This window comes from Terrapene carolina, unplaced genomic scaffold (assembly GCF_002925995.2).
Source record: "Terrapene carolina triunguis isolate 2854851 unplaced genomic scaffold, T_m_triunguis-2.0 Scaffold113, whole genome shotgun sequence".
Taxonomy (NCBI): domain Eukaryota; kingdom Metazoa; phylum Chordata; order Testudines; family Emydidae; genus Terrapene; species Terrapene triunguis.
In genome coordinates this window covers 28,692,324-28,761,023 of record NW_020664464.1, presented here as the reverse complement: position 1 = coordinate 28,761,023, position 68,700 = coordinate 28,692,324, and the positions used below count along the sequence as shown (strand labels likewise).

At 43.5% G+C, this 68,700-nt stretch overlaps 1 protein-coding gene across 4 annotated transcripts; it reads left to right on the top strand.

Annotated features, from left to right (window-relative positions):
- The first annotated feature begins 16,768 nt into the window (after nt 1-16,768).
- PRRC1 (proline rich coiled-coil 1) lies at nt 16,769-55,119 on the top strand. 4 transcript variants are annotated; one of them, XM_024193357.2, is made up of 9 exons: nt 16,769-16,869; nt 27,151-27,285; nt 28,714-29,121; nt 29,728-29,891; nt 40,348-40,450; nt 42,777-42,940; nt 43,792-43,895; nt 44,796-44,898; nt 50,029-55,119. In XM_024193357.2, the coding sequence occupies exons 2-9, from the start codon at nt 27,171-27,173 to the stop codon at nt 50,236-50,238; spliced, it is 1,371 nt and encodes a 456-aa protein (XP_024049125.1). In that variant the 5' UTR covers nt 16,769-16,869; nt 27,151-27,170; the 3' UTR covers nt 50,239-55,119. The 4 variants fall into 4 exon arrangements, with proteins under 4 accessions (XP_024049125.1, XP_024049128.1, XP_024049127.1 ...); XM_024193360.2 differs by having other exon boundaries at nt 27,134-27,285; XM_024193359.2 differs by lacking the exon at nt 16,769-16,869 and adding an exon at nt 17,166-17,413.
- Nucleotides 55,120-68,700: the final 13,581 nt, after the last annotated feature.

Below are 68,700 nucleotides of genomic sequence, written 5' to 3'. Positions count from 1 at the left end.
CCAAATATGGTGATCAGTTAGACACTGAGCATGTTGGCAAGACCCACCAGCCAGACACTTGGGAAAAAATTTACTGTAGTAACGCAGAGCCTTCCCCATCTAGTGTCCCATTTCCGGCCATCGGGGATATTTGCTACTAGCAGTCATAGATCAGCTACATGCCATTGTAGGCAGTCTCATCATACCACCTCATAGACATTAAGGTTAGAAGTGACCATTGTGATAATCTATTCTGACCTCCTGCATATTGAAGTCCACAGGACCTCACTCACCCACTCCTGAAATAGACCCTTAACCTCTGGCTGAGTTACTGATGTCCTCAATTCATGGTTTAAAAACTTCAAGTTACAGAGAATCCACCATTTACACTAGTTTAAACCTGCAAGTGACCCATGCCCCATGCTGCAGAGGAAGGCGAAAAACCTACAGGGTTTCTGCCAGTCTGACCTGGGGGAGAATTCCTTCCCAACCCCAAATATGGTGATCAATTAGTCCTTGAGTATGTGGGCAAGACCTACCAGGCAGATACCTGGGAAAGAATTCTCTGTAGTAACTCAGAGCTCCCCCTATCTAGTGGGTTGTCCCTGGCCATTGGGGATTTTTGCTATTGGCAGTCGCCGATGAGCCACATGCCATTGTAGGCAGTCCATCATACCAACCCCTCCATAAACTTATCAAGCGCAGTCTTGAAGCCAGTTAGGTTTTTTTTGTCCCCACTGCTCCCCTTAAGGCTGTTCCAGAACTTCACTCTTCTGATGGGTCGAAACCTTTGCCTAATTTTGAGCCTAAAATTGTTGATGGCCAGTTTATATCCATTTGTTCTTGTGTCCACACTGGCACTTAACTTAAATAACTCCTCTCCCTCCCTAGCATTTACCCATCTGATGTATTTATAGAGAGCATTCATATCTCCCCTCAGCCTTCTTTTGGTTAGGCTAAATAAGGCAAGCTCTTTGAGTCTCCTCTCATAAGGTAGGTTTTACTTTCCTCAGATCATCCTAATAGCCCTTCTCTGCACCTGTTCCAGTTTGAATAGCATCTTTCTTAAACATGGGAGATCAGAATTGCACACAGTTTTCCAGATGAGTTCTCACAAGTGCCTTGTGTAATAGTACTAACACTTCCCTGTCTCTATTGAAAATACGTTGCCTGATGTATCCTAGGACTGCATTAGCCTATTTCACGGCTTCATCATACTGATGGCTCATAGTCATCCTGTGATCAACCAATACACCCAGGTCTTTCTCCTCCTCTGTCACATCCAACTGATAAGTCTCCAGTTTATAGCAAAAATTCTTGTTCTTAGTCCCTAAATACATGACCTTGCACTTTGCACTATTAAATTTGATCCGATTTCTATTACTCCCATTTACAAGGTCATCCAGATGTTCTTGTATGATATTCCGGTCCTCCTCTGTATCAGCACAAACTTGCTCCATAAAATTGTCAAGCTCAGTCTTGAAACCAGTTATGATTTTTGCCTCCACTGCTCCCCTTGGAGGCTGTTCCAGAATGTCACTCCTCTGATAGTTAGAAACCTTCGTCTAATTTCAAGCCTAAGCTTGTTGATAGCCAATTTAAATCCATTTGTTCTTGTGGCAACATTGGCACTTAATGTAAATAACGCCTCTCCCTCCCTTGTATTTAGCCAGCTGATGTATTTATAGAGAGCAATCACATCTCCCCTCAGCCTTCGTTTTGTTAGACTAAGCAAGCCAACTCCTTAACTCTCCTCTTGTAAGGTAGGTTCTCCATTCCTCTGATCATCCTAGTAGTCCTTCTTTGCACCTGTTCCAGTTTGAATGCATCTTTCTCAAACATGGGAAACCAGAATTGCACATAGGTCTCACCAATGCCTCATATAATGGTGATAACACTTCCCTATGTCTACTGGAAATACCTTGCCTGATGCATCCCGGGATTGTATTAGCCTTTTTCACAGCTGCATCACATTGGTGGCCCATGGTCATCCTGTGATCCACCAGTACACCCAAGTTTCTCTCCTGCTCTGATAAGTCCCCAGTTTATAACAGAAATTCTTGTTGTTAGTCACTAAGTGCATGACCTTGCACTTTTCACTGTTAAATTTCATCCCATTTCTATTACTCCAGTTTTCAGAGTCTTCTTGTATGATAAGAACGCAGACCTTTCCTAAATAGGGCCAACTTCCACAGCTATCTATTTGGAAAATTTTCTTGTCTATTTTTATGAATCAACATCTTGTTAGCAGCCTCCTTGTTTCTTTTAGCTCCACCCCTTTGGCTGTCCACAATGTCCTTTAAACGTGTGGGGAAATTGCTATCTTGGGGTCAGATTCTCTCCTGTGCCCAGCAGAGGCGAATGGGAGGAGATCATCAGGGAATTGGTTATGACTCCTTGATTCTGTGGGCCAATCTGCATGGGCCCCAGCCAAAGTTGTTGACTATGGACCCCAAAGGTCAAGGGACCATCTACCAGTTGAGAACTAGCAGAGCACAGCTGTGCTCCATCCGTGACATGCTGCCTCCTTCCCCAATACAACCCCTACAACAAGGTAGGGGTTAGGATGGTGTAGCAGTGGTGCAAAAGAAGGAGAGGATCCAGGTTGTGTGTAACTGGCCCATAAACTGGCTACATCTAGAGTAACTGATTAAAAGGATTGGAAACCAGAAGCAGAATAAATTCTGGAGTGCAAGGTATTACCAGCTGTGATTGCCTAGAATAGTCGTTTCTTTTTTTCTTCAAAGTCACTTTAATACAGAGCTCTCTAAAGCTTTATTTCACTTTCCAGAGGCCTCCTCTGACTCTCTCTCCCCCCCCCCCATTTGTCTCTGATATTGATGATTTTTGACTCTATTGTTTTAGGTGGGAGTTGAGAGCTATAGCTCCTCAGGTGATGAGACTTAGCAATATCACACTTTGCGTGCTTGGGGGGAAAGAGTTTAGAAGATTGTGAACCTTTGTATTTTACTCTGTGCGGGTACATTTAAACACTTTTCTTTCCCCCAAGTGATCATCCCAGTAAGCTTTTATAAAACTGCAACGACAGGACTACTTACAGCTGCAAAGTAACAGCTCCATTTTAAAACAAAGTCTACTTATCCCCACAGCAGTGTGCAAATTTTCCCTCACAGGCACATGCATAATTTAGAGAAATCCTATTCATGTAGGAAAATGGAAAGAAATACCTATATCTATTTCCCTAGCCACAATGTGAGAAAGACAAATTGTTCTAAAATGAAATGCCGTGCATATAAACAAAACACAGATCATTTCTACTGATTAATCGATGACTTGCCATTTGACCACTGATTTCCCTTTGGTAGTGGGGAATAATTACTTAAAATACACAGAATCTGACATATAACTATAATACCACTAAAATTTTTACCAACTCATTCCACTGACTTCAGTAGTGTTGCTCTGGATTTACCCAAATGTAACTCAGAGCAGGATTTGGCCAGAGTTCTTAAGCAAATGAATTTACTCAAGTCTCATCCTTATTACATTAAATTAATTAATTAAATAAAAGCTCTATCATAATAAATTTGGTACACCCTCTATCAGGGGATTTGAGAAAGAGTCAGTAGGATAGGCATAGGTTCTAGAGACCAGGAGAATAAGTGGAGTTATTCTGGATATACCCTAGTGTAACTTGGAACAGAATTTGACACCTTACATGCAAAAGGAATTAGTGTATTTTCCCTAAAATATCTGCCCCCTCACTGTTATTTCTGCTAATTGGGTGACACGTTGTGCATTCAATGTCTGAAGTTTTCCTTAACCAAATGAGATGAGGAAACAAATCTACTGACCCTCTCTAGAATAATAAAACAAAGCAATTTGAATCCATTTCTCATCAGCCTCTCTGGTCTGCTGAGACCTCATTAATCACCTCACTGTACTGTTTTATGTGTTTTATGCACTTGTGTACTGAGTGATGAATATTTTTTCCTTGCTTTCCCTTTCAACTGTGCCTCTTATGACCAGTTTTAAAGCCACTGTCACCTGACACACTTACAAAAGAGAAGGTTCCTGCTTTTAAAAGCTTTCCTTCTTTCCTTTATCACTAACTGATCTACTTTCAAAGATACCTTTGGCTTTTAGCTTGTCAACTACATTTGTTTAATCTCAGTGTGATGGGATGTCCACCCGATACAGGACTGGAAGGGGTTAAGGTGGCCAGGCTCTTCCTCCAGGCTGCACCTGGAGGAAGAGCCAGGGAGCAAAGCTTGATTATAAGCAGGCTCAGCTAGGAAGGAATAGGAGGGGCCTATTAAGCCAGGAAGCTGGCAACAGACAAGGGCAGCAGATGCTCCCTGGGAAGAAGGAGGAGGTTTGGAGCTGGAACTTTCAGAGAAAGGGGGGAGACCTAGGAGTGGGAAGGAGTAGTGAAGGCAGGGAGAGTAAAGGCCAGAATTTCTATGATGAGGGTCCCTGAACTGGAACCTGGAGTAGAGGGTGGGCCTGCGTTTCCCTACTGACCAGTTGGGAAATGGCACCATCAGGGCAGTACTGGAGAAGACTGCCTAGGACTGCTGAAGGAAGACTTTGGAACCCCAGAAGGGGTAAGCACACTTTCAATAGTAAAATAGCCCTCTGGATAGAGACCATGTAGATAGGAGACAGGAATATTTAGTTAGATCATATTATATCTGGAGGCATGAGCCAACTATCTGGCATGGCTACATAGCACCTAAATATGCACCCTTCCAGGAGAAGCACAAAGAACTACAAATCAATCATCATTCCAGCTCTTATTTCAAAACACAATCCATGGCCTTCTTCCTCCCAGCTGCAACTGGATATATGTTGGAGGTATTGTATGTGGGTACCATACATTGGCATTGCAATATTTGCTCTGTTGTACATAATGGAGACCCCTTAGACTGATATCTGATGTCTAATATCTATATCTATCTATCTCTATTCTGGAATAGAATTTAAATTGCTAGATTCCTGGATTCCCAGGCCAGAAAGGACCAGTGTGATAATTTAGTCTGACCTCCTGTAACATGATCCAATACTAGTTGCAACTCTAGTTACAGGGCTGGATCCTGTACCTACTGAAGTCAATGGCAAGACTTCTGTGGACTTCAGCAGGTGCAGAATCAGGCCCATAGTGAACCTCCAGTTAGTGAACTTGTCCTGTTAAAAAACTGTGGTGTGAAACCAATGCAACAAGGTTAAATTTAAAGAAACACATGTGACATTTTCAAAGGGGGAATACAAGCATGTGTGTATATATACTGTGGTGTCATGGTAGCCTGGGAGCTGTGAGCAGCCATGCAGGCAGACGGTCAGTGTAAACAAACTGTCTCGTGGCCCGCCAGCGGATTACCCTGATGGCGGGCCGCAGGTTGCCCACCACTGGGTTAGACCATCCCTGACAGATATTAGTATAAGTATATTTAATCCTGCCTCACTGCAGGGAGATGGACTAGATGACCTTTTGAGGTCCTTTCTAGCCCTACGTTTTTATGATTCAACCACCATGAGACTGTCCTTTCTCTTCCTGCAATTCCCTGTCTCATTCACTACAGACCTTCTAATCCTGGCTCACCTCATCAGTGGCCCCAAAAAGTTGTGAGATCTCCTAGTCCACTTCCTCCTGGCACTGGCCAAGATGACCAGCCATCAGTCCAGGAGAAGGAAGTTTGATTGGGGTGGGGTACTCTGAGCTACAGGCCTATTTCCGTTGCCTTGTTCAGTCATGCCTCTGAGTCCAAGCACAGTTTTTTTGGGCAGCATCCACTGACTTCTTAGAAACCTTTGAGGAGCTGTGGCCACTGTCTGGGGCTCTCTGCTTTGTGTCCCCTTCTGGCTACCTGATTTTCACCCTATGACCATCACTCCCATCCCTGTTTTTTCACTTGTTGTTCCCAGTATTCAGTTGTGGCTCAGGTTCATTGGCCCCTCCATACCAGCTAAGAGGGAGGGACTTTAGTTATGGTGGGTTAGGCCCACCATTTTCTCATTACCCACAATAAGTACAGACCTTCCAACTTCTGCATCAAAGAGGCAAAGGTCACAAAGACAACAGTCTCCTTCTCTATATAACCCTGATTCATTCCCAGAGCCTGGTCTGTCCTGTGCATTGAATGAGATGGGATCTTGTGCAAAAATAGCATATGCCGCACAGGCAACATTAATTCTGGTATTTCTTATCTTTTGAATGCTTGACTATGCAACTTTAGAATTCATTTAAGAGGGTGTGAGTTGTTTATGTATTTTATTAATCTCTTCGGTTTTTAAATAAGCCAACGGGAGTGGGTGGGGAATAAATTCCATCATGTGGCATCATATTGATACCCACATGGTTCATCAGCAGGGTTGGAACCATTTGAGCCATCATCCCTCTGCCTACCTTCAGGAGAGGGTTCATGGCTGTGAATGCAGAGGAGAAATAGGTGAGGTCCAGCATTGAGGTCTGGTCTACACCACAGACCTATATCGGTATGATTTTTCATACTCCTGAGCAATGCAGTTATACTGACCTAACCCTGTGTAGATAGTGCTATGTCGGTGGGAGAGCTTCTCCCAATGACATAGCCAGTGATGAGCTCCCAAAATCCTAAGAACCGGTTCCCTACTGAGTCCTCGATGGCACTTCGGCGAGGAGAGTCTTCACTCACTCCGGGTTTTCGGCGGCAGGTACTTCACCTGGAGCGAGTGAAGACCCCCCCACCCCCGCCGCCGAAGTGCTGCCAAAAACCCGGTAGGGAACCGCGCGGTGAGTACAAGCCCCACGTGCCTGTCTTCTCCCCCCATCTGACCCCAACCCACGTCCTGCCCCCGACTGCCCCCCTCAGAACCTGCAACCCATCAACCCCCCCCGCTCCTTGTCCCCTGACCACCCCCTCCCAAGATCCCCCACCCTAACTGCCCCCCAGGACCCCATCCCCTACCCAACTCGCCCCACTCCCTGTCCCCTGACTGCCCCGACCCCATGCACCACCACCCTGACAGATCCCTGGAACTCCCAGGCCTACCCAACCTTCCCCATCCCCTGACTGCCCCCCCCCACAGCGTCTGCCCCCTCCAACCGCTCCCTACCAGTTATCCAACCCCTCCTCCCAGCCCCGGCCGGACCCCCTTACCATGCTGCTGTGTAAGGATGCTGCGTGGCTGCTGGAGCTTGCAGCCCCACCCCCTTACCATGCCACTCAAAGCAGAAGGAGCTGCAGAGCTGCCCAGAGCGCTGGTGCCAGCAGCGCGGCACGCTGGGGCTCTGCGGGGGGGGAGGGGGAGCGGGGGAGGGGCTGGGGGAGCCTCCCCAGCTGGGAGCTCAGGAGGGCCGAGCAGGACGGTCCCACGGGCCGGATGTGGCCCGCGGACCGGAGTTTGCTCACCCGCCCGCCCCTTTAGGAACCGGTTCTACACCGGCTTCTAAATTTAACAACCGGTTCTTGCGAACCGGTGCGAACTGGCTCCAGCTCACCACTGGACATAGCTACCACCTCTAGGGAAGCTGGATTTACTATGCCAATGGGAGAGCTCTCTCCAGTCAGCGTAGAGTGTCTTCATTAAAGCGATACAGCAGTGCAGCTGCACTGATGCAGTGTCTTAAGTGTAGATTTGCCCTGAATTAGACACCTAACTCCCTTTGAAGGGCAGGAGTGAGGCCCCACCCCTATTTTCAGCATTTCCCACAGACTAGTTTAGGAAGCTCCCCACTCAACATGCTGGCTTCTGTGAATCCCATTCTTGGGCACCTAATTTATCAATGCATTGCATAGGGAGTCTGGGTGCCTCACTTGCAGATTCCACTAGGCAGCAAGGCACCTATATGTTAGCTATTGTGACACTGAGCCTAAATCCCCTTTGTTGAGCTAGGCTTAATATTTTCTTTTAAATGAAAGCTGTGGTCTGTGCATGCACCCTGGCTAGCTAATCATTTCCCCCGTCCCCGCTTTCTTCCAATGTGGTAATGCTCCACACCTTGGAAAGATGTCACTAATTAAATACAGTGGGATAGTTTTCAATGTCTCTACTGGGCTTGAAAATGTAGGGAGATTCAGAATGCTGAAAAAACATTCTGACAGTGATGATGTCCCTGAACTACTGAAAAAAGAACAGGAGTACTTGTGGCACCTTAGAGACTAACAAATTTATTAGAGCATAAGCTTTCGTGGGCTACAGCATGAATAGAGAGCATGAACAGGTGGGAGTTGTCTTACCAACTCTGAGAGGCCAATTGGTAAGACAACTCCCACCTATTCATGCTCTCTGTATGTGTGTATATATATCTCCTCAATATGTTTCACTCTATATGCATCCGAAGAAGTGGGCTGTAGCCCACGAAAGCTTATGCTCTAATAAATTTGTTAGTCTCTAAGGTGCCACAAGTACTCCTGTTCTTTTTGCGGATACAGACTAACACGGCTGCTACTCTGAAACCTGAACTACTGAAAGTATCTCTGATTTTAAAAGCTCAAACAGAGATAGGAATGAAGCCTTGAGCTCCCTCTACAGAGCAAAAAGATAAATTAGCTACTTTTCCAACATTTTCATGTTAATGTATTTGAATGTGCTTAAAAAGTGTTAAAGTAATGACTCTAAAATATTCTCTTGGGTACTTAATTATGAAGTGTTTAAGGTTCCCATAATCAGAGAAAGATGAAGAGTTAAAGATTCCATGATGTCCACTAGGATTCTCTCTATGCCAATCCAATTAACTTGGGAGCAAATACAGCAATAATAGGAAACACTATATAGCCCTAAGGCAGTGGTTGTCAACCAGGGGTATGGGTACCCCTGGGGGTACACAGAGGTCTTCCAGGGGGTACATCAACTCATCTAGATATGTCTAGTTTTACAACAGGCTACATAGAAAGCACTACTAAAGTCAGCACAAACTAAAATTGATTCATTTTATATTGCTCTATATGCTGAAATATAAGTACAATATTTATATGCCAATTGATTTATTTTATAATTATATGGTAAAAATGAAAAGTAAGCAATTTTTCAGTAATAGTGTGCTGTGACACTTTTTTGTATTTTTATGTCTGATTTTCTAAGCCACTAGTTTTTAAGTGGGGCAAAATTTGGGGGTACGCAAGACAAATTAGACTCCTGAAAGGGGTACAGTAGTCTGGAAAGGTTGATGCCATTTCCCTAAGGTCTTGATTGTGCAGTTATAATTTTCTCTGTAGAAGGGGCAGAGGAACAGAACAGAAAAATAATAATTCCTTAGACATGCTCACTTCCTTCCAAGCTTCCCCCTTGCCTCAGACAGGTGGTAAGCCTAATGTATGCTATGTTGTAGCCATGTTGGTCCAATAAAAGATATTACCTCACTCACTATGGCTCTCTAATGTCTTGCCTAACTGCATATTGCTACCTCACCCTGTGACAGCTTTAGATGTACTTGCTGGTACATTGTGGGGGGCATCAGGGAAGAACATCTGCAACAAGGAAGTTAAAGAACTTACTAGCACTAGATTGAATCAAAGACTAAATGTGCTACTGAGAGGGAAAAAATTAAGTTCTTCCTGAACTACTTAGTTGATGATAGCTCCAGGGCAGACTTTTTGTTATGCATTTTATATGGTATTTCTCGTTATATTCACCATACCCCATTTGATAATTGGAATGACAAGGGTTATGAAGACAGATTTAAATATGTGGAAACAGTTTTGAAAGGTTGCAGCTAAGGTATTCAAATGTAGAGTTCTATTTCTATATGCTGCTGGGGCCTGGAAGCTTCTTTTCAAGCAGGGCTTTGGAGCAGAGCCCAGAGCTGGAGCGTGGAGCTGCAGGTTTTTGCCTGGAGCTGGAGCGGAGCCAGAGCACAGCTCCAAAGCCCTGTTTTCAAGGACACACTTTCTCTGGGTAGATGGTTAGCATAGTTAACAAAGCTGTATTTGGAGTGGGTTTTACTAGAACATTTCTCGATGGTTTCCTAAGGGTTAGGCATGCAAGACCTTCACCTATGGGGGCGGGGGGGGAGGAGAGGGGAATCATTCAGTCAATTCAGTAGTGCTATGCTGGAGATTGGATGGGATCCAGCAAGCATGTCTTTGATCTATGGGCAGTTACAAACTTAATTGAAGTTGATGGATATGTTAGCTGCCTTCCATTCAGGCTAATGAGAGAACCATTAAATGCCCCCTTTTTTAGTGATAGCTGAAACAATGGAAACCACCACCCAAGGACTGGACTGAATGCAAACCCAGGGGCTGGGATTGATTTGGTTGTAGCTGTCTATTGGTGTGTGCGTAAAAAGGGAAACAGAACAGGAGAAAGCTGCCTGAAAGCAGGTGACAGCAAGAGAAGCACTAGTAGTGAGGCCCTGAGAGAGAGTTTTTTAGGGCAGTGCTGGATAGAAAGGCAGGCTTGGAACTGTGAACAAATAAACAGACTCCTGCTTTTGTTTGTATTGTGTTCAAAGAAACAGAACCATTGTGTACATTCTTTGTAAATAAACAGGACTGCACCAAAGAAATACCTGACTCTCAGCAATTTCTCCTCCAAACAGCCAATATCTGGGGCCTTGCAAGTTATTTCTAACTACTTGGGGTAACAGAAGCAACACTATATGGCTGACAGATTCTTTCATTCAAAGTTACTTATTTTCAGACGCTTATAACCTTCTGAAAAAATATTTTGGGGGTCAACATCTTCAAGCTTATTCTCAACCCAAACGTGAATTTCTTTGGAATGTTGGTCAAATTTAATTTGGCGATTTGAGTTACGAGTTTGCTTTTATGTGTACTAAGATAACAGACGAGGAAGGAGTCTAGTCTGTGAAAGGAGCTTATTGAAACATCTCTGAAGGTGAGATATTACCTGTATCAGTTTCTTAATGTATTAGGCTCAGACTTGCGTGTTTTTGCTTTATTTTGCTGGGTGACTTACTTTGTTCTGTCATTACTTGAAACCACTTAAATCCTACTTTTTATACTTAATAAAATTACTTTTGTTTATTAATAAACCCAGAGTAAGTGATTAATACCTGGGGGAGCAAACAGCTGTGCATCTCTCTCTATCAGTGATATAGAGGGCGAACAATTTACAAATTTACCCTGCATAAGCTTTATACAGAGTAAAACAGATTTATTTGGGGTTCAGGCTCCCAGAAAGGCTGAACACTGGGAAAGTGCCTGTTAACTGAGAAGCCCCTGGACTGAGTGAATCTCAGTTTCAGTGAACTGCAGAGAGGCGGGGCCCAACCTCTGGGTCTGTGCTGGAGCTGACTGGAGTGCCTAACTCAGCAAGACAGGAGTGGAGGGGCACCTGTTCTGGCAGGAGGGTTGTTCTCAGTAGTATCCCAGCTCATCGAGTGACAGTCTCGAGGGGAGTCTCTGTGACCGAACCTGTTAGTGGTGTAGTCGGCAGGATTTGAACCTGCGTGGGGAGAGCACCCTTAATGGCCTCCACTTAATATGTTTACATCAGTGATACAAGTTTATATCTTATTCTCCTAACTCCAGATATAGAAATAATACATGCAAACAAATAGGATGAACACACTTAGTAGATTACAAGCTTTCTAATGACACCATACAAGGGGTATTTAGCATAAAGTATATTCCAGTGATGTCATATTCATATTTCCATAAAGCATATAGAGTGCAATGTCACAACATAACTAATTTTTTCCTTCAAAAATATCAAGCACCTTTATAGAATCTGAATGTAATTTTAGGGCTGAAAATGTACATACATATCAAATACATGAATTTACACTACTATAACACAGTCAAATTGCACATCTCTTTTAGACCATAAAAGTTCTTAGCATATTCAAGAATAAAAAATACATTATACTGAAAAGGACTACGTTTCAACTGATGTAAGACACTTAACTCTGAATTTCTTAATGCAATATAGAATTCACAGATAAAAATGCTTTGTGGTGATTAAATTTATTTTACAATTCCCTACCATAATGGCTTTAGTATACATTTATATTTTGTCCAAAATATCAGGTTGTTTTGCAAGACGAGGTGGGTGAGGTAATGTCTCTTATCAGACCAACTTCTGTTGGTGAAAGAGACAAGTTGGTGAACTTACTGAGCTCTTCTTTATTATTGTAGACACAGGAATAATCTAATACCAGATGTTCTTTCATATTCACACTGGTTCTGGTTCCAGAACTTCATGTAGGAGGCCAGTGTGAATTCTTTGCCATTGCTATAGGTAACACAAGAGTTGGTTTAGAATCGTGGAGCGGTTTATGTGATATTGATAGTAATTGTGATATTGATAAAACAGGGAGGAGGGGCTTTTCAGATATTAATTAAAATATCTCATAATTGACCAATAACCTAGCATAATTTTGGGAGTCTTCTTGAGTGATGGCTGCTATAGCAAGTAAAGCTTAGCTGCATCTCACAACTTTGAGACTGTTGTATGATAACTGGTTGTCAGAGAGAGATGTCAGTAGGACTACTCACATCCATAAAGTTAAGCATGTGCGTGAGTCTTTGGAGGATTGAACCCTAACCTATTTAATAGCAGAGACCCCATTCAGGGGTACTTGTACTTGCTAAAAGCAAGCTGTTGTCATAGCTAAGACTCAGACTGCTGCTCTTGTAGATAGGGTTGCCAACTCTCCAGGTTTCACTGGCAGTCTCCCAGAATGGGGCTCTATCGGCTGGAGGCTACTGAAGCCAAAGAGGGAGATTTTAGGCACTAAAAGTCCGGCAGCGCAACAGGGCTAAGGCAGGCTCCCTGCCTGTCCAGGCCCCACGCTGCTCCCAGAAGCGACTTGCACGTAATTGAGGCCAATGGGAGAGGCAGGGGTGGTGCCTGCAGGCAGGGGCAGCGCGCGGAGTCCCCTGTCCCGCCGCAGGGACATGCTGGCCACTTCCAGGAGCAGCGCACAGAGGGGGCAGTGCGCAGAGCACCCTGGCCCCTCTTACCTCAGGTGACTCCTGGTCAGTGGCGCAGCGAGGCTAAGGGAAGCTCTGCCCCCTCATCTCCCATTGGCCACAGTTCCCAGCCAATGGGAACTGTGGAATCGGCACTCGGGGCACAGGCAGCACACTGAGACCTCTGGCCCCCTTCCAGGGGCTGCAGGGATGTGCTGGCCGCTTCCGGGAGCAGCAAGGAGCCTGCTTTAGCCCCGCTGTGCCACCTGAGGTAAGCGCCACCGAGCCAGAGCCCGTACCCTTTACCCTCTCCCAGCCCTGAGCCCCCTCCTGCATCCAAACTTGTAGGAATGTGTTGTTCCCGAATCGTATGCCCACGAGAACGGCAAACTGTTCCCTTGGCAATGAGGCAGGAGTGACCTTGTCCTAGCGTATATGTTTGGAAAACTTATTGGCAACCTGACATCACCCTTGCAGCTGGTGTTCACGCGCTCAAGAGATGGGTTTGTAATCTCATGTGCATGTATACTGCCTGCCTTCTGTTTGCGCAAGAATGTAACCACTAAGAACTGTTGTAAACAAAGTAAGGAGAAGAATAAAAACCCCAGGAAAAGTTTTCCTGGGAGGTTTTTTGCAGGAGGCTTGTAAAGCTCTAGCTACCAGAAACCTGGTGTTCTATTTCCTTTCCTGTGTCGTCACCACACAAACTCCCTCCCAGAGCCTGTACCCCTCCTGCACCCCAATCCCCTGCCACAGCCCTGAGGCCTGGCCCAGAGCCTACACCCCACACACCTTCCCACACCCAACCTCCCCCGAGTCCCCTCCAGCACCCAAACTCTCTCCCAGAGCTTGCACCCCGCACTCCCTCCTGCGCCCCAACTTCCTGCCCCAAGCTCAGCCCAGAGCCCCCTCCCACACTCCAAACCCTTCAGCCCCAGCCCATAGCCTGCACCCCAACCCCAGCCCGGTGAGAATGAGGGAGGGTGGGGGAGAGCCAGCAATGGAGAGAGGGGGGATGGAGTGGGCAGGACGTCGGGAAGGGGCAGGGCAAGGGTGTTTGGGTTTGTGTGATTAGACAGTTGGCAACCCTAGGGCCTCCTGCTCCTAACCTTCCTTCCTTCACACCAGGCTTCTATCCACTCACCTTCCTGCACCTGTCTCATTGCCTCTCCCTACCCCTGTTCCTTACCCCATTGCATTGTTTAAGTTAGGCAGCTTCCTCTTTCTCCTCCATGCTTGCTGTGTGCCAGATGGAGGAACACAGAGCACAGGAGAGACAGTCTTCTTGCTCTCAATTCTGGTGCCCAGCAGGACAGCCACCTCCAGCAATCTAGAGAAGCACTTGCAGGGGCAATCCTGGTAAGCCGGTTCAGTTGCTCTTTGCATGTATCCTCTTCACAATCTGGGTTGCTGTGAGGGATAATGCAGTGCATATGGAATCTTTGGATAATTTAGGTAGCAAATTCTAACAAGCCTCTATTGAACTGTAACTTCTCAGAGACTTATGATCTGGGCAATTTTTCACCATGTTAACAAAAGACACCCCTGACACCACAGCGACTCTTCTACCACATTTCAAGCCCTTGCTCCAAAGCATCGAGACACTAGAACTTCCCAATGAACACCTAGCATGGAAAATTTCAGCCTGCTCAGTTTAAGGTTAGCAAAGTTATAGGCAACTGAAAATGGAGTCTTTATAATGGCAAGTATAACAGTCAGCCACCACCTGAGCACCCACAAACAGAGTAGCCCATGGTACCCTTGCCACGGTTTCCCTTCACTCAGGACTTCTCAATAAGCCTACAAAGGAGTATGGTATGTGTCCATGTAAGCTTACAATTCACTGGCCAGCACCCTCCCGGTAGCAGTCATTCCGGCCTGTGGTGGTCTGCTTCTCCTTTTGACTTGACCCTCCGGCTAAGTCAAAGACCCACCCCTTCCAGGGTAAACCAGTAATCCAACAACAAATAGTTCAAGTTCATGTTGAACACTCAGTGTGAGTCTGGACTCACTAGTCCTTACCACAAGTATAGCGGTAGGGGGGTTACAGTAGTCCTTACACCTTGTCAGGGGAAGGGAACCCAGGCCCTCCCTTCTTCCCTGGATTCCAGTCCAGGGACCCTTGAATGGGCAGTCAAGCCATGACTACAGAGACCCCCTTGCTACTTCCCTGGACCACTTCCTACCTTACCCTGTCTTGGGCCTTTGCCTCAGCCTGTTCAGTGCATCAGCTCAATGCTCTCTTTGAGCCTTGTCCAAGAGCTTCTTACCACTTTCTGCCACCCAGCTGATCCTGCTGCAGGAGTTTTCCTTCACCTCCCAGGGCAGTCCCTCACTCATCAGGAGTCTTCCTGCTCTCTGTAAGCTCTTCCACCAGGGTACAAAATCTTAGGCAGACTCACTTCCTTTCCCAACTGCTTTGGGCTCCTAGCTACCCCACTGAGCTTCCTGACTCCAGCCAGGCTTCTTACTGCCTGAGCTCAATAGGTGGGCTTTCCTTCTTAGTCAGGCCCTAATTGAACCAGGTTCAGCCCTTTTAACTCCTCCCTCCAGGTTTGATACAGCAAGTGTAGTAGGGCAAGGCTGATTGCCCCCATAGGCAATCATTAACCCTTTAAGTCCAGTGTAGGACTGGTACACCCGATCACAGTCCAGTAACATTCCTTCTTAGGGTCTGGTTTATTAACGAAGAATAAAGTCTCTTCTGCCCCTATCACAGGCTGGGCACAGCTTGTTAGACTTTCCCAGGTTCTGCTAAGTCTCTCCCCATAGTCCAACCTGGCTGGGGATATGGGCTCTGGTGTGGGGTGCAGGGTTTTGGGGTGCAGGAGAGAGCTCAGGGCTGGGGCATGGGTTTGGGGTGTGGGAGGGGGTTTGAGCTCTGGGAGTGAGTTTGGGGTGGGAGGGGGCTCAGGGCTGCGTCAGGGCATTGGACTGCAGGAGAGGGTGATGGGTGCGGGCTCTAGGAAGGAGCTTGAGTGCAAGAGGGGGTTCATGGGATTGGGGAGCGTGGTGCAGGCTCTGGGAGGGAGTTTGGGTGTGGGAGGGGGTTCTGATCTGGAGCATGGGCTTGGAATGCAGGAGAGGGTGAGGGGTGCGGGCATTGGGAGTGAGTTAGGGTGCAGGAAGGGGTTTCGGCTGCGGCTGGGCAGCACTTATCTCAGGCAGCTGCCAGAAGCAGCTGGCATGTCTCTGCGGCCCCTAGGTACAGGGTCTTTGAGCGCTGCCTGCAGACACTGCCCCTGCAGCTCCCATTGGCTGTGGCTCCTGGACAATGGGAGCTGTGGAGCCAGCGCCGCTGCTCAGGGTTGCTGCCCCTGCACCTAGGAGCCGGACATGCTGGCTGCCACACAGAGCCAGGGCAGGCTGGGAGACTGGGCAGGCAGGGGTCTTCCTTAGCCCCACTGGCTGGACTTTTAGCGGCCCAGTTAGCAGTGCTGACCAGAGCCGTCAAGAGTCCCTTTTCGACCACGTGTTCTGGTTGAAAACCGGATACCTGGAAAACCTAGTTGCCCAGCAGCCTTAGTATAAGCTGGCACCAGGTCTGTCTGCACGTCACAGCCTCCTCTTCCCTAACTTCATCCTCTTACACCCACTTGTACCACACTTTGCACCGTGTGCACAACCAGCCTTTGTTGTGGTGCCTGTTGGAGCTGGGGAGGGTACAAAGGTCTGGGCCCTGCTCTGCGAATATGCCCCCACAGGGGTGGTTGGGGCATGACGCGGCTCCGCTAGGGAGGGGTCTGAGCAGGCTGAGGGGAAGAGACCCGACATGCCCGCTGCGGGGCGGGGGGTACCGACCCGGCAGCACGCAGACCCCACCGCCAAGGCTGCGGGCGGGACACCAGGAACCTGGTGGTACGTGGCCAGGCTCTCCCCGCCCCAGGTCACGCGCAGCAGGCAGCTCCGCCCGACCCCACCCGCCGCAGGCGAACGTGGCAGCAGGAGGTGGCGACTCGTGCCCAGGCGCGGCCATTTTGGATGCGGGAAGCGAGCGGCGGCACGGGGCAGGCAGGCAGCGCCAGGGAAGTGGCGCCCGAGGCCCGGCCACGGAGGAACCCGCAGCGAGGTGAGGACGGGTGGGAGAAGCCGCCGCCAGGCCGGACAGCGCGCGCGGGAGCGGCCCGGCCCCGAGGAGTGTGAGCAGAGCCGCCGGCGGGAGAGCGAGACGTGGCAACCCAGACCGGCGGCATTGCGCATGTGCGGTGCCGCCCCAAGTCTCATGGGAGTTGTAGGCCCTGCACTGAGTCTGCGCCCCATTCCTCGCGCTCTGACCCCTGCTCTGGGAGGCTGCCTGCGCGGGGGCTGGGGGCGGTGCTTCTTCTCCGGCGGCCGCGTCAGAGCCGGCTGCGGGGTCACGCAGCGCCGCGGGCCCGTTGCTACCGTTACGGGGGGCTTGTTTTACGGGGTCCTTCCCGCCGCAGGGCGGAGCTGCGCTGTAGGCAGCGCTAGGGCGTCTGGCAGCGGGGGCGCAGCCTGGGATCGGGGGGCGCTTCTGCGAAATGAACCGAAGTGAAACAGCAGCCTCGATTGTTTGACTAGTGTGTGCAAGGCCCCGAGAGATCGCCACGCCTCTGGGAGCTGTGGTGGCCGGCTCAGGAAGGCCTCCCTAGGTGGGTTTGCACTCGGGTTACCTTGGCAGGAGTTGTTTCTTTCCTGGGGGGGGGAGAATAACTTCGAAAAACAAACCAATGCAAGCTTGGAGTCTGAAGGGGGCTTTTCTAGCAGGGCGTGAAATTCACTGCAAATGTTGCAGATGGACGTTTGCAGCCTTGTTTTTACTGCCTGTGTAACCTGCTGTCACAGAGAATAACCTAGTATCCTAAATCCCAAAGTTGGGTGGCTTTTTTTAAATTTAAAAATTGAGGGATTTTTATGAAAATTGGCCCTGTAGTTCATTAATCATTGGTGCTATAGTGTCTCTGATCTAGATTGTAAACTCATTGGGACAGAGGCCAGCTCTTCGGTCTGATATTTCCTGTCTGTCCCTCTGGTATGTGAAGTCTTGTTGCTATAGTGATGATTAAATGTTAAATACTCATAGCAAATGTTTAGAAAACAGCTGGGCCTTGCGGCAGTCTGATCAATATCATCCATACTAGAAAAGTGAGAAAAGGACTGGTATAGAAAAACTCAAGAAGTTCTGATTTTGGTTTAACTCTTCCTCGGGCTTTGAACATGTCAGTGAGCATCCTTTCTTGCTGTTGACTGCATGTGCATAGTCTTTCCTGTGCCCAAGTGGCACTTCATTTACATCAGCAAGGCTCTGTCACCTGAGGGGCCTGCCCATGTGCATTACAAAATGTGTGGGATCCTCTTCTGTTAAATGGAACTAACATCATTTACTTAGCTTCTTCAGAAGGCTGGTCAAGATTAATTACTCAATTATAATACCTGACCTTTTGTTGAAGAAGCCACCCCATTGATTGGCAGATGGGTATCACAGCATGTTCTTATAGTTGCTGTTATCTTTTTTGTGTTGCCCAAGAATGAGCTGAGTGCCACAAAAGAAAAAGATAGGGTGACAGAGCTTGAGTCTTTACCCCAGTACCTGTGAGCTGTTTCTGTTCTGTGGCCTTTAATGAGGTTGGCTGTCTGAGGTAAATAGGATGGATTTTATTGAGTCAGCTCCCCGCTTTATACGCAGATGAAACAATATGTTTACAGTATGTATAGGGTGGTATGAATCTGATGTCCTTCAGCTTTCCCTAGCCACGCTGATCCTTTCCTCTACCCACACACTCCCACCCCCAAACTAACCTGGTGCCCATCTTGCCTGGGAAATAATGGTTTAATATCTATAAAAGACTTAGGCTATGTCTGCACTACCACTTATGAATAAAGCCAACCCCGAGAGACATAAGTTATACTGACCTAAGCACTGGAGTGGACAGCACTATGCTGACGGGAGAGCTTCTCCCATTGATATAGCGCAACTGCTGTAAGCGCTCTAGTCCAGCCATAGCCTTAGAAGGTGAAAAGGGCTATAGTTCATAAATGAGTATTATTTATATCTGTGCCTATATATCCCTTAATTAGAATGTGTGTATTCAGGATGGCTGCTCATTTGGGGATGCCTCCTAGCAGTTAATTGGCCATGCATGAGGACAACTGCTGCTTAATCAGGAGAGTATTAACAAAAATTCTACTTAATGAGCCTAACCAGTGCTTTAGGTGTTAACCCAATATTACCTTTTCACACCTAGTTATAGAAACATTGCCTGTTACATATTTAAAAAAGTATTAAATAACATTTGAGTCTGGTATTTTAATTGATTACTGAGCTTATTCACTTCTCAGGTTAACCTGAGCCTCGCAAGATAATTCTACTGTGCTTTATCTGTTAACATGGATGTCTACTCAACTGTGCAAATCTGCTTGTTAAGGGTTAACTGTTAAACAGCACCACTGCAAACTGTGATTCAGTTCTAGAAATTGACTTTATCCTTGTCAATTTTGGGTAGTCTTCATTTGTAAGTAGTTCATCCTTAACTATCAATTCCCATATTTTTGGGACATAACCTGAAAATGATTTTAAATTAAGATTATAGTCAGAAAAACAAATATATACATTATTTGGTTTCACATTTTTCAGTTACTTCACATAGCTTTTGATTTTTAAAAGTAAACTTTTTCTGATTGCCAACTCAGCAAGCTCAACCTTTGATCTCTAAAATGAAACTTTTTTTTCTGCTTCTAACATAATCACCACTTAAAAAAAAAAAAAGTTGTGCAGTCAGAATTTATGATCTGATTTTTCTTAAGTGCTGAATATCCACACATCCTGCTGAAGCAAATGAGAGTTGTGGGTGCTTTACACCTTGGAAAATCAAGCTGTTAACTAACAATTTGGGGGAAAAGGCTAACAACTGACTAGAATTCAGCTCCCTCTTCCTTGGCTGTATTGGCTCTGCACTCGGAATAAAGTAAATACAGGTCTGTCGCATCTTACGCACATTTAACATGCGCGATTTCAACTTTACGCTGTCGGCAAAAACAAAAAAAGAGAAAAACAACAATTTTAATACTATACCTGTAGTGCGGGCGATTTCGCCCGCCATTGAATTCAATGGGGTTTTGGTTATACGCGGTTTTCGCTTTACGCGCTAACCGCGGAACGGAACCCCTGCGTAAGATGAGACAGACCTGTAGTTATACCTCAAAGAGGCACAGACCTTGTCTGTACTAAGTATTCTTCTTGTTAAAAGCTCCCATGATTGCTCTAGTACTGGTGCAGCTCTAACATTGCTGGACACAGTGGTAGCATTAGTATAGACCAGTTTTTTTTCTCACCCCCACCCCCTTGTCATTTAGTAACCTAACCCTGCTGAGTTTTATATTAGACCCTTCTGAAAACTTGATCTATATTAATGGAACTTTTTAGTGGCAAATTTTAAAAAAAATAATCTTTGTGTAAACAAAGCCACAGGGCAAGGAGCTGTTAGGAATGTGCTACTTTTATGATATTAATTTAGTTTAATAAACACACTTTAATGTAATCGTACAGAATTCACTCAAGTTTGGGTTTTTTCCAATTTTGGTGACATGACCAGACTCATGAAATGAACTTTTAGTCACAAACCACTAGATGGCAGGAGCACAATTTCTTTTGGGCTAATTACACATTTGCTTGACTCTGCTTGTAATTCTTTGTCTCCCAGATTTTATGTTTTTGGACTGGTTTGTGGGGCTTGTATTAGGTCAACTTTGACATAGGAAGTATCGGTTTTGTGGGTTATGTTCAGAAATTTTTTTTTAATCATCTGAGAAAAGGCAGCAGTAGGTGTGTGGAGGAAGTGACTAGAGGCATTTCTACACTGCAAATACCCCCCCCCCTGAGAATTATGGATTTGTGGATTGGAGCAGCGAGGAGAAAGAGGTTTTTCTGTAGCTAAATAACTTTAATATGAGGTTGGGAGTAATAGTAAAGACAAAGGCCACTGCCAAAGCTGGTAGAGACTAAGGATTTGGGGCCTGATCCTGATAGGCACTTTACCTCTGCATTTTTCTTCAGGACATTTTTCAGCAGCTTAGTTGTGTGGTGACTAGTCTTCAAACCTCATTTGCCCTCTTTTGGTTTCTCTTACTATTCCATACCTGCTCTCTTTTAATTCTCTAGAATTATATCTAAGGGCCTCATTCTCCACTGTCTTGCTCCTTTCATAATCGCTTACACCTGTGCAAACTGAGAGTGGATACTTTTAATTTGGAAGCATGTTATACTTGCAGTGTTGCCAATTCTTGTGGGGTTTCTTTACCATGAGCTTTGTGATATTTGGGTGCTTTTCAGTTTCCTATGATCTCACAGTTCCTGGCTTAAAAACTCATGACATTTGCCCTTATTCACAATGGCTTGATGGGTGGTATGTGTGTGTAGGAGGCAGACTGAGGGAGGTGAGGGAATAGAGGTTGGCAGAGGAAAAACGTGAGGGGTAGGATACTGTAAAGGAATAAGAGGCGAAAAAGTGGAGGTAGGTGAACTTAAGGTTTGGAGACTGTAGGTGAGCATGGAAGGGTGAGGGGAAGATTGCGTGGCTTAGGAGGCAAGCAAGATGGAGTGGGGAAGGATACAGGCTACTGATAGTGGAGGTTGGGAGATGGAGAAGGGGTTAAGAAGGGGTAAGGAGACGTTCCTCTCTGAACTGCCAGTGGTGAAGCATATATATATATATATAAACTTGAAATGCTCTTACACACTTTGGGGCAGGCAGCTTCCCCTCAATGACTCAAGAACTAGAAGGCAAACTTAAAATCACAAAATATATTTTTTAGTCATGATTTTTAGGGGCATACCTATGATATGTGAACACTTAGGGTAGGCAGTGCTGTTGCCCACTTAGCACTCATTCCACATAAATGTAAATAACTATATAGAATGCATGGTAGTGGAGAATCAAGATGATAGATTTCTATTTAAGTATCCTGTTTACACCTTATTTTCTAGATTAGATTCCTTAGCTCTTGAGCTTATAATCACTCTGGAAAATATATGTAGTAAACCACTGAGAAAGTTCCACGTGGAACCTGTTCAGTCATTCCACGTGGACACTGTGTGTGTGTGTGTGTGTGTCTGTGTGTGTGTGTAAATATATTTAGGGGGAAAAAACACCCTATCAACAGCATTTACTCACAGCATTATCTGAAATACTTCTGTTTAATGAATGTGTTATGGAGAGGAGTCCGGTGGCACCTTAAAGACTAACAGATTTATTTGGGCATAAACTTTCGAGGGTAAAAAACCTGCTTCTTCAGATGCATTTGTGTTATGGAGAGTTGCTCAAATAGCTTGTGTTTTAGTCTTTTTGACCAATGACTTCTTTACTAGTCTTACTCCTGGGGGGAATTCTGTGCCACTACACAATGCAGAATTTGCACAGAATTAATGTTCTGGGCAGAATTTCATTTTTTCCTGCAGAATTGGTGCTGCTGGCTGCCCCAGCAGAGCCTAACTTGCAGTGAACCTGCACGGGTGGACTACAGTTCCCAGGTTTGCTGGCCCCACTTGGTCACCTGGTGTGGCTGAGTCCCCTCCCTGTGCAGCAGTTGCCAGAGGTGGCAAACTGCACTCCTCAGGGAGAGGCAGGAGCAACAGCTGAGAGTTGCAGGGAGGGGCCACTGCTTTCCAGGAGGGGAGACTGAGAGTAAAAGGGGAGGGTCTTGCAGGGGGACTAGGTGACTAGGGTTACTAGGTCCAGGTTTTCCCAGACATTGCCTCTTTTTTGATCAGGGTGGATTTGATTTAAATCATTAATCAGGAAGACTCGATTTAATAATGGTTTTCTATATAAAAGTGCATTCTTGTTGGTTGTTATAACCTTAATACATATTCTCCACAACTCAGAGATAGATGTAGATTTCATTTTTAGAAGGTACACACTATACATTTTTAAACAGTGATTTATTTGTAAACTTTTCAGATTAGTTTTACAGCTATATCAGAAAACGAATGATTGTTTGGTTATTTCATTTACCAAAGGTAATTGAAGCAGATAGTTTACCTCCCAATAACTTCATAAATATCTTGAATTCAACAAGTTAATCATTGATATTTGGAGGATATTCTTGCCAGGCTGCATTAGGAGGAGAACATCACCAGACATTTAAATTGTTTTATTTAACTAAAACAACAATGTTAAATATTCTGGATTTCTTTCTTCAGCAGCAAACATATAGTATTTTAACAAAACAAGCATATATCCCTCGCTTCTCACATTTATCTCCAGACTTCTTTTCCTTGTCCAGATCTATTACGCCAGTGGTTCTCAAACTGGGGCCGCCGCTTGTGTAGGGAAAGCCCCTGGCGGGCTGGGCCTGTTTGTTTACCTGCCGGGTCCGCAGGTTCGGCCGATCGCGGCTCCCACTGGCTGCGGTTCGCCGCTCCAGGCCAATGGGAGCTGCGGGAAGCGGCGGCCAGCAAATCCCTTGTCCCGTGCCGCTTTCCACAGCCCCCATTGGCCTGGAGCAGCAAACCGCGGCCAGTGGGAGCCGCGATCGGCCGAACCTGCGGACCCGGCAGGTAAACAAACCGGCCCGGCCCGCCATGGGCTTTCCCTACACAAGCGGTGGCCCCAGTTTGAGAACCCTGTATTACGCCCCCAACAATCTTCTATTCATTGAACTTTTTGAAACTTTGCACTTTTAGAGAGAGGTAAGGGATTGACTCTGTGTACGCAATTTTGCAGAGGGACAATACGGTTGAGGTCTGTTATTTCTCATCTCTATATATTATTTATTTATTTAAAACATTTTTGCTGTTAACAAGCGTGTTACCTCTGGAGACACAAATCCACAGTTTGAGAACTGCACAACTAAGCATCTCTGATGGTGTCTGCTAGGCTGAGCCCCATTGAGTAGATAGAAAGATTAACCTAAATAATCTATACAGAAGCCTGTAGAACCCCATAAGATTGGGTCCCTAATCCATGAACTATTGGAACTCATTTACAAAACTTTTCTTCAGCATTACATGAATATATTGTTTCATACTATAGAATTAGAATTTATAATCCCTATTCCATGATGAGATATTTTTGAGCTATAATGTATCTTAATTAAAACTATCTTTAGATTGCTTTTTTCCTCAAAAAGCATTTTATCAAAGAAATCCGATTTAAATTTAAAAAAAAAAAATCTGATTTATTTATTTATTTATTTTTAAAATCGTTGATTTTTATCCCCTTTGTTTTTGATCCTCCACCCTCTGTCCAGGCAGATTTTTCTAATAAGAGACAATGTCCGGGTTTCTTGCAGAGCAGATGTTGCAGCTCAGAAAGAGCCCTGATTGGTCTGCTTTGCGATTGGTCCCTCCCCTGCATCCACATTTGATTGGTCCCTTGCAGCTGCTGGATCCTGCCCACCCAGGCCCTGGCTCCCAGCCCTGGGCAGGGGGAGAGCCCTGCAGGGAGGCACTGACTGACTTGCTCTATGTTCTGGGTCTGCGCCAGCCTCCCTGCCACTGTGACAGGGGGTGACACTGCCCCTCCATCTCAAGATTGAGGCCCCACGTACTCACTCCAGCACCCGCCAAATCCCCCCTCCCAGTACAAACACCCCTCCAGCACCCCGCAACTGTACCCCCCCTCCAACTCTCCCCTCACCCATAGTGAAAGGCAGTGTCCTTTATTTGGAAACTGGAAATATGGTAACTCTTCAGGGGGTAGGGTAAAAACATGAGAATAGACTAAAAGACTGGAAGGGTAGAGTTTTCAAAAATAATTGAAACTGGTATGATATTGTGTTGTTTTGACAAATAACGTACGCAGAATTTTAAAATGTGCTCAGAATCTTTCATTTTTTTTTTTGGTGCAGAATTCCCTTAGGAGTAAACTTGTCTGCTAGGACCTGAACTGAGAATTTCTTGTTTGCTCAAGAATAACTAATGTCTTCACAGCCGTAAAAACAATATTGGATTTTTGGCAGGTAATTGAAGGAGGAAGAGCTTTAGGAATGTTTTTATTGTGAAATATAAACTTGTGCTGTTAGCTTTTTAAAAATATGCTATTAAAAACAAATCCTTCAGCCCAGGTAAGTTTAATGGAAGGCCCTACCCAATGCTGTTCCACTGCAGGGGACTGGGGTGGATGCAGAGATTCTGCGGACAGGATCCATACTCCTACAAGCTGCAGAATGCTGCTTCAGAAGTCCTTCATCTGTTCTTGAATGGAGAGAGGTTTTGAGCTGGGGAGGAAAGGGGCTGGCTTGTAGGCCTGAGATCTAATGGCATATGGGGAATTCCCCCCATGTTGTGGGACCTCAGCCATGAAGAGTACTGCATAGTGGACATGGAATGGATCTGTTGCCTTTCTGTAACTTGGCTCAAGTATTCCATCTCCCTCCTTGTCACCTGAACCTTTTGTGCAAAGCCTTCTGTTTGTGTTTTCCAGGGGCGACAGAACTGTTCCTTGTATAATTTAAACTTTCATTTATTCTCAGGAGCTTTACAGTTCACCTGTGAGCATATGTCAGAATTGACTGTTGCTATACCTTCTCTTATCTGTATGTCTGTTCGTGTGTGTATATGAAGGTATATATTTTACCTTCCTCAAGAATAACAAGGTAACAAGAATGTGAACATTTTTAGTGTTAAATCAGTAGCTGACTATTTAGGCTTTTTTACATGGAATATGACTTTTTACTAGAAGGAAAAAAACCCTGTAATTTTCTAAGTGGAAGTCTCTATATGTGTATTGTATTGCATTTTTAGCACATTTTCTAAGACTTTCCCAGTGTGCCTTGTTAAAGGAATATGCTGGCAGAGCTTGATAGTTCCTGACGTAATGGATATTATGGACAATTCTTATCAAGACTCAGTCTATTTGTTATACATATAATGAGTTCACATGGGATTTGTATTTCATTATAGCTACCTTAGGAAACATTCTTCCAAGAAGCAAATAACTACCGGTACCTGGTTTACCAGACTTGAGAGACAAGACATTATTATTATTATTATTATTATTTTTTTAATTACCTTTGTACTGTAGAATACAAATCAGAAATGGGAGAAAAGGAAAGTTGAGAATTCATTTGCATGTTTTTCTCCCATCTCTCTCTCCTGCTTCCCACACATTTTGTGCTACCTTTTTAATAATAAGGTATTTTTAAGCAAGGGTCTGGTTTCATGTTTCTTGCAGTAAAATGGATTTTCCAGTGTTTTAGCAAGATGAAAGACACTCTTATCCTCTACTGATCCTGGTGGTGAAAGAAAACCAGTTTGTCATTCAGTATTAATCTTTGATGCTCTCATTAGGTTAGTGAGGAAGAGATAGTGTGGTCTCATAGGGCTTGTCTGTTTTGGTAAACATCAACTGCTGTAGCTAAATCATTATAAAAATCCATCTGGTTACACCGGGGGTAACCCCCTAGTGTAGACACACTGAATCTGCTTTAAATTGTGCTTAAGCTTAATGCAGTAAGTCACTTTAAGTGCAATTTAAAACTGTTTTCCATTGTGTCAGCATTAGGGACTTGCACTGGTATAACAACATAATTTTTATATTCAGTTAGTTACATCAGCACAAGTTGAATATAAACAAGGTCATAGTTAAAGCAGAGGACCAGGACTCAGGATTTCCTGGGTTTTGTTCCCAGATGTGCCAATGGTTTCCTTTGTGACGTTTGGCAAGTCACTTGAATTTACAGAATTGCTACCACAACTTCTTTTGAAGTAAGTTGATGTGCTCAGCACCCTGTTGAAAACAGGTGCACAGTTTGAGAGCTTTAGTTTATCTATCTGTAAAATGGCAATACGTACTTATCTGCTTTGTGTGGATTTTGTGAGGTTTAGTGTTTTGTAACCAGGGCCGGCTCCAGGCACCAGCTTAATAAGCAGGTGCTTGGGGCGGCCAAGGGAGAGGGGCGGCACCTGCAGCAATTTGGGGGCGGCAGGTCCCTCACTTCCTCTAGGAGCGAAGGACCTGCCGCTGAACTGCCGCCGTCGATCGTGGCTTTTCTCCCCCCCCCCCCCCCCAATTGCCGCCGCCGATCGCGATCGCGGCTTTTTTATTTTTTGCTTGGGGCGGCAGAAATGCTGGAGCCGGCCCTGTTTGTAACATATTTCATATCCTTAAATGAAAGGTGTTTTAGAAGTAAGGATTTCAGAGAGAAGTTTTGAATTTGAAACATTGTCTCTATAGTATAAGGTGGGAAAAGAATATTACTGTACAGATGTGCGGGACACTGAGTAAATGGTTTGTCTAGGGCTCCTCAAAAGACTTGTTTTGGAACTGGTATTTGAACTGTCCTGGGCTCCTAAACCAGCATCTAGTCCCCTATAGCATGCTCCTTTCTTTGTAATTCAGTTTGAAATAGTTTTGTCTTATTTCTCAATACAGATTTTGTTTCTCTGCAGTTTGTTGTAGCTGAAGAAAAATGATGGAAGAGAGTGGAATAGAGACGACCCCACCTGGCACTCCCCCACCAAGCACAGCAGGGGCAGTAGCTGCTGGTATCACCATTGCCGCCACCACCACACCTGTCTCATTAGGTATAAGAGGCTTCCAAGCAACTGGGTTTTGCTTGTTCATGTGTTTGAAGCATAGCAATTAGTCCAAGTGAAAGCAAAATTATAATCAGTATAATTGCAGTGCACTTCTCCAGACTAAACTGAAGAACTTAATTTCTTCCTTAATCCCAGTAGTGTGCTCCTTAAATGACTTGCTGCATCTTTTTAAGAATATGGCTTTTTAAACTTACACTTCTATAAGAAATTATGTGGGTGTATGTCTAGGGTTTTTATGGAGGAGTGGGTGGGGAAGATAGAGGCTTTGACTGCTGTGTAGGGAATAGTAATAGAGTTGACTAGCACTGTAGATAATCTGAAGATTTTGCAGGATCATGTGGGGAAATAACCTGCTCACTTGACCTGATTTTTCTAGTGTGTGCACCATTTTCTGTAGACCATATTTCCCCCCTTTTGGGTGCATATGCAGTCACAATTGTGCAACCTCAGGGTAACATCTGACCTTCCAGTTGAAACTTTTAGACTCTAGTGTACTTTCCAGTAGTTGTTTTGCCTCTGAATTACTAAAAGGCGTAAAAAGTAATGAGTTATTTTTGTAAAGATTTTGAATTCACACAGGGATCAGAACTGTTGAGAAAGATGGTATCATTTTTACATAAGCACTCTTCTCTTAATAGCAGTTGGTGCCGTGGGGTATGTAATAATGTTGACATGAGAACGTTAATTTAAGCATTTCCTAACTCTTCCCTTCACCCCCGCCACCTTATATCATTAAAGTATTCTTTTCTTGTTAATTTGCATTATTATGTATCTTAAACTCAAAGTACTCTCTACACTTTATACTGCCATCACACACAGCAATCATTTCACAGTACCGAAAGGTAACCGCTACTGAGGTGAAATGTGGAAGCTGTTAACGGTGTACAGCAGTACTACCCAAGAGTTTAGCACAGGAAGTATAGCAGAATACATCATACCTGTCTAGTTAAAACTTAGGTGAAATTAAGGTAGTTGGAATTTAATAACTCAAGGTGGAATCTAGCTAAAGTCTTACAGAATCTGTAATGAACATTTCTTCCAGTAGCACAATTCCTCCTAATACCATGTTGGAGTGTTAACTGAGTAGTGACTCAGAAAGAATATTGTCACCTATTGAACTGGCAACACGTGAGGCCACTTTTGGAAGTCTCCATTCAAATACTGATCCATCCTGCTGCTGTCTAGCTTGATATCTGATGGGGGTCACAGTGGAAGATGGGGCATCACTTACTTTTTTGGTGAAAGTTTACTTGTAACTGGAATCATTACTTCATACAACTAGGTTTTGAACTCAAACTTATTTTTTGGGGAAAAGCTTTAGGTATCTTATTCAGATATTTTGTAAAGAATTTTAAAGCTATGATAACTTTTTATTAAAGTGCCTTTTCTTTTTTCTGTTTTTTCCCCTCCTAGCTTTGTCCAGTTCTCTCACTGCTCCAGACATATCCCCTCTCCCATCTTTCCCTCCTCAATCATTCTCCACACCTCTACCACCCCTAGTGTCTTCACTTCCTCCTATGAGGTCGTCCGCGCCTTTGCCATTTGTGCCTTCTGCAACAGTTTCAACTATTGCACCCCCTTTAACTCCTGCCCCACCTCCTATTACCCCTCCAACCGCTTCAGCTTTTAGCGGTGCCATGTCCCATTTCTCAACACCTCCTCCCCTAAGCTGTATTCCTAGCCCTAACCTTTCTGCACCTCCCACGGCACCCCCCATTTCAGGATTTTCCATTGCTTCATCCTATGACATTACCAGAGGTCATGCTGGGCGAGCACCACAGACCCCACTGATGCCGTCGTTTTCTGCACCTTCAGTCACAGGTAGTATTTTGTTCTGTCTTTGTAAGATGAGGCAAGTTCTCATTAGTGACCTTATGTGTAACATAAGGGGTACTAGGGTGTCAGCATTTTTCTATTCAACCTGCCTCTCTGTAGAGAAATGCTGGCTGACTTCTGTATTATGTCAGGTGTATCTAACTCATTTTGAGTATAAAGAGGTGGGAGTGGCTCTTTTGGGGAGAAGTAGTCATGGTCTAGGATAGAAGTGTCATTTCAGGGAAACCCTAGGAACATACAAGTTTAGGGGAAAAAATGTAACTAAACCAAAAAGTTACTCAGGATAACCTGTGTAGCCAAACTCCACTGTACCTAATGTATGCGGGCTCTGTTCAGAACAGGGAAGAAACTCCACTTGCTGTACAATGATACTATAGTATAACATTTTGAATCCATAAATTATACTCTAATGCAGTAGTTTCTAAACTAGCTGGTGATATATAGAGAGCTGGCTGGTCATGTGGTGCTGGCTTCTGCTTTCTTATTTCCAGCCTCTCTATTGCTTTAAGACAGCTAAAAGAATATTGCTATCGCAAATTAATTGTGGTAAGATACATGAATGTTTGTGTGTGGCTTGTTTTTGCTTATCAGGTGTCTTGACAAATCCTGTTACTCAACAAACAACTTTCCCATCCTCTCTGATGCCTGGAACTGGAAGTGGCTCTGCAATAACTTTCCCAGAGGAGCATGAAGACCCCAGAGGAGTTGGCATACAGAATGAAGCATCTGCTGGAGGCCTCTGGGGATTTATAAAAGTAATTTTTTTTTCTTTTACCATTTGTGGGTTAAGTCTTTTAACAGACTAAAATGTATCATAGGTTCTTCAAGTATGTGTTAGTGTGGATCCCACTTAGGTGCACATGAACTTCATGCATGTGAGACCAGAAGGCATTAATGGCAGGAAGGCTGCATCCCTCCCTCAGTTCCCTCTTACTGCCTGTGGCAACAAGATAGAGCCTGGCATTTGTCAGACCACTAGTTCATAACTCAGGCTAAACTTCAAAACCTTGCAAAGTCTTCAGCACTACTACTTATCTTTTATGTTCAACTACCATGATGACTGTTCCGTGGGAAGATCTGGTACAGGCATTCTTGGCACTGAAGCTGCCCTCAACATCAGTTTTGAAGCTAGCACCAAAACCTCAGGTTTTGAAGTCAAGTACCAAGAAGGGGTGCTCCAAATATAGAGGTAGACACTCAAGAAGAAGCTCACTGTCATCCCACAAGGACAGACTGCCGCAAAGCATTCACAGAGAAGTCCAAGCCCTGTACAGACTCAAGAACTGAGAAAGGGCAGGCTACTATGCAGCAGATTCTGCTGGCCCTAGTCCTGGCTCCAATAATGCACCACTCATTGTTAACCCTGGCCTTGGGGGATGAGACTAGGGCAGAACTGGATCCATCATTGATGCTGAGACACCTACTGGCACTGGTACAGACTCTGGTACTGCGAGCACCGTAGATGTTGCTGCTGCCCCAGAAGAGGCTTACTGCTTCTCACCGTCACTGGGGCATATGTTTTCCCATCATTGAGTAGAGAACTCTCCCCTGTGGTCTGCGATCAATGCTATTGGGATCAATGCTATCTTATAGATCTCAAACACCACCGGCCCATCAAGACTGGCATTAGACTGACCAACATCCAACAAAGTCCGCTGTACTCCTGTGTTATCTAGCCAGTATCACAGTCATTGAGAAGGCATTTTCCATAACTGAGGGAAAGAAAGAGCTCTCTCTTGCTAGCAGTATGCATGGCCAGACCACTAATACCTGAATACCAGAGATAACCAGATTTAGGGTCAGAACAACATCAATACCCCAACTCATCGCTAAAGAATCTCTTCTCTTTGTTGCCAGATGAAACTGTATCCTTGATATCAGTACTGGCACCAGATGACTTCAGGGTGTTCCAGGCGCTCCTTTTGTCCATTTCCAGTCTCAGCAGACCTCAGATCAGAGAAATCTCACAAGCTGTTTGAAAACCGGTCAGCTTTTGGTCTTGTCAGGATCACCTTCCCCATTATTGAGGGACTGTTTGACCTCGCTAAAGCTCTGTGGCAGACTCCATCCATAGTAACGCCAATGGCAAAACAAGCTGAGAAGTACCAGGTGCCTCCCACAGGATTTGAGGACCTTTGCGCTATCCCCAAGCTGGGCTCCTTAATTATGTGACTTGTACAAGAGAGGTAGAAATTGAGCTAAAGCACATCTAAGGACGAAGACCCTAAAATACTCAATTTATTTGAGAGGAAGTCATGCTGTTAAGCTTCGCTCCAGCTGTGTGAGGCTAACAGCCAGCCCTTTCTGCTGAAGTATGATACTTACAAGAAAGGGTGTCACCCTGTTCAACATGAAATTCCTTTATGACAGCAGAGGATCTTCAGGACATAATTTAGAAAGGCCAGCACCAATGGTGGCCAAGACATCGTTGCAGGCAGCAATGGATGCTTTAGACATTGCTGATCGGTCTTTGGCCACTGTAGTGGTCATGCATAGAGCACTGTGGTTCTAGGCATTGGGCATCCTGAGAAAAGTGCATGCCATGATAGAGGACTTGTCCTTTCAGGGCTCAGGGCTGTTCAGCATGCAGACAGGCAGTGCTATGCACTGACTGAAGGACTTGAAAGCTACCCTGCGCTCTTTGGAGGCTTACACCTCTGCTCCATGCCACAAGATGGACTGTTCACAGTGCATGTCATCCTAGCATCCCAGACAGATGGAATATCATGACAAAAAAGTGTTTGGAGATAGAATATGGTGTGATAATCTCCTCTTCCTAAGCAATGCACCCCACTCCTATGATGCATTAGCAGATTTGACAAAGCTGTTGAGAGCCACATTAGACCTAGACTAGAGAGTACGATCTTTAGAGTTGCCTCACCTCTTTCCACTGCGTATTGTCTGTCATGACATCAAACAGTCCTTGGCTTACCCGTTCACTGACTCTGTAGCAGGGTCTTGTGAGGAAAAGTCTCAAAATAGAAGTGGCCTCATTTCTTTGTCTGGGAACCATAGAGTAGGTCCCAATAGAGCAGTGGTTCTCAAACTTTTGTACTGGTGACCCCTTTCAAATAGCAAGTCTCTGAGTGCGAACCCCCCCTTATAAATTAAAAACACTTTTTAATATATTTAACACCATTATAAATGCTGGCTGTAAAGCGGGGTTTGGGGTGGAAGCTGACAGCTCGTGACCCCCCCCATGTAATAACCTTGCAACCCCCTGAGGAGTCCCAACTCCCAGTTTGAGAACCCCTGCAATAGAGTTTGGGGGAAAAGGCTTCTACTCCCAGTGTTTTCTCATTCTGAAGAAGACAGGAGGTCTTTGTTCTATCCAAAACCTGAGGAGACTCAACAAATACATATTTCTCCTCAGATTCAGGATGATAACACTTGCCTCCATTGTTCTATCTCTTCGAGCATAGGACTGATTCGCAGGATGCATACTTCCACTTAGCCATCCATCCAGCCTGCAGAAAGATTAACAGTGGGGTCATTCATTATCCATACAGGGTTGTAGCCTTTGGACTCCTATTGCACTGAGAATATTCACAAAATGCTTGGTAGTACGAGTAGTACACTTAAAATGACAGGGAATTCATGTCTACCCATACCTGGATAACTTGCTGATCGGGGCAGTTCCCACCAGGATATTGCAACGGCCGTATAATATGTCCTTTCCCTATTGTCTCAAGTAGGTCTGTTGAACTACTAGAAATCCTGTCTTGCACCATTGCAGACTATAGACTTCATCAGAGCTTTAATAGACTCCAGATCAGAGGTGGGCAAACTACGGCCCACGGGACCGTTCTCCCCGGCTCCTGACCTCCTGGCCCGGGAGGCTAGCCCCCAGCTCCTCCCCCACTGTTCCCCCTCTCCCGCAGCCTCAGCTCACTGTGCCGCTGGCGCAATGCTCTGGCCAGCGGAGCAGCGAGTTCCTGGGGCAGCGCAGCTGCAGAGCCAGGGCCTAACCTGGTGCTCTGTGCTGCACGGCTGCCTGTCCTGGTGCAGCTGCGCCACCAGATACCGGTGCTCTAGGCAGCACGGTATGGGGGCAGGGAGTGGGGGAGGGAGGAGTTGGATAGAAGGCAGAGGAGTTCGGGAGATGGTCAGGGGCCGGGGGTGTGGATAGGGGTTGGGGCGGTCAGAGGGCGGGGAACGAGGGTTGAATGGGGGCAGGGGTTCCGGGGGCAGTCAGGGAGAAGGGGTGGTTGGATGGGGCAGAGGTCCGAGGGAGCGGAGGGGGCAGTCAGGAATGAGAGGAGGGGTTGGATGGGGCGGCTGGGGGCAGTCAGGTTTGGGAGTTCCGGGGGCGTTCAGGGGACAGAGAGAAGGGGTGGTTGGATGGGACAATTGTCCCGTGGGTGCAGTCAGAGGACAGGGAGAAGGGGTGGTTGGATGGGGCAGGGGTCCCGTGGGTGCAGTCAGGAAGGAGGGGGGGTTGGATGGGGCAGCGGGGGGCAGTTAGGAGCGGGGGGTGTGGGGGCGGTCAGGGAACAGAGAGCATGGGTGGTGGATGGGGCAGAAGTCCGGGGGGGGGCAGTCGGAACAGCGGGGGTTGGATGGGGCAAGAGTCCCGGGGGGCCGTCAAGGGCGAGAAGCAGGGGCGGGTCGGATAGGGGACGGGCCACGCCCGCCTGTTTGGGGAGGCACAGCCTCCCCTAACCGGCCATCCATACAATTTCTGAAACCCGATGCGGCCCTCAGGCCAAAAAGTTTGCCCGCTCCTGCTCCAGATCCACTTCCAGGCACCAGAGAGGACAGGTTCCAGTCACTTCAGTCAGAGATGTATGATCTACAGCCTAGTCTGATGATGATAGTGCATATGTGTCTGGGGCTACAATGTCACATGTTAATGTGAACATATGGCTCCACTTGCCACATTTCATTTACAGTCCTTGCAAGTGTGGCTGAGATCCATGCACAAACGGCTCACATTCCTGCCTCAAGTCCTATGGGAGCTTGCTTCATGGTTAGATCCAGTAAATGTAAGAAAAGGGATGCCCTTCTGTCCCCTCCCTGACTACTCTTATCACAGACTCATTGGGGGTGCCTACCTGGAATATCTGCAAATGCAAGACACATGGACTTGGGAACTACACATGAACATCCTGGAAATGAGGGCCATCAGATTGGCCTACACAGTGTTCCTACCTGTTCTGTGGAACTCCATGGTGCAAATCCTGATTGACAACACATCTGCAATGCACTCTAAACAAGCAAAGAGGTACGCTATCATCCCCTCTTTGCCATGAAGCCATCAGGTTCTGGATATGGTGTTGTCACCATGGTAATCCCAGTGGCTCAACACTTTCAATGGGTCAGCAACCTAGTAGACTACTTGAGTACTTGAGAAGACATATAGTGACCAACCTTGAGTGGCCACTGCAGAAATCCATCCTAGACACAATATTCAGTCAGTGGGGGGAATTCCTATCATAGACTCATTTGTCACAGAGGACAATACTAAATGTCTGCATTTCTGCTTCAGAAGAGGTGATGGTCTCAAGGACTCCTATACACTTTCCTATAATTTTTTTTCTGATTCCCAGGATAATATCCAAGATCAGACAAGGCTGGGATTATCGTAATAGTCCCATACTAGTCAAGACTTTTTCAGCTCTCGAATGTCCCATACACCTGCCACTGTGCCTGGACCTAACTTCAGAATGAAGGTCAGATAATGCACTCAAACCTGCAGTTGTTGCACCTGACTGCTTTGATGTTGGCTGGTTAAGCACTGACAGATTGCCCCCAACAAGTTCAAGAAATTTTATATAAAACACAAAACTTTCCACTAGGAAGACTTATCCTTGAAATGAAAAAAGATTCTCTATATGGGCAACTCAGAATAATGTTGACTTAGTGGCAGCCCCAATACTGAAAAGATCCTGGACTATATGCTGCTCCCAAAATATACAAGGACACCCTTAAGGTTCACATTGCTATGGTCTTTGCATGTCGCACTCTGGCAGTCAGATTGTCTTCTCACACCCTATGTATGATATCAACATTTTTCAAGAGCTTCCTTCGTACTTTGCCTCCAGTCAGAGACCTGATTCCCACATGGGATCTCGGTGTCGTTTTCCTACAGCTTTTATGGAGCACTGTCAGAATGCTCAGAACACCCCCTTACCAGCAAGACTATCTTTATCTTGGGCATTACCTCAGTATGGAGTGTCAGTGAACGCCAAGCTCTTATGGCCGGATTGCCTTATATATGCTTCCATAGGGACAGGCTGGTGTTGAAACCACATCCCACGTTCATCCCTAAAGTGGTCTCAAATTCCACCTAAACAAATCTGTTTACCTGTCTTCTTCCTGAAGCTTCATTCAATGTTGGGAGAAGAACTGCCTACTCTGGATGTCTCCAGAGCTTTGCTCTATTACCTCAGGCTGTCGTGCCATCTCTTCGTAGTCATATTTGGTGCAGCAAAAGGCCAAGCTATAACACAGCAGAGAATTTCTAAGTGTATCACACAGTGTATTTCCAGATGCTATCAAATGGCTGGGGCACCTCTCCCTCTAAATGCCAAGGCATGCTCCATCAGGGCACAAACAGCATCTTCTGCCTGCTTCAGGAACATGCCTCTCGGAGATTTACAAGGCAGCTATATGGAGTAACTCACTAATTTGTGTTAAACTGCCACCAGGTTATTTCCTGGTGAGTTAGGATAACCTGACCACCACAAATAGTGGGGAAGAAGCCCGAGACTCTAGCAGTACTTCATAGAGGTGTATTGGTATTTGTTATCAATTTACTTTTAGTCCAAATTCTACAAGTTTCTGCTCTGTGTTTCAAGAGCAATTAAACTCTTCCCCCCCCCCCCCCCCCCCTCCGGAACTCAAGTCTTTAAAGCAGGGATCTCAAACTCAATTTACCTTAGGGCCAGTGCCAGTCCTCAAATCCTCCCAGCAGGCCAATAATGTCACTGAAGATGGTGTTCAGAAAAGAAAACATTTATTGTATTTTTTATTTTGAATTTCTTAGAAATAATAAAACTGTCATACAACTTTATACAATTCTTCGCCTGCCAGAGTTTTTAGTGTTTGCCAGACACCTGGAAACACTTCAGTTCTGTCAGTTTGTTGTTTGGCCTCAGTGACTGAGCAGTTGAAACCTTCAGGATTGCAGCAAGGTGTGCATCAGATAGTTGTGTTCAGTATTTTGGCTTGTTTATATTAATTGTGGGAAAAAAGTGACGCTGCCGCTATGTCTGACTCTGCCCGGCAGGGCCGGCTCCAGGCACCAGCTTGCCAAGCAGGTGCTTGGGGCGGCCACTCTGGAGAGGGGCGGCACGTCCAGCTATTCGATGGCAATTCGGCGGACGGTCCCTCACTCCCGCTCGGAGCGAAGGACCTTCCGCCGAATTGCCGCCGCAGCTCGCGATCGTGGCTCCCCCCCCCGCTTGGAGCGGCAAAAACCCTGGAGCCGGCCCTGCTGCCCGGCAACTAATGATGCTGCCTCCATGGGTGACTCTGCCCAGCGACTAGTGATGGTATCTCTGCCCCTCTCCCCCAGCCAATGGGAGCTGCGGTGGGGCGGTGCCTGCAGCAAACATTGGGCAGCGTGTCTGCATGCGTCTCTCCTCTGTGGGCCACAGTGGGGAGGTTCTCGGACCGCAGATGGCCCGCGGGCCTGGACTTTGAGACCCCTGCTTTAAAGGAAGCAGGCCCAGCCCATGCCTGCTGTTCCTAATTTCTGAAGGTCTGTCGTGTTCCAGAATCTCTTGGGCTCCATTTTAGCCTTCCTGGGTTACTTGTCAGCCTCCCGACAAGTTTTCACTAGGCAATCCCTCTGGAAGCTATAGAACACCCTTCCTGGAGTTGACTATCATCTGCTAAAGTGAGCTGGGCTCCCTCCCACTCCTAGCAGTTTCTGTGAAGATTAGTGATTGATTAGCGTAGGCTGGATCACAACTCTAGTTCTGACTTCCTGGTGTAGGCCACTACATACAGCTGCTTCTCCAGGGACTTGGATTTCTTGTTTTCGCACCCAGTAACAGTTGACTGTGTCACACAAACATTATGCACTTGACATGGCAGCAAAGCCAGATGTCAAATTTTGGGAAAGCAATACTTCACTGTCTGACTGATACAGCGAAAACTCCTCAGTGCTACCATCCAGGGAGGATACTGCTTGCCAGTAACCTGCAGCGGGATCTACACTGACACATACTCAAAGAAGAGAGAACAGTTACTTACCCTATAGTCACTGGTTCTTTGATCAGTTGTAATTAGTGTGGATCCCATGTCTTGCCCTCTGTCCCACTTTTTGGAGTCCTCAGCAATACAAACTTTGAATTACAAGGAACTGACAGAAGGTCATGGTGGGAGCACAAGGTAATGCAGGGACTGTGAGCACAAGCACAAGGTAATGTGGGGAACATGTGCATTCCCGACTGACATAACTATTAAAAAAACCTTTTTCGTTCATGCACACCTACAGTGGAAACTACATTGACTATAGCAGCTCAAAGAGCCACAGTTACTGTAGGGTAGGTAACTGTTTTATTTGCTGTATCTAATCAGACAGTTAGCTCATCAAGCCTTATACCTGTCTCTAGCAATGACCAGTGTGACGGTTCATAGGAAAGTGGAAGATGCCTTTCCTCACCCATCTCCCTGATCCCCAAATTAATGCACATGGTTACTTCTGCAGTGCTGCACAGGGTGGTGGAGGGACAGATTCTATCCTGAATCCTGTATCAAATATCTTGTGACCTGAGGAATGAGAGCTGACTATTGTTGTTAACATTTAGTAGTCATTGCTATTGTTTATAAATTATGTGGATTTATTTATGTGCTGCATCTGCAACAAAGAAATGGAAAATATCAGTATTTTGTGGAAAGTGCTTTGGTGGACAGCAATTTAAAATATTTTGATAACTTTTCTAAGTATTGCACATTTCCTCAAAATATTGTAAATATACTGAGCAACATAAATAACAAGCGCTTCACAATAAGAGAAAATTTCCTGGGCTATAAGATGCCTTTCACTGTAGCAAAAATGTAGGTATATAAATGTGAATGACTTTTTTAAGTCTGGTTTTATACTTTTATTGTATTTTTTTGCCAATTTTTGTGCTTGTGAAATGCTTTTGTCAAACAGTGTTGCTGAGCTGACTCTTCATTGGTGCCTTCACTAAACTAAGTCTGACTAAGCTGCTCTGGAGTGACACTGGCATTCACTCTGATTTGGGGTCGTATTTGCATTCATATTGAATAAGAATTGAATACAATTTGAATGCAGTAGAAAGCAGTTCCACCTACGATGATTTGGCAGAGGAACATTGGGCACATTGCCAATATTGTCTGGAACCTATATATAAACGACTTTCAGCTATGTCGCTTCAGAAATCTTTGTTAGTGGTGGACTATACAAAAATAGATCACACTGGCTTTTCAAGAAGGTAAAAAAAGAAACCCTCCGTCTTAATGTTCGTTTAAAATTGTTTCAGAGAGTCCAATTACATGGTGTGAAAGCATCTATAGTCAATACTAGGGACCTATGCATAAATACAACCCTAGGATTTCTGGTCTCAGGGTAGTGGTGCTAGACAAGCTACAGTAGGTAATGCTCTTGGTCACTGAGAGAGAGGGGTTGTTTAATGTACATCTCAATAAAGCCTTTCAGTAATGAATTTATGGAGTAGCATTAGTGGCAAGGTCAGAAAAGTGTACCCTAGTTGAAAAGAGTCATACTATGGTAGTGAGACTCCACAATTCTTGTGGTGGAAGAGGAAAATTCATTGAGGTGTTTGCACCGCACATGCATACATATGCGTTCTCTTTCTCTCGTGTGCACGTGCGTGTCTGTTAGCCAAGAGAAAAGGTAAAACTCAGTCTCTGTTCAGTGGCTAAAAATCATGATTTAAAAAAACTTAAATCATATATTTACATGTATTTTTGTTTTTGTTTTTTTACTTTTCATTTTATAGTCTTAAATTGTTATAGTAGTACTTGTTTCTTAGTTTAATTGCTAAATCTCCTTTCCCCCAACTGAGATCTGAAATTCAGTAGGAAAAATTTCACACTGTGCTGAAACAAATCCAGGGCCTCATTAATATCCTTAATGCACAACACCACAAACTCCAACCCAAAATTGATAAGTAAAAGAGCCTGAGCTGTGTTTGCAAACAACATTACTTTTCGATATATTTAATTTCTACATTTCAAGGAAGCTTGAAATGCTTTGATCATACTGTCCTCTTTCATCAGGATTTGCAGTTTGAAGTCAGTGGGACCTGTGTGCCTAAATCACTAAGGTGCTTTTGAAAATGCCAACATTAAGAGCCTAAATTCAGGCCTAGAAATCTAACTTAAGGTTTCTATTTCTGAACTTTGGCCTGATTTTTTTTGTTTAAGTTCACCATAACTTAAATAACGTTTAATTGTTAAAACTGAGGTAACTTTCATTTTGAAGCGACAAAGATTTCATGCCACTAAGATTTTTAATAAACATTTTAGCTTTTAATTCTGGAAACAATTATGCACATGCTTAGCAAGCACAGGGGTAGTCCCGTTGAATTCAAGAACTTATGGGATCAGGACCTTATTTTTCAATATTTAGTTTTTTGCATATAGCATTTGTGTAAAATTCAACTAAGATACACCAATAATGGCATTTCAAGAAAGCATTTATTCTGCATGGGAGCATTTAAAAAAAGCATTAGTTCTGTGTAAATTTTAATCTAAAATTGCAATGGCACTAATTTTTGCATGAGTTTTACAAAGCCTCAAACTGATTTTAAATCATTTCAGTCTGGTTTCTGCCCTGAGATGCATAATGTCAAAAAGTGTGGATTTATCTTCCCTAGATGCCTACTGAGTGTCTTGACTTTTATTTCAGGAGTTCTCAGACTGCGGGTCAGGACCCCTCAGGGGGTCACGAGGGTATTACATGGGGGGTCGCGCGCTGTCAGCCTCCACCCCAAACCCTGCTTTGCCTCCAGCATTTATAATGGTGTAAAATATATAAATAAGTGTTTTTAATTTATAAGGGGGGCGTGTGGCACTCAGAGGCTTGCTATGTGAAAGGGGTCAATAGTACAGTAGTTTGAGAACCACTGTTTTATTTGAATGGAAAATCTGAAGCAACTTGCTGTCCCAGGTTTGTTTCAAGTGTAATATTTCAAGGTTTAAGAAAAGGCCTAAAGGTTTGAGAATAAACTCAATATACAGTATTTACTTATTTATTTGTTAATTTTGTAGGGTGTAGCTGGGAATCCTATGGTAAAGTCGGTGCTTGATAAAACAAAACACTCAGTAGAGTCCATGATCACCACGCTGGATCCTGGCATGGCTCCATATATCAGTAAGTATTCGAGGCAAACTTCCATAGGGTAGTAAGTGTGAATCATACAGAACTTGTAAACTTAAAGTGGATCTTATACTCTTTAGAAGACCTTTTAGGTACTGTACAGGTTTACAATGAAACTGATAATTTAAAAGCAGTACTGGAGTGTGGTGTACACCAAATTTTGTACGCAAGACAGGGGTTTTTTTTTTGTTTGTTTTTAATGTTGGGCCATGGTTCAAGTTACACAACACTGACTTTTAGTGGTGTGGTAGTGATGGAATCATTACATTTGGAATGCTGCTATCTTTCTATGCCCCACTTTGCAATCAATTTGTAACTTCCCCAATTAAACTTGGAGTTGAAATGTCTCTAATTCGGCTCAGGAAGTGTGCCATAATTTCCAAAAATAGGCACTTTTTGGAAAGTTGTATAAAAACCCATTCTGACACCTTAATTGGATGTTTTGTCAGGATAGTCTTGTGGTAAAGCACTGGACTGAGACTCAGGGGGCCTGGATTCTAGTCTCAGCTTTGCCACAGACTTTGTGTGATCTTGAACAAGTCACACAGCTACATCTACACTGTGAGCCACGGGTGTGATTCCCCTGCTCATGTACGCATACTTATGTAAACTTTTGTCAAGCTAGTGTGAGTATAAATAGCAGTGTAGCTGTGGGAGCATAGGTGGTGGCAGTGGACATGTGGCTGAGCTGTGCCGAGTACATATCTACTGGTTTCAGGTGGGTTTGTGCTCAACCGTGTGTCTGCTGCCACTACCCGTGTTACATGGGCAAAAACAATATATTTTCCCTTATGTCATTCTTGGAAAGAGCTGAACTATTTTAACTGACATGTTCTAAAAAGAATTTAACCTAAGGCAGGCACCTGGCATGGAAAATTTCAGTCTGAAGTTTGGCCAGATTGTGAGCTGCTGAAAATGGGGTCTTATAATGGAAGGCATTGAGCAAGCTTTACTATTGGTGGCGCTGCCAGCTCCGCTTATCATGTGAAGCATGTGTTATGTTTTGTAATCACGTAATGAAAGCCTCTGTTGTAATCTGTACATTAGAGGAGGAGAGCTAAACTTGACATGCTAACCTTAACTCTGAATTTCCTGACTTGTGGTTAAAACTCAAATTTAACATAGCTTTTAGCACATAATACCCCCTCCCCCCCAAAAAAAGCATTACATTATCTTGGCCTTTTTTAAAGAGGTTGCTTTAATTTTCTGTTTGTTCCTGCTGTCAGAGGATTTTCAGAAATGGCAGCTTAACAGACTAACAACTTTCCAGTCTTCTCTGTCTGTACAAAGTATTCATATTTGATACTTTGCAAGGGAAAATTAACATCCAACTAAACTACTTGAAGTTCAGCATTGTTGGCTTGAAAATACCAACATGTTATATTGAGGGGTTTTTTAAGCTGTTCTTAAGAAGTGAAGCATGTTGCAGCAAGGACTTTTGGAAGGTGCTGTGATGGATTAAAGCTTATCCAAGATTGGCTAGTGAAAATAAAGGGAATGTAATATCTAAAATAGTCTTAGAAGCAGTTAAAAAACAAATGTGTGGAGGTGGTGAAAATGTGTCATTTTTAGGCTTCTTCCAAAAGTATGAATTGTTTACTATAAAAAGTTTTTTTTTTTTTTTTAAATTCTTTCCTTAAAAATTATTTTCTTGATTAAAAATACAACCCACATTTCATAGATGTTAGCTGTCTAAGGAAAACATGAACTACAAAGATGCGGAACCATTAGAGCTGCAAACAAGCAGACACAGTTAAACAAACTATGTTGAAGTTCATAGTTCAAGAATATACTTGGAAAAAACCCTTTCGTTTGGGCTTTTTACAGTCTTATAAGTGTTAACGAGTATGAGGTGTCAGTTCATTTGCTTGTGAACAAGTTTCCACATCACCAAAACATATCAGACTTTATACCTATGGCCAGGATTTTTAAAAAAAATGTGTTAACCAAAGTCAGGCTTCTAAATTCATATTCTGGCTTCTATAAGTTGTCTGATCTTTAAAAAGGGCTGAGCATCCATCAGCTCCCATTGACTTCCCTGAATGCAAAATTTACTTTAAAAAAATCTTAATTTTAACTCTTCACCTAAAAGATTTCCTAAGTAGAGGTTACTTCATGAGAGATGGCTGGTGGGAACAATTTCCTTTTAACCAACACTCCTGTTTCCAGTACCCATTATAAGAAACTCAGCTTGACATGCGTTGTACATGTACAGTACATGAGGAAGTTAGGGAAAGAGAATACTGATTTTTATTGAGGCCTACTCTGAGATGTGAGTGTATTTTGAATTAGCTTCTATTAAAATATTTTGTCTTTGTAGAATCTGGGGGAGAACTGGACATAGTGGTTACCTCCAATAAAGAAGTAAAAGTTGCTGCCATTCGAGATGCTTTCCAAGAAGTCTTCGGAATGGCCACAGTTACAGGAGAAGCTGGACTGTCTAACATTGCACCACAACCTGTGGGCTATGCAGCTGGATTAAAAGTAAGGGGTTAATGGCAACGTAGAAAGTTTTGTGCGGAGAATATCACAAATATCAGTGATCGTGAGTGGAGCAGTTTGCCTAGAACAATCCCATCCTCTGAGGAATACCTTTCTGTCTCCCCAGAAAAATTAAATGGGGAAGATTTCTTGTTCATTACTGTCTTCGTGTATAGGTGTCATCTATGTCAAGTCAGTCATTAGAAAGTGGTCTCAGGCATTTGTGTCCTTTTGCAAAGACAGTTAAAGGGCATAAATATTTTGTCAATTTTCTACATGGTCACTGACTGCAAATGTACCTAGCATATTGTGTCAGATCATAAGTTTTACAGTGTATCAATTCTTGGTCCCCTGTCTACTTTACAGTACCATTTTAAATAAATTACACTAGTTTTAAAGGAGAGAGTCTCCTATGATGTTACCAACTTGATAAAGTTTTAACACAATTAGGTGATTAAACAGCCAGAACATAATGCTAGAAAATATAGGTGAGAGTAATAGAAACATTTACAATCTTTAACCATGGTGAAACTCAGCACCATTACAAGTAAAGGTGTCTTAATTTTCTTTCAATATAAAGCTAGTTATTTTTCACAGGAAGTCAGTAATTTGATTTGTAATGAACTAAAGCAGTTTTGAAACTGTCAAAAGTTTTATCACAGTTCCTGTAACTTTTGGGATTCTAAAGGAAGCATTTTTTACTTCAAAATGTTGTTTGTTATGCAACACCAAAGGCTTTTTGAACAATATCTGTGGTGTATCTTAATGATAAAAGTTACATTCGTCCATCAGTTTTATGCTGTGTTGTGACCTAAAGAGAATATTTTCTAACAACTTGTTACGTTGTCATCTAGGGAGCTCAGGAAAGGATAGACAGCTTGCGTCGGACTGGAGTGATACACGAGAAACAGCCTGCTGTGTCTGTAGAAAATTTCATCGCAGAATTGCTTCCTGACAAGTGAGAGGCTTAAACGTATTCTTTGGAAGAAAAATCATTCTGTATTGGGTCCAGGTGCCCCATAAAGAGTTGTTAGCAGTATTCTACTTGGGAGATGAAAGGAGAGAATCTGTCAGTGTACGGTATTGTCTTGGCAGGCTTTGCTTTGATGAAATTGTTCAGCTTCTTGTCCAAAAAATCTTGAGAGCTTAATAGCTAAATTCCGTCAGGTTTATGAGACTCAAAGTTGAAAAACATGCCACAGTTGCACTTAAATCTACAGAAGTGCGAGACTTATAATAAAGTAAGAGTTGGAATTGGTTACTAGTTCTGTTCTAAAATGACAACTGATTTAGAGAGTATACTGGCTAGATACTGAGACTCTAGTAATGTTATGCTGAGGTAGTACCTTCATCTAATAAGGTATGATATTCTCAAGTCTGGTCAGTTTTCCTTTACTGTTCACACAAAATGTACTTCCCAGCACTGCTCTCAGCAGTTGTGACAGACTTGTTTTGGAGTTCACATTAACTTGTTTTCTAAACAAACTATTTTCCTAAGAAAAGATGGAACTGACAAATAATTGTTGAAGTAATTCTTTTCTTAATACAATTTGAGAAGTATTAGGGCCCATTTCTTGTTTGTCTTATATGATTTCTTCAGAAAATACTTCTTTTAAGAAGAAACAAAAAAACAAACAACCCTCCACAGCCTTGCTGTGCTGGGCTTTGATTTGTTTATTTTTTGAACCTACTCTGCTCCATTCAATTACACTTTTCAAAGCTACCTTTAATACTTTAGGTAGAAGATGGAGCTTGGATTTTAACCCTGCCAGAGTTGCATCATTGCCAGAATGCCATTCTTCAATTGGTTGATGTTCTTTACTGTTTAAAGCTTTGGGTAACTTGTGTGCCATTGCAGATGGTTTGACATTGGATGTCTGATTGTTGAAGATCCAGTCCATGGGATTCATCTAGAAACTTTTACCCAAGCGACACCAGTGCCTCTGGAATACATTCAACAGGTGAGGGTTTTTTCATCTTTTATCAGGGGGTAGACTTATGGCCTGAGCACTAGGAGTCAGAACTCCTGAGTTCTAATCTCATCACTGACACTGATTCTCTGGGCAGTTACCTCTCCATTTATAAAATGAGGCTAAGGTCTACCTGAAATCTGTTGTGAAAGTTAGTCAATATGTGTAATGGCTTTTTGCAGATAAACACTGTACAAGTCTCATTACTTTTTTAAATTAAAAAATCCAAAACAACTTGTGTAGACACATTTCAGTTTGCAAACATGATTTTTCATAGGTAAATCCAAGATGACAGTTGGCAAAAGCCATGTCATAAAGATCTAGATTGTGCCCAGGAAAGAAATTTTAAATTTTAAAATGCTTTCAATAAAGAATAATGGAATGTTTGAAAATAATGAATTATTAAAACATGCTATGCAGGTTACTGCTGAGTCAATATATTTTTCCATCAGTGAGAAGATGACAGTTTCTGAATCATAATGCTTGCATTTGTATTAAGTGTGACTTAATGACACAACAAGTTATTACCCAATCCTACAATATATTAGAGGGCCAAAATGCTGAGCCAGCATGGAGTCCTATTGCCTTCAGTGAACCTATATGCAAGTGCAAGGGTCTTCCCATGCATGGTGTTTTGCTGGGTTAAGACCTTCTGTTTATCATATTTAATCTTGGTTTTAGGTTATTTTGCACATAACTTAAAATAATAAAACTGGTCCTTGTCTTGTCACTTTAAGTGAAGTGTAGCCTTGCTCTAGGGAACTTGGGATTCACCACTCCTGGATTCAATTCCTAGCATTGCCACTGACTCAGTATCACCTTTTCTAAGGGCCTTAGCCTATTCCTTAGCTTGCCCTTCTTTACTTGCCATCTCCACAGAAGTATTGAGAGTTTCAATTAATAGTAAAACTATTTGAGAGGTTTGGCTGAGATGAGCTGTGTGAGTGCAAATTATTGTTTGTATACATAAATGTTAGCATTTTAACAATGTGACCTAGACTCCATTTAGATCTTCATTTATAAAATATGTAGCTATCACATAAGACTTGAGGCAAAGTTTAATGACTTTTTAAAAAATTGAGTTCATAAATGTGATTTAAACTGCCAACAATTAGCAACAAACAGACAATCCCAAGATTCAGTAGCAGCAATCACTATGGAGGAAATAAGAATAAACAAACAACTGCCCTGTCATTTCTTAATAAGTGGGAGGTATCTCCTATCCAAACCTGTGTATGGGTTAAAGCCCTGCGTAAACAGATTCTTTGTTCTGAGGCTGTGACCTTAGAAGATGTAGGCTGTGATCTTTCCTCTTTGGGCTGTGGCACTCCAACAAAGAGAGGAAATTTCAGAACTGACTCTCCAATCAGAATGCCCTTTGAAAGTTTAAACTTCAGAATATCTGAGCTCATATCAGAGACACAAGGTAGGTGAGGTAATATCTTTTATTGGCCTAACTTCTGTTGGTGAGAGAGACGGGCCCTGAAGAAGACGTCTGTGTAAGCTCCAAAGCTTCTCTCTCTTGCCAATTGAAGTTGGTCCAATAAAAGATATTACCTCGTCCACTTTGTCTCTCCAGTATCCTGGGGTCTACCTGGCTACAACTACACTTCATACAACGTTAGTTTATCTCATCCACTTTAAAGGTCACAAATCAAATATAGCCTAACATCATCTAGCTTTTGCAAAACATAACCAATAAGAATTTTTTTCTATTGTTTCCCAACATTTTTCTGTAGGAACTTTCCAAAGAAAAATTGCTAAACAAAACAGTTTTTTTCTGAATATAAACTTCAGTTTCAGTTTTTGAAAACCCAAAACACCCAGATGTGGGTGTTTATCTGTTTTGCTACTGAATCCAATGGAAGACCGCCTGGATCTTTTTTTCACTTTAATTTTTCAGAACTTTGTCCAACTTTGGGGAATGTGCACATTCCAAAAGGAAAAATGTAACTTTTTCGGACTCATGAGCCTTGTTGACTTGTATTCAACTTGTGATCCACTGTAACCCTGAGATCATTTTTAGCAGTACTATCGCATAACCAGTTATTCCCCATTTTATAGTTGTGCATTTGATTTTTCCTTCCTAAGTGTAGTACTTGGCATTTGTCTTTACTAAATTGCATACAAAAGTAAAAATACAATTTGTAGTGGCTAAGACTTAACAAGCCACAACCTTTATTCAAGGCAGATTTCTTACCAATCTTTTTCTTTCCAGCCATGGCTGCCTTTCTGTCAAAGATCTTTACCTAAGCAGGTTTTTTACTTACATTCAGGTCCCAGAGACTTCCCTTTTGTTGAATTACTACCTATCTTTTTCAGCTTGCAAGAGCTCTGGCCCCTTGTCTCTGTCCAGTGATGGATGCCAAGATGGCTTCTTCTCTCTCCTTATATCTTCCCAATCTCACTGTTTTGTCCCCAGACTCAGGATGGACCTCTGGCTGTTCTTCCCTTTCTGTGGACTTTCTATCCCCATGCTGATTCATATGTAAAATGACTTTTGTTTTGATTCAACAGTGCTACCTTCCCTCCTGTCTAGGGAAAAACCTGTTTCTCTCTGTGTTTGGTCACAGACTTTAAAGCATAATATCATTGCGTATCCAAATTTCCTCATATAGTGTTAATACATACATTTCATAATGATATTAATCAACGGTGTGTTACTAGCTTTCATAAAAGACCTTACTTGATACACGTTTATAAAAAAATAATATTATATACAATCAGTTGATTCCATTACTTATTGTTTGAGGTTCAGATCCCCTCCAGAGGCTCTCTCCCCCACTTGCTGGGTTGATATCTTTGTTTACCTTTCTATATAACTGTGCCTTCGTTGTCTGCCTGACCAGCAAATACATATTTCTTTGTTTAGGTCAGACTGGCCTTATGCATTGCTTTCCAGTGATATATTACATGCCATCTTTTGGGTATGTATCATGACGGTGTGTCAGGTGTGGTGAGCATGTCAGGCCTGATAAGAGTTGCTGACACAGAGTAGTAAACCACCAATTGGTCTCTGTGTTATAGCATACACTCCACTCCATTACCTAAGTCATTAATGAAAATGTTGAATAGTACCAGGCCCAGAAGTGACCCCTGTGGGAGCCAACTAGATAAGCCCTCCCAGTTTGACAGCAAACTATAGAGAACTACTGTTTGAGTACAATCTTTCAACCAGTTGTGCACCCATCTTATAGTAATTTCATCTAGACCACATTTCCCTAGTTTGCTTATGAGAATGTCAGACTGTGTAAAAAGTGTTACTAAAATGAAGATGTATCATGTCTACTGCTTCCCTCCTAGTCAGTAGCCAGTAACCCTGTAAAAGAAGGAAAGTAGATTTGGTTGGTATGATTTGTCCTTGACAAAGCCAAGCTGGCTATTCCTTATAACTGTTATCCACTAGGTGCTTACAAATTGATTGTATAGTAATTTGTACCAGTAACTTGCCAGGGATCTGTTATGTAATTTCCTGGGTTCTCTTTTAAAGATAAGTACTACCTTTACCCTTCTCCAGTTATCTGGGACCTTACCTGTCCTCCCTGAGTTCTCAAAGATAACTGCTAATGGTTTTAAGATTGCTGAAACTAGTTCCTTAAGTACCCTACTGACCTGAATACATCTAACTTATCTAAATATTCTTTAACCTGTTCTTTCCCTGTTTTGGCTTGCATTCCTTCTCCCTTGTTGTTCATACTAATGGTGTTAGTATCTTGTCACCCATCAACCATTTTGGTGAAGACTGAAACAAAATAGACATGAAATACCTCAGCCTTCTTGATAATCTATTATTAGCTCTCTTCCCCCCCCCCCCCCCCCCCAAGGACTTTACCCTCAACCAAGTGAGTGGACAAGAATACAACCTGCACCCCCTGACTCCTTCACCCTCACTCCCAGAGCCCTGTGCTCATTGCTGAGCTGCTCAGGGTCATATCTGGAGTGTCATTCGTGACCATATGGATGAGCAGCATGAAGTAGTGGTTGGAGGGACAGAGGAGCCTTAGCAACTTTTCTGTAACATTTCAGGTGTAGGCTCCAGGCTAGCAGAACATCTCCTGAAATATCATGTCAGGTTGGCAGATGGATTCCTCCATTCCCCTTGAAAGGGAGTCCCCGATCACCAACGTTCTGCACTGCCTTTTTGGGGTTGGGGGTGGCCGTAAGCATCCTAGCTTTGGGTGCAGGTGGCTCCTCCTTCTCAGCCATTGGGGTCTGCTCACATATTACCATCTGTCACAATTATCTATCCCCTTATTAAACAATTCTTTTGCTGCTAATTTAATTCTCTTGAGAGGAAACTTTGGTCTTGCATCAAAACTGTTGTATACTTTTGTCAATGACAAAATTCATGACAATGTTAGGGCAGAATTTGATTATATTCTAGCAAATGTCCTGGCGTTTATTGTCATCTAATGGTGTATTGCTTCTACAGGACAGTAGGATCTGTGAGGCTGTGCACACAATATGGGTATTTCAACTTAGGTAGACAGTGCACACACTGGATCTGATTGAGTCAGTGAGAATGTTGCCACTCAAGGAGCTAAGAATGTGACACATTGTAATTTTAATGAAATTAGTATGGTATGGTGATCTAAGGAGTTGACACCCAGTTCTGGTATGGACTCCCTCTAATTTTGGGCAAATCGCTTGGAGTCTGTCTGATTTTCCACATTGAGATGGGATACTTGTTTCATAGGGTTTTTATAAGGATTATATTTTTAAAGCCCATTGAAAGATGAAAATCACTAGATATATAAGTAACTTTATTGATCACATCTGTTTGGTAACTTTTTAATATAACATTCTGGTAATGACAGGGTGACTTTATTTTAATAGTCATGCTGTACTCCAGCTCTGGGAATGTCTAATGGTTGTCTAAGAATGTAATATGTACAACTATGAAAAATTGTTGGGTGGGCAGAGGTGTAACCAGTTATTGTGGGGCAAACTTTTAGGGTCAGATTCTAATACCCTTTCTCCTTGTATATGCTTATTCAGGAAGTCCTATTAAAATTACTGAGACTACTGACCAAACAAAGTGTTAATCCAGGGGAATATGGGTATTAGAACCCGGCCCTTTATCTCATTCATTTAATAACATCTCCTCAAATTATTACACAGGCTCAGAGTCTCACTCCCCAGGACTACAGTCTAAGATGGTCAGGTCTTTTGGTGACAGTTGGTGAAGTGCTGGAGAAGAATTTACTGAATATCAACAGGACTGATTGGCATGTGGCATTCACTGGTATGTCCCGTCGACAAATGATCTACAGTGCAGCCAAGGCTATAGCAGGAATGTACAAACAACACTTACCACCCAGGACCATTTGAAAGAAGCTTGACTCATCACACTGAGTACTGTTTTTCTGTTCGGCTTGATATGAAGGAAAAGATTGCAGCTTCTGCCAATATTCAAGTCCTCAGTGGATACAGCACAATTTTGTAATCTACCTGTCAACTGTAATTTTTTTCTTTTAAAAAAAATGAAGGTACTGTTCCAATAATGGAAATGAACAACTCCAATTTTTAGTAATCCAGTATAATTAATGAGAAGGGAATTAGATGCAAACAGATACATTTATAGCAGGGCCAAATAGCATTAAAATTTGTAAGGTGGAATGCATTTTCATTTCAGACACTTAACTTAATATTTTATTTACTCAAGTATAACTTTTTAAAAGGGGGTGAGGGTACAAATATTATCTTTTGCATTTCAGTCGAGGCACTACCCTGTATTTTCTAGATGTCTAAATTTTGGAAGTATTTAGCACTTCATAGGGTTGGCCCCTATGTGTGCATGATCTCAGAACTGTTGCTGAGTAGTTCTAAAGCATCTTAAAAGTGAATAACCAAGGAAGGGCATAAGTCCATGCTCAAATATATCCAAGGTGTGGGCCAAAATAACTTTGAATTTTCATCTTCCATACCTCTTTAAAAAAACAAAAACTTTTTCTGAAGTATGGTCCAAGACAACTCCCCTGGAAACCAGTGAATTAGGCACTTCATACACATGAAAATGTGTCAACAACTCAGTATAACACAATTCACTTACTCCAGCATTTATTTACATACAGTCATCCGGGGTACATAACACAAGCTCTTATGTAATTTTCTTTATCAGTTTTCATCTACCACACGTTAATATAGCAAACTGTGACATTCATACGGTTTGCTCTGCCATTCTATATTTTCCAAAGCAGGAATAGACTCCTGCATGGTGTGATAGGTGTCGTTGATTCACTGCTTCTCCTATATATCTGTCCTTCATAGCTGAAGATACCCCATATCTATGCTCAAAGATAATCCTAAATCTCTATTCAGAAATACAGAAGTTATTGTAAAAGAACATTTTGATAATAGGTTTGTTTTAAAAACAAACAATGAATTCTTTGTTTGCCTTAAACACTAGCTTTTCAGCTTGAACTGCTCTGCCTTATCTTTTGTAGATGCTTTCAAAGAACATTTTTATATGCCATATACTGTCTAGCCAACTTCTTATATTTGTACCCAGTGAAAACCTGTCCTTTTTCCAAGTAATATATTTTGCCATAATTGGCTCAGTGTAAATTAATATTAAATAAACATTTTTCCTACAGAATTAAACCTTTTTCATTTAAGATTTTTTAAAATAGTTTGCTTGAATGAGTGTAACTTTTACTGTGTCTTACACAGGCCATTTGTATAACTGGTATGTAGTGACACAGCATAGCTTGTTATCTGAAAATAGAAACCTACTAGTTCAATATTTTTGGACCAAGAGCTCAAAATAAGAGAGGGAAGTGGGCACGAACAAGCTCTTTATTTTCTTCGCTGCTCTGAGTCTCTAAACCATTCGATCTCATGCCCTCTTTTCTTTCTCAAATTTAGAGTATTTGACCTCTTCCCCAGGAAAAGTGGGGCTTGGATAATATAGTGATGAAGACCACAGAGGTATCTAGAAAGACTTTTCATGTGGAGTCCGAGGTGTCTCTTCCCTCTTCATGAATCTTTTGAAAATAACTGAATAATAAAAGAAAATCAAGAATCTGAGATAGTATCATGAGAAGAAAATCAAGCAAATGAAAATCACTCCAGAAACAGAGTCAGTTTTATGTCTTACACAATCTCTTACAGAATGAGTGTGTCTCCAGTCAATTTTATTTGTACCACGACTGTAGCAGGCAACATGTTACCTGGAAAATATTTTCAGCAAAGATGGTAAACTGCTGCTATGTCTAATCCTGTCTGTAAGAGCAGCCTGGCCTTTTCCATCATAATCCAGAAAGATGGTACAGGAACCTCTTGTCTGCCAGTCTTCAGTAAGGGCATCTTTGCCCTTTCAATTTATGGATTTTTTTTTTTCTTGAATACACGTTGTGAAAAATGTTTGTTGCTCTTTTTCCCCAAGGTGGAGGTAAAAGATTCTAATACTCAATGGGGTTACATGTCCAGGCATGAATCAGACAGCCTATTTCAATTTTAATAGGCTACCTTGTTTTTCTCCTGGACCTTTTTGTCCTCTCTCCTGACAGTTGTCACCATGATGAAGTGAACCGCTGCTAATTTTTCAGCACCTTACTCACAATGACAGCTGCTCAAGAATGGGTGGCCGTGACATCTACTTCCTATGATACTACTTGGTAGGATTGAAGTTGCCCAACTGCCTGACCCAGGTTATTTGTGTAGTGTATAGCACTGTTATAACTCTTTACCTCCAAGAGTTCATCACCATACAAAACAGTCAAGAGTCTGCTATGCCAGTGCGGTCTCTGAATCCCCAGTGTCAGTTGCTTCTTCAAATGTTCCAAGAGCATAGCTCCAAAATTCTGGGTAGATGGTAATTTTTTAAAAGGATGCCACTCATTCAGACTAGGAATTCCCTACTAGTTTTCTGGACAAAAAGTCAAACCACTAACCGTTTCTTCTCAAATGGGGTATTAAACTCTGAACAGTTGGAGTGTATGAGGCAGGAGCATATATTCTCTGTGGAATGCAAGTAGTTCCACAGTGAGATCAAACACATTCTCGACTGCTGCTAGAAAAAGGAAGCACTGAAACTGCTTGTCTGTAAGGCAAGCTCCCTGCACTGTGCTCTGAAGCCTGACAAATTAGGCTATATTGGACCAGCGTGGGAGCCCACTGCGGAGTCTGAGCCCTTATAAGAAACACCTTGCTAGCTGCTCCAATTCCTCTGTTACATCAAGGGGGATCTATGATCAGCTCTTCTGCTGATAGTAACTGGGACTGTATCATGGGGGAAGTGAGGGGGTCTCTCAGGTGAACAATATGATGGCCCACAATTCTAAATTAACACAGTTCTTTAAGAATAAATGTGCTTGCTTATAAGGTAAAAGCATTACAGAGAAAACATTAAAAACAACAAAAGAACCTACACCCATGCTAAAAAGCTTACCCCAGGTCACCCCAAGTCTACCTTCGGGTTCTAGTAGGTGTCAGTCCTTAAAAACCTTTAACTGGGTTTTCCTTGTGGTTAAAAGTTCATAACTGTCTTAGGTTCAGAACCGGATCAACCATGAATAGTTCAGTCTTGACTTTATACAGCTTGGGCCTTTGATCCTGGCCTCATGTGATAGGTGATCAGCAGACAGGTGATCAACAGACAATGATCCCCTCTGCAGGTATAGCTTCAAAAGGCTGCATTCACCTCCCTTCAGATATTCCCCTGGAGAAAACTCGTTTTGTTCCAAAAGTCCATTAGTGTCTGTCACATTGTTCAGCAGAGTCCTTTGAACCCCTCCCCCAGTGTCTCAACTGTCACATCTCCTCCCTTGAGAGGTTATATACAACACTGGTTCACAGTAATACATAAACTATTCATTTAATACCATGGACCCCAAAGATACTTAAACTTAATTTAATAACGTCTTCTAACAACATTTTAGGAAACTGCCATCTGTCACTTCTACTATGCTGCCATTAATTACAATTAATTGATAATGAAAACTTTAAAACAAAGACAAAAACAATGTGTGGTGCTTGTGAATAACTTGTGAAAACATGACCATCACTTTGCAACTCCCAGCTCTCTCGTACTAGTTACGCTGTCTCAAAATGGAACAGTTCCTGTTATCGCTAAGATTCTTTGTTGGGATTTTCTCTGTACTATGGTTGGATTCCCTAGTTTTGACCCTAATTTTCTTCAAGCTTCTTTAGCAAGAAGCACAACATGAGATTAAAGTCATTGCCTCTGTTCTGATGACATCTGATTTGCTCTGTTTTTAACTTTCCTTTTTTAGTTTCCAGTACTTCTGTCATTCCGTTTTGTCTATATTTTTTTCTCCCCGTCTCCTCCCAAACAGTCACTTCTCTTATTTTGTTCTTCTTTAAACTTTTCTTTATATAACTGATCATACCATTCAACATTCAACGGAAGTCCTGCTGCTGTCACTATATCTTCCTCAGATACTTTCGTACTCTCTCAGGCTGCCATTCTGAACCTTCTGATATCATCACTTCCTCCTACTGTTGACATGAACCCAGTCATTCCACTTACTCATTGAAGCAGGGGCTCTATGTATCAACTGAGAATGCAAGTTGCCCCTCCCCTCTCTGTTTTTGCATTCAGCATTTAACATCAATGTATGTGGATGTAGCATTCAAAGCAAGATGTTAAATGTTTCCTATCTTGCCTGGTGTGTTTTTTCCCCCTCTGTCTGATTCTTTTTATTATGTATTTGAAAAGGTATTCAAGGGCAGAAAGGAACCACTGACACTCCTAGTGAATTCTACCTATTCCTATTTAATGTTCCCAAACATTTGGAGCCATAAATCAAAGGAGTATTTATGGTGTAATTTTACCATAGAAGGGACTGCAGTCTGGGATATTTTCACATTTGTGAAGTTTTCAGTGAATTAAAGACTTAGACCAAAGGATGCACCCTCTGCTTCTAACTAACATCTTTTTAAAAGGCAATTTTTAATAATCTCATCAGATTGTCTTACTTACATGTATTAAAACTCATTTGTATTGTTTAAGTGTAACAAATCCATGGCTACCCATAACTTTATGGTTGTCACTAATGCTACAGACTTTTTGATTGTTTAGCACTTTGCAGTGCCAGAGAAGCTAGGATTCATGCTCTAAAAAACACAGGCCCTTACCACATAAACGATTGGGAAATCTTCTTCAGCTGTTTTGAGACACTGCAATAATATAAATAATAATAATAATAAATAAATTATCTATGGCCCTGTCATAACTATAAAGGGAAGGGTAACAGCTCTCCTGTGTACAGAGACGCCAAATCCTTTTACTTGTAAAGGGTTAAGAAGCTCGGGTAACCTGGCTGACACCTGACCCTAAGGACCAATAAGGGGACAAGATACTTTCAAATCTTGGGGGGGGAAAGGCTTTTGTTTGGTGTCCTTTGTTTAAGGGGTTGTTCGCTCTTGGGACTGAGAGGGACCAGACATCAATCCAGGTTCTCCCCATCTTTCTAAACAAGTCTCTCTTATTTCAAAACTGTAAGTAAAAGCCAGGCAAGGCGTCTTAGGGTATGTCTACACTACGAGGGTATTTCGATTTCACTTAAATCGAATATGTGGAACCGATATTGCAAAGTCGAACTTGTGTGTCCACACTAAGGACAGTAATTCGACTTTGTGAGTCCACACTAACGGGGAAAGCGTCGACATTGGAAGCGGTGCACTGTGGGCAGCTATCCCACAGTTCCCGCAGTCCCCGCTGCCCATTGGAATTCTGGGTTGAGCCGCCAATGCCTTCTGGGTAAAAAAAAGGGTCGAGGGTGTTTTTGGGTAATTGTCGTCATCCGTCTGTCACTACCGCCCTCCCTCCCTCCCTGAAAGCACCGGCGGGAAATCAGTTCGCGCACTTTTCGGGTCAGTGACAGCGCGGACGCCACAGCACTGCGAGCATGGATCCCGCTGCGACCATCGCTGCAGTTGTGGCCCTTGTCAACGCCTCGCAGGTTATCATCCACCTTTCCCAGAGGCAGATGCAGATAAACCAGGCGAGGAGGCTACGGCACCGCGGTGAGGGCCTGAAGTCTGAGAGTAGCACAGACCTGTCAGAAAGCACGGGACCCCGCACCGAGGACATCACGGTGACAATGGGTCATGTGGATGTTGTGGAACGGCGATTCTGGGCCCGGGAAACAAGCACGGACTGGTGGGACCGCATAGTGCTGCAGGTCTGGGACGAATCCCAGTGGCTGCGAAACTTTCGCATGCGGAAGGGGACTTTCATGGAACTTTGTGAGTTGCTGTCCCCTGCCCTGAAGCGCAATGACACCCGGATGCGAGCAGCCCTGACTGTCCAGAAGCGAGTGGCCATAGCCCTCTGGAAGCTTGCAACGCCGGACAGCTACCGGTCTGTCGCGAACCAGTTTGGCGTGGGCAAATCTACCGTGGGGGTTGTTGTGATGCAAGTAGCCAACGCAATCGTCAAGGTACTGCTCTCAAAGGTAGTGACCCTGGGAAACGTGGAGGTCATCATAGATGGCTTCGCCGCGATGGGATTCCCAAACTGCGGTGGGGCTATAGATGGAACTCACATCCCTATCCTGGGACCGGACCACCAGGCCAGCCAGTACATCAACCGAAAGGGCTACTTTTCGATGGTGCTGCAAGCACTGGTGGAACACAGGGGACGTTTTACCAACATCAACGTTGGATGGCTGGGCAAGGTTCATGACGCTCGCGTCTTCAGGAACTCTGGTCTGTTTAGACGGCTGCAGGAAGGTATTTACTTCCCGGACCACAAAATAACTCTTGGGGATGTGGAGATGCCTACAGTGATCCTTGGGGACCCAGCCTACCCGCTAATGCCCTGGCTCATGAAGCCCTACACTGGCGCCCTGGACACTGAAAAAGAACTGTTCAACTACCGGCTGAGCAAGTGCAGAATGGTGGTGGAGTGTGCTTTTGGACGTCTCAAGGGGAGATGGAGAAGCTTACTCACTCGCTGTGATCTCAGCGAAACCCCATTGTTATAGCTGCTTGCTGTGTGCTCCACAATCTGTGTGAGAGCAAGGGGGAGACCTTTATGGCGGGGTGGGAGGTTGAGGCAAATAGCCTGGCATCTGATTACGCCCAGCCAGACAGCCGAGCGATTAGAAGAGCCCAGCGGGACGTGCTGTGCATCCGGGAGGCTTTGAAAGCTAGGTTCCACAGTGAGCAGGGTAACCAGTGACTTTTACGTTTCTGTACAGAGAAGCTGAACCTGCCCCCGTTTCTTTACCCAGTTAAGGATGACTATCCTCTCCCGTTACAGACCCCCTCCATCCCCTTCCAAAAAAATAAAATCAGTTTTATTTTGTTATTGAACACCGTTGTCTTTAGTACTGTTTTCGTGGGAATCTTTGAAACCGGGGACGCAGACTGTGGTGGGAAGCGGGTGTAGTGTACTGATGCAAATGATCCTTCTATACTCCAGGAATGACAGGATTCGCAGTGGCGGACTGGTTGTTTCAACGGAGCCTGCCAGCCCTCCTGAGCGGGACTGCGTGTATGTGGGGGCTATGTGACTTTATGGCAGGGGGAGGAGGGTTACAGCTCCCCTGCTGCGTGGCTCTGTGATCCAGGACAAGGACCGCTGCATAAGATCTGTAACTGCCTTCCCCCGCCACAAAGTCACAGAGCAAACAACCACCCCCCGCCCCCCACAGAACATGAAAACCACCTCCCAGACTGACCAGGGTAACTAGTCACTGCACTGTGTATGTGCCCTGCTGCTGGACCTGCCCCCGCCTCTGTACCCTGCTAAAGGTGACTGTCCTGTCCAATTACCAAGCCCCTTCCCCCCTCCAGACAGACTCTCCCTCAAAAGAACCTGACTGAAACAGTAATGAACAGAAACATATTTTTTATTAACAACCAGACAGGAAACTGGGGGGTGAAAGTTGGACGGGGGCTTGGGTGAGGCGGGCAGGAAAGGACTTTTCAAATTTTGGGGAATGACAGCCTTCTGGTGCTTGAGCAGTCTGCAGGGGTGGAGTGAGAGTTTTCAAGGACTCTGCCACCCCTCCTTCTTTGGACTTTGGGAGAGGGGGGTATGGGACTTGGTGGCGGGGGAGTGCGGTTCCTGATAGACTGCAGCGGGGCTCTGTCCTCCTGCCTCCGTTCCTGCAGAACATCAACAAGGCGCCGGAGCGTGTCCGTTTGCTCCCTCAGAAGTCCAAGCAGCGTTTGAGTCGCCTGCTGGTCTTCCTGCCGCCACCTCTCCTCACGTTCCATGTGTGTCCGGTGCATTTGTGACAAATTCTCCCTCCACTGGTTCTGCTGTGCTGCCTGGGCTCGGGAGCAGCCCATTAGTTCTGAGAACATGTCCTCTCGCGTCTTCTTCTTCCTCCGCCTAATGTGCGCTAGCCTCTGGGAGTGTGATGCCAAGCAGTGTTGGGAGACAGTTGCAGATGTGGCTGTGGGAATGAGGAAAAGGCAGTGAATTCCTCCGAAAGATAAATGTGGTTGTGAATCAAGAACATAGTTTTTCTCTGTGAACAAGACCATGAACCACACCTATCACATGCGCACTCAGGACAAGGTCGAATTTTTGAACCTCGCCTTCACTGCCTGGGCTTTTGCACTGCCGATCTGGGAAGCGGAGCAGGACACGGTACTCTCTGTAGCAGGCAAACATGGTAAGCCGTAGACTTGTGGCTGCTTAAAACTTTAGGAGTACCACTGGCCTCCTTTCACATTGAAAGCACTGCCAGTCTGTGCTGCCAGCAATCAGCCAAGCAGGAACTCTGGCCCTGTCCCACCCCCTCGCGGATGAGCCAGGGAAAGATCCCTGTATGCTGCCCCTCTCCCGCCCCCACCGCGTGGCTGTAAACCAGCGGTCACAGTTCTGTAAAGGAACTTGTTGCAAGCAGTCCCAATACTAACAATCCCCTACCTAATTCAAAGCAGGTCATCATGAGCGACATTACTCTCATGAGGATCCCGGACACCGAGATCCAACGGATGCTTCGAGAAAGCCTGCAGAGACCGGGGCCCTATGCCGCCATGCTATGCAAGGCAATGATACCGGAGTACCTGCTTGTCTCCTGGCGTGGGAACGTCTCCTACTTCGGAGGACCAAGTAAAGCCGCTCTCCCCAGGAACCTGATGAACAGGCTATTCCATTACCTGCAGGAGAGCTTTGTGGAGGACTACTGCTCTATCCCCAGACATATAGACAGGATTCTAATGTAGCTGCAGTAGCAGGGACTAAAGAGTGGAGCAGCTTGGGCAGCACAATCATGCACAACCGGACACTGTTTGATTTTTTTTAAATAGTTGTTACTGATTACTTAAGCGCCCAGGGGGAAGAAATCATGATTCACAGATTGTTCTTAGTACTAATATTCAAGTTTTGTAAAAAATAAAGGTTAATATGTTTAAAGCACTTACCGCTTGATCCTTCGCCTGACTCTGTGTCCAGGTTACATGCTGGGGAGGGTTGGTAGGGGATCTCTGTAAGGGTGATGAAGAGCTCCTGGCTGTCGGGGAAATCAGCTTGGTAAGCGCTGTCGACTGCCTCGTCCTCCTCATCTCCTTCCTCATCTTCCCCGTCCGCTAACATGTCCGAGGAACCGGCCGAGGACAATATCCCATCCTCAGAGTCCACGGTCAGTGGTGGGGTAGTGGTGGCGGCCGCACCAAGGATGGAATGCAGTGCCTCGTAGAAACGGGATGTGTGGGGCTGGGATCCGGAGCGTCCGTTTGCCTCTTTGGTCTTCTGGTAGCCTTGTCTCAGCTCCTTGATTTTCACGCGGCACTGCGTTGCATCCCGGCTGTATCCTCTCTCTGCCATGGCTTTAGAGATCTTCTCATAGATCTTTGCATTCCGTCTTTTGGAGCGCAGCTCGGAAAGCACGGACTCATCGCCCCACACAGCGATGAAATCCAAGACTTCCCGATCAGTCCATGCTGGGGCCCTCTTTCTATTCTGGGATTGCACGGCCATCTCTGCTGGAGAGCTCTGCATCGTTGCCAGTGCTGCTGAGCTCGCCACGGTGTCCAAACAGGAAATGAGATTCAAACTGCCCAGACAGGAAAAGGAATTCAAATTTTCCCGGGGCTTTTCCTGTGTGGCTGGTCAGAGCATCCGAGCTCGGACTGCTGTCCAGAGCGTCAACAGAGTGGTGCACTGTGGGATAGCTCCCGGAGCTATTACCGTCGATTTCCATCCACACCAAGCCTAATTCGATATGGCCATGTCGAATTTAGCGCTACTCCCCTCGTTGGGGAGGAGTACAGAAGTCGAATTTAAGAGCCCTCTGTGTCGAACTAAATAGCCTCGTGGTGTGGACGGGTGCAGGGTTAATTCGATTTAACGGCGCTAAATTCGACATAAACGCCTCGTGTAGACCAGGCCTTAGATTTACTTTGTTTTCTCAACTTGTAAATGTACCTTTTACCAGAGTGTTTATCTTTGTTTGCTGTACTTTGAACCTAAGACAGAGGGGGGTCCTCTGAGCTCTTTAAGTTTGATTACCCTGTAAAGCTATTTTCCATACTGATTTTACAGAGATGATTTTTACCTTTTTCTTGAATTAAAAGCCTTCTTTTTAAGAACCAGATTGATTTCTCCTTGTTTTAAGATCCAAGGGGGTTTGGATCTGTATTCACCAGGAGTTGGTGAAAGGAAGGAGGGGGGAAGGGTCAATGGTCAATTTCTCCTTGTTTAAGATCCAAGGAGTTTGGATCTGTATTCACCAGGGAATTGGTGAGAGGTTTCTCAAGGCTTCCCAGGGAGGGAATCCAGTGAGAATGGTGGCAGCGGGACCAGAGCTAAGCTGGTAGTTAAGCTTAGAAGTTTTCATGCAGGCCCCTACATTTGTACCCTAAAGTTCAAAGTGGGGATACAGCCTTGACAGGCCCTCATTAAGCATTTCTAATTGTATCCAGAAGGTGGCAATGTTATATATATACACACTAACCAATTCATTACAGTATTAACTGAATAGAATGAGGCACTCGTTTAGAAAATTCTTTGTTCCTTTGAAATCTCATTTTTCAATTGTGTGTGATGTGCAGCAATTTACTGCTGGTGATTGGCTGCTGGCTTCTAAATCTGTCATGTGAACTACTATACACAAAAACTGATGGGCAGTCAGTCTTGGGGTTTCCAGGGCCCCCATGTGTGCATCATCATACAGATTTTTTTAAATCACAAATAATTTTGTATTCTTTATTAGTCACTGTAGGCATAAGCAGGCAGCCATAACTTCGTAATTTTTTGACTTGCTCCCTTTGCTACCATAACATTCTTTTACTGTGGGAGGTGGAGTGAGTACAGAATATCTAATGTTCTTCAAGTTACAGCCTGTCTAATAAGCCAGCAGAATTATGAGTCCAATTGCAGTGAACCCCTCTTTATAGCACCGCCATTTTTCTCCTCTCAAAAAAGTGTTTGTCACAAAAGCCAAATTCTACTTATATGATTTTAAAAATATAGTTTCATATGTATTTTTCCAATTCATGAGGAGCATCGCAGACAATAGCCCTTAAAGGGAAACATCAGGGTACAAAGTGTTGCATGTTTTATTGAGAATGGGCTGACAGCTGCTAATCTTTATAAAATTCTAGTACCTGACAGGATCTCATTAAATACTATTTTGCCCTAGTCTGAAATCTATCATAAATGTGGCACATTGATTGCAGATAAATAGAATTTCAGGAGCAGTAGATAGCTGAAGAGGAACTTGCAGCCTGAGTCTTAATTTGCTTTCTCTCACTAACACCTTTATGCTCCCCTCTGTTTGTATAGTGTGGAGGGGAGCAAAGGAACCACAAAGGGGAGGAGAGATCCCACTCCAGTGACTAGTCCATGGGACTGAGTTAGGAGACCTTGGTTCTGTCCTCAGCTCTGTTACTGGCCTGCTCTATAATATCTTGGGCAAATCACTTCACACCTCTGTGCCTTAGTTTCCCCACCTGCAAAATGGAGAGCATAATATGTGTCCTCTTTTGTGAAACCCTCTGAGATCTCCAGGTGAAAATTACTGTATGAGCTAAGTATTTTTATTATCTACCTTTGGGAATTCAGCCAGTGGGATACTCTCTTCCCTCCTGAGGAGTCCATGGAAGCATTGCTGTATGGGCTTGATCCAACTCCGACTGAGGTAATGTGAATCTTTCCTTGACACCAAATTGATTCCTTTTTTAGAGTCTACTTTTGTTACTGGAGGACAAGAAAAAAGGCACTAGGACATAGCCTTAATGCCACTAAATGTAGCCAAACTGCAAGCCTCTTTAAAAATGTTTTTCTGATGGAGGTGAAAATGCTAGTGTCTCCTTCACTGCTCAGCCTTTAGTTATTAAAACTTTTTATTCAGTTCACACATAAATACCAGCTTTTTTGCCAGTATTAGTATTTGACTGAAAATTGGTGAGAGGAAATAAAGCAGGTGTTTCCCAAACTAAAAATGGCTAGCGCCATTCATGAGTTCACATTTTGAGGGGAGGAGGATTTTAGCTTGGTAGTCTGTTGCTGGAGTAGACGTGGTGTTTAATCGGTTGTGTCAGGGATCCAGCAGGGAGTTGGGAGTTTTAGCAAGCCTCTTATTTAGAAAATGTATGCAGGACAAGGTGCCATGCTTAGTACCCTCACTGAGGACAATTACAAGAAAAGATTGATTGCTTCAAAGAGCCAGCATCTGACACATTGGTGAAGTCCCTAGTGAGCTTTTATGTTTTCCTGAATGGTGTCTCTCCACTTTTAACAGTGGGGTTGGCTAAGATGATTAATCAGTGGGATGGTAATATTAGAGGAGTGCCTGTCCAATCGACATGCTCACTGCGTGGATATCATTTCACTGCTGATTCCCCCATTTTCATATGGGGAATTTCTGACAGAATGATGTTTCTAAGAGGGGTTGCTGTATTTATTTAAACAGAACTGTTGAATATGCATTACTTATCAAAGGCCTGGCGTAGGAGGACATACGCTACCTGATTACCATGATTGGCATGTTGTGTCTGACAGCTCATCTGCATTGTAGAAGCATTAGGGCCTATCTGTGCAGCACCCCAGGGGATGTTATTACACAGCTCAGCTTTTTTATAAAAGTAAACTACCTATTTTGCCTAGCACAAAAATCTCAGATGCTTGAATGGTGAAATGTATATATTGGCATGACTAGACTCCAAAATATATTTTCAGATATTTCCAGTGGGCATTTCAAAGCCAATTAATCTTAGTGGCCATTTTGCTGACCTTGATGACTAATGGCTAGAGGGATCTTCACAGAACAATTCTCTAGCTTGAGCCTTCAAAAATTGTCAGGATTTTCCTGTTCCACACTGGGACAAACAGGGCCCTTTTGAAGTGGGAGACTCAGCTTCAAGTCGGTGCTCTGCCTGATTCTGAGTAGGGACTTGAACCCCAGTCTCCTGAATCCCAGGTGAGTGCTATAACTAGGCTATAGACTCTGGAGCCACTCAGATTAAAGACTGTTTAATTTATGATATACCCTTATTGTAAAGGGTACCTCTTTCTAGCCTAGTATTTGAGCTGAACTTGGTCTTTCTCTTTTCTCTCCTTTTACTACAGAAGTTTCTTGAGAGCTGATGGCACTGAGTGCAGGAATTCACCCAGGCATTTTGTTAGCTTGGGCATATAATTGCATGAACTCCATGAAACGATTCATTTCTCTGTAAACCTGAGACCAAGAGAGATGGAAACTGTATTGATGGTCTTGTATATTTTGTTTATAAACCTGAACAGTGCTTGCCTATTATAATTATAATAATATATAATAATAGTTGTAAAAATAATAACTTGTGGAAAGTAACACAAAATTGCTCCTTGTATGAGAAATTATATTGTCCTGGAAATACTTTTCATGGCTGAATTTTTAAAAAAAATGGTTACTTCAACTCCCACCAGGGCTGGGCCTGGCATAAACAGGTTAACAAGAAGCTGTAACTGGCTCCCTGGTGACCCACCACCACCCAACTACTCAGAGGAACGTGAACACAGAGCAGAATCTGGCCTGTAATCTAAAAAACTAGAACATTTCTCTCTCTCCTTTTTGTTGTTGTTGTTGTTGTTGTTTGTTGTTCAATATGTCCTAGGGGAAAAAACAAACTCTCTTTCATTTGAAATGTCCTTTCTTCCCCCACAAACCATTAGAACATTTTGAAGAGTTTTATACTGCCTAATAACTTAGAACCTTTCAAGGGTCTCCTGGCTGTAAGAAAAATTCATTTTCTGGTGATCAGAAAGACAGATAAAAGTAAAACTTGCAGTAAATATATCTAAGTGGAGTTGCTAGCACAGACAAACCAATTGTATTTTGGTGCTGCAGACATTACTTGTCCTGAGTGTGTCATACTGGTTTCCATAAGATTCTTTGCTAAATGGGATGTTAACTGTTCATTGTTGATTATGTCTGAGATGCAGGATATTGTTAATATTTCCATAACTCAGGAACAATATAGTGAGAGGACAAATACAAAACTACCCCTTTGCTACTCCCATAAATATTCTGGTTGGTGGTGTGTCCACCTAATGAAACACAGTAGAGTATACCATAAAATTAGACAATTAATATGATATGATGAATTTCATGATCCAAAATATTGTTTCTCTATTTGACAAAGATGTTTACATTTATTGCTCCACTATTTTATTGAGACAAATCTTTCCCCAAAAGGTGTTTCATATGTAGCAAATTTTGGCTACTTTTTGGGTCTTCAGACTTTTGTTTAAGATATTTGATGAAGCAGAAACATTCATTCCCTTCAGTTCAGATCTTCAGGTTGAATGTTTGAGCTATACAGTGCTTGAGTCCTGCTGGAAAATTCTAGGATGCCATTCCAGAACTTTCTTGAGGAGCCAGAATGGCATCTGATGGCACTTCTGGTACTTGTGTTCAGGCACTTCTTGAGTGCAGCACTCACCTACTGGACCTCTAGTAGGCATGCAAATCACAGGCCATCTGCTTGAATAGAACTACATGTTGTGCTCAGTGATGCATTCTGAGAAGGAAAGCTATTTTGAATCAAGTTTTAGAAATACTGATTACTTGCTTGTTTGAAGGTTCATAGATTCAAAGGCCAGAATGGACCGTTGTAATCATCTAATTTGACCTCCTGCATACCACAGGCCATAGAACTGCTTTTGACTTATCTTGGGAAATGCCTTGCACTGCCAAACCAAAATGTATATATTCTCTGCCATAAAGCGTGTGGGTCAGAAAATATAGTTCATCCACTTTACTATCTCTTTGGTGTTTGCTAACCAGTAATGGAATCCCCTACCTTTCCAACCCGTTCACGAACCTGTCCAAGTGTGTTCTCTTCTAGGTGTGGAGAATTTGCTAACCAAACAATTTACAACAAGAATTTGGTGGCAATAAGTCTTAAATATTGTTATTTATTCATTTTTTATCTCTTCTTTCTTGTATAGCGTCAGCATCAAATAATTTATATAAAGTTAGAGGTGAAATCCTGGCCCCATTGAAGTCAATGTCAAAACTCCCATTGACTACAAAATAATATCTAGTTCTTTTATATAGGCTTTTTTCATCCACATTTTGCAGATGGGGTAACTGAGGCACAGGGAGCTGAAGTGACTTGCCCAAGATCACCCATTAGATGCAGTGGCAGAGCTGGGACTAGAACTCAGGTCTATCCATTAGGCTACCCTGCCTCCCAATGGGGTCAGGATTTTACCCAAAGTCTGTTAAAGGCAGTAAGTACTATATAAGGAAGAGGTAACTCCATGTTCTCTCCCTTGAAAGAGGTGAAGCTTGTATCATTCTGGCTTCTGCAAAGAGAAAGCGACTTTGCTACTCTATCTCTCCCTTTGCCACATGCCTGCTGTGTGGGGAGAAGGTTTCCTATGCTCTACTCCTCTCCCAGCCTCAGTCTTCGCAGCTGCTTCCTCTGAGTAACACCAGTGCCTCAACAGACAAGACAGATGGAAGGAAACAGAGGTCTGCTGCTGCTTAGAGATTTCTCAAAGAGCAACACAACAATGAAATTGAAATGATTATTCACAGTTTCCTGCAGCCAAATTCCAGATAAGAGCAGAGAAACTGACCAATGCTTTATTAATTTCGTTTTGTTACAGCTTGACAAAGCAATGAACTGCAACTTGCTTTGGCTCCACGGAGCTGTCCCTTCATCTCAACAAATGAATGCACTAATCTCAAACTTCCTTGCTTGGGGAAAGTCATTGAAATAGTGGTGGCTGGGCAACACCAGAGAGCACAGTGAGTTTTTTTTCTAACCTTACAATCTTGTTTCAAACCAGGAAAAAAGACATGGATGCAAACCATGCAAGCCACAGTTTATACAGATAATAACAATGTAAGAACAGCCATACTGGGTCAGACCAATGGTCCATCTAGCCCAGTATCCTGTCTTCTGACAGTGGCCAACACTAGGTGCTTCAGAGGGAATGAACAGAACAGGGCACTTTTTCAAGTGATCCACCCCATCATCCAATGCCAGCTTCTAGCAGTCAGCTGTTTAGGGACATCCAGAGCATGGAGTTGCGTCCCTGGCCATCTTGGCTAATAGCTATTGTTGAGCCTATCCTCCATGAACTTACCTAATTCTTTTTTAAATCTAGGTATACTTTTGGCCTTCACAACATCCCCTGGCAATGAGTTCCACAGGTTGACTGTGTGTTATATGAAGAACTTCCTTGTGTTTGCTTTAAACCTGCTGCCTATTAATTTCATTGTGTGACCCCTGGTTTGTAGATTATGTAAAGGGGTAAACAACACTAACTAATTCACTTTCTCCAAACCGTTCATGGATTTTATAGACCTCTATCATATCCACCCTTAGTCATCTCTTTTCCAAGCTGAACAGTCCCAGTCTTTTTAATCTCTCCTTGCTTGGGAAGCTGTTCCATACCCCTAATCATTTTTGCTGCCCCTTTCTGTACTTTTTCCAATTCTAATGTATCTTTTTGGAGATGGGGCAGCCAGAACTGCATGCAGTATTCTAGGTATGGATGTACAATGGATTTATATAATAGCATTGTGGTATTTTCTGTCTTATTACTTATCCTTTTTGGAACGTTTCCTATTCTGTATGGACGCAGTATGTCTACACTATGTGTTTGCACCAGTGCAGCTATGTCAGTGTAATTACTTCCAGTAAAACCAACAATGTAGCAACTGATGAAATAAAAAGTTATCCCAGGGCATGTGCACTTCACTGCCTTCACTGAACTGAAGATGGAAAGTGACCTCTGACACCAAGATTTTGGCTCTTCCCAATGGATTTGTGGCAACATTTTCTACAGATGAGCTGAAACAATGAGCTAAATCCTCAGATGGTGTAAATCAGCATGAACTCCAACTGATTTTAGTGGCACCATACTGATTTAAACTAGTCAAGGATCCAGTCCACAGGCTCTAGTTTCTACAGCCTGTTAGATCTGAAATTCAATTATGACCATTTCTATTTACTTCAACATTGAATAGAGCTTTCAGGAAGCAAAGCAAAACTGACCACTTCAGTCACTGTCACTGACAAATACTCCCATCCTGCCAGTTCCATGGAAACACAAGGTACAGTTAATAAACAATCAAGATACAATCAATGATGGCAGTGTTGGAGAGGAAACATCTGGATCCAAACGTGGCTGGTAAGGAAACACATGGGTCTTGTCCATTCCAAGGCAGTTTGATCTAGGAGTGGTTAGTGAGGAAACACCATTTACTAACATCTATTTTAAATGAAAACTGCAAAATGGTCAGATGCTTAAGAACTGCTTTTACAGAGGAAAAACTCTCTATAGCATACAAAATTCAGTGGCAGAAAAATAAAATGGTAATCTAAAGCCTGTTTTTTCAGTGAAGGCAGTGAAGTGCTCTTGTCCTGGGATAACTTTTTATTTCATCAGTTGCTACATTGATGGCTTTACTGAATTTCTGCATCATGCCCTAACTGCTATCCAGATGAAACACATTGACTATGCATCTGTCCTACATCAAAAGTCTGGACATAAACTGTCAAAGAGAATTTATTTCTCTCTTTAAAGCTATGAAAATGATTGCATGAGGGTTACAATCATATTCCCTGTGGATGTTTCTCCACAATTTTATCATTAGAAATAAAATATTGGTGGCTTAATACTAAGCTGGATAAGATAAACTCTAATCATAGGAATAACATTATAAAAACGTTGGTTTAAAACATTTTAACAGGAAACAAACAACCAAACCTGAAATGAAACATTTTTAACAGGATTATTGTGAGAATGGAAGGGGGAACAATCACATATTCCAAAATGCATTCTCATTTTAAAAAACACAGCACTCTTCAGAAATTGCAACTATAGGCCATAAATGCAACAATACATTCAGCTTATCAGTTTGGAAACTGGTATTTTGTCCTGTGAAACTTAGCAAAATATTTCAGTTAAATAAATTCAAGAATCAAATAACATTTTATCCACATGTGATTTTTAAAGGTAATTTTGATTGATATTAACCAGTGAATGTACTGGTGAAGAAAACACAAGACAAAGAGGTAGCAGAAACAATAATTTATAATTTTGTAAATCCCTGACAAAGAAATTGTGATAGCCTCCTTTTATTAGTTCACAGTTTAAATTCTCACTCTTTTTTTATAGTTTTGTGATTTCTTCAAGGCTGTACTGACATTAATTCAACCTTATAAAGGAGTAGATACTTCTTATCTTTCTTCACCTTTTAGTGAATTTACTCTTTTCACAGGAGAAATTTTAGTATAAAATGAATTTCAACTTGCACACTTACAATTCACTGAAAAATTCAGATACTTATTTTGCTTCAATATAAATAGTTTCCTGGTGTGTAAAGTTCCTAGATATTATGGTGAATGGCATTTCAGAGGATG

Excerpts from the sequence above, each read along its gene's own strand:
- PRRC1 (XM_024193357.2), top strand. The coding sequence starts at position 27,171 with ATGATGGAAGAGAGTGGAATAGAGACGACCCCACCTGGCACTCCCCCA. Across the intron at positions 40,451-42,776 it reads TGGCATGGCTCCATATATCA|AATCTGGGGGAGAACTGGAC; the intron begins GTAAGTATTCGA and ends TTGTCTTTGTAG. Across the intron at positions 43,896-44,795 it reads GCAGAATTGCTTCCTGACAA|ATGGTTTGACATTGGATGTC; the intron begins GTGAGAGGCTTA and ends GTGCCATTGCAG.